This window comes from Lolium perenne, chromosome 6, assembly GCF_019359855.2.
Source record: "Lolium perenne isolate Kyuss_39 chromosome 6, Kyuss_2.0, whole genome shotgun sequence".
Lineage (NCBI taxonomy): Eukaryota > Viridiplantae > Streptophyta > Magnoliopsida > Poales > Poaceae > Lolium > Lolium perenne.
In genome coordinates, this window is record NC_067249.2 from 110988335 (window position 1) to 111060423 (window position 72089).

The following is a 72089-nucleotide window of genomic DNA, read 5'->3' on the forward strand; positions in this document are numbered from 1 at the left end:
TGTTGTAGTAGGAGTCGATGTAGCGAGCTTGGAGGAGAAATAGGACTTGGCCTTGGAGTACTTGATGTCCTCAATCACTTGGCGCTCGGCCTTCAATGCTTGGTGGACTAACTCAACCATGTTGGAGTAGGGTTGGAACTCGACAATCCTCTTGATAGGATAAGTAAGGCCATTGAAGAAACGAGCAATTGTTTGTTCCTCGGACTCTTGGATGTTGGCTCGCATCATAGTGAGCTCCATCTCCTTGTAGAACTCCTCAACGGTCTTGGTGCCTTGCTTCAACTTTTGGAGCTTGTTGAAGAGGTCGGTCATGTAGTGTGCGGGGACAAAACGAGCATGCATCTCCTTCTTCATATCTTCCCAAGTGTCAATAGGAGGTTCACCCTTTTCTTCGCGAAGAGTGAGGACTTGCTCCCACCAAGTGTTGGCGTAGTCTTCAAACTCGAGTGATGCCATAGCCACTTTCTTGGCACCGGAGTAGTTGTGGATGCGGAAGATCTTGTCCACCTTGAGTGCCCATGAGAGGTATGCTTCGGCGTCGTCTTCACCTTTGAACTTGGGCATGTTGAACTTGAGCTTGCCATACATGTTCTCTTCATCCTCCAAGTTTCTTCTACGAGGAGGGGCGCCGTCAACTCTTGCGGCTAGAGGTGGAATAGGAGGTCTTCGATGGCCAACCATAGCATTGGGTTGGCGTTGGAGTTGAACACTTGCTTCACTTGGTTCACGGTGAGGATGTGGTTGAAGATCTTGTCGCGGTTGAGGACGATGCTCAATGTTGGGTCTCTCATCTTGATCATGTTGAGGCTCTCCTCGACCACGTTGGTCATGGTGAGGGTGGCGACGAAGATCTCGCCGAGGTGGATCTTGAGGATCCTGGTCTTGGGGATGGCCATCACGCCCATGGTGAGCATGGCGATCCGCTTGGTGACGATCTTGTTGAAGGCCTTGAGCTTGTGGAGGACGCTCATGTGGACGAGCATGGCGATGTATTTCTCCACGCCTCGAGTTGGAGCGGGAGTCTTCATGACGAGCATGTGAGCGATGAGGTCGATGATGGTCTTCACGCCTTGAGGAAGAGCTTGGGGACGAAAGGCCACCATGAGAGTAATGGTCTTCATGCCTTGAGGAAGAGCTTGATGAAGAGGAAGTAGAACGGTGTCGACGATTGCGACCCAAGTTGGTGATGGCGCGCTCGAGGCTATCCATGCGCCGCTCCATGTTGGCATCATTGGCCGCCATTTGGCCATTCAAGTTGTCCGTAGCTTCACGAAGAAGGGCCAAGTCGTGGTTCACGGTGGAGAAGTTGTGAGCCACTTCATCGTATTGCTCATCGATGCGCGTCTCGAAGAGGGAGAGTTGCTCCTTGAACTCTTGTCGTTGCGTCCATAGGTTGTGTTGAGTAGCCAACCTCTCGGTGTTGCGAAGGATCTCTTCATCCCTATTGGTATCTCCGTTCCTATCCATGATGGAAAGACAAGAACTATGTTGTGTATGTTAGTGGAAGGAGACTACCTCGCACTCTTACCAAGGTAAGATAGTATTGAGGCAATCCACCAAACCGAAAGCAAGATCAAGTGTATCGGGGACACACGCAAAACCACACGCAAAAGCTAGCAAATATGGTGTTAGGCGAGTGTTGTGGAAAGCCAAAAGACAAATCCAAGATCGAGTATGTTGTTAAAAGTGGGTGAGGACCAAAAATCCAAATGTCAATGTGAAGATCACTATAAACACGGAAAAAGATGTGGAACACACACACGAGATAAATGGGGTTAGTGCAACCAAAAGTGAGCGGAAAAGTGTATGTATAAGTGCTCGGTGTCACACTAACACAAGGAGAGCCAAAGCTTTGGTTGCAAAGGAAGAGACAACAAGATTCACACGTGGCCTCTCTTCTCCTATCTCTCTTTGCTTAAAAGCTTTTTCTCTTTTGTATATGGTGGCACTTGCACTCGTTTGTATCTTTGGTGGCACGTGGACACTTTATATGTATGGGCGTATGGATGTATGGATGTATGGATGTATGGTGCTACTCGCACTCTTTTTGTGTTTTTGGGGCTTTTGACGCACTATGTTAGCGTTAGCCTCGCTTTTGCTATCTTGCCACTCGAGTGTTTGCTTGGGTGCCTTACTCAACGCGACACACACACCTCACAATGCGGGGCCACGTGCAATGTCTCGCAACACTAAACAAGCAATGCTCGATGGGATAGATCGCAAAAGGAAGAGGGGTTACAAGGTGACCTGCAAGTTATACCTGCGATGATGGTGGTGGTGGTGGTGGTGGTGGAGATCGCCGGAAGACGAGGTCGAAGGAGAGCGCGAAGATGCGTCGCCCGGTCGGAGGCCCGGTTGGACCGGGTTCTGGACCGGCTTGCCCGGTTCGCCGCCCGGTTGACCGGGTGCTGGGCCGGCTCGGCCGGTCGTGGGCCCGGTTGACCGGCTGCTCAACCGGATTTCGCGGGATGAAGCTTTCTCTCTCTGTTCTTCACGAAACCAAGCCAAATCGACCAAATCGAGGGGAAACGATGGAATTGGAGGCTAAAAGTTGGGGAAATAGTAGATCAAGCACAACAACACCAGATCCACGGACCAAAACCACTCAAAACGCAACCAAATCACAGATCGGTCAAGAGGCAATTTAGGGCTATTTTTGGGGATTTTTTGGAAAATTTTCTAGGGACGAAATCGGGTGGGTGGGAGGTCAAATCCGCGGTAACCAAGAGCTGCTGATACCATATGATGAGGTCTAAGACCCCGTGTGTGGCCCGATCTCGCGGATTGACTTCGAAACCAAGTGGGAAGATGGGAAAACGCGAGGAACACGAAGAACACGACGAACACGAGGAACTCCGAGACTCACGCACGCACACCAACCCGATACACCCGATACTTACCCCCGTGGCTCGATGGACCACGCCAATAGAATCACCCGGAAGAGGCACGCGGCAGAATTCCCGGTGAGAGATTGGTGTTGGAGAAAAGGGATTGGTGAGGGAGAGAGAGTAGCTTGTACTAGAATCTCACTCAACAATATCCAAATCAACAACAAGGATGGCCTTGATTACAGAGGGATGATACCCAAGGGAGACTAAGCTCAAAGGTAGGTTTGAGTTCAAAACAAGTCTAAAGAGCTAATGAGGGGTTCCAGCTACTTATATAGTCATATACAGACAGAAGGGCGAACAGTACGCGAATGGATAAGTTAAGGCAGTTTGGGTGGGGCATTCTCGTCGGAGTCCGGTTTGGGGCCGGTCGGACCGAACTGTGGCCGGGCTGTCCGGTTTGGGGCGATCGATCGGGCTCGTGGCCGGGCCGTCCGGTCATGGCTCCGGTCGACCGGCGCAAACCGGAAGCTGCGAAGTTTCGGTCTGGAGTCCGGTCGTCGTCCCGTACGAGGGAGCTGGTCCGGTTTGCGCCCGATCGGCCGGGCCTATGACCGGGCGTCCGGTTGTAGGTCCGGTCGGCCGGGTCTGGACCGGCCAGCGTCCGTCTCTTCCTTGGAGCGCTTCGTGCGACGTCGGCTTCGGCTTCATGATTATCTCCATGTCCAGTTGCTTCTCTCCTTCCTTTGACCATGGCGTATCCTCCTCTTGGTAACCTTGATGCTCCTTGTACCTAATGACACATAACACGTCGGCATGAGGTAGCAATCCATCCAAAGGTGTACCAAGATCAAGGGTGGTGAGGAGCGAGTTCACCTCATCATGGAGAGCCTTGACTCGGGCTCGTGTCATCGGTCCACTTGGGGGACTTGTTGGTCTTGGTGTGGAGGTGACCGAAGGCCACCCCGCATCAGGCCCGGTCAGACCGGACCCATGACCGGACAGCCCGGTCACAGGCCCGGTCAGACCGGACCCAAACCGGATCTGATGGGAATGACCCACCAAACTGCCTTAACTTATCCATTCGCGTACCTGTTCGCCCTTGCTGGCCATGTGTGCCTATATAAGTAGCTTGGACCCCTCCTTTACCCCTTAGACTTGTTTTGAACTCAAACCTACCTTTGAGCTTAGTCTCCCTTGGGTATCATCCCTCTTTAATCAAGGCACCTTGGTTGTTGACTTTGATCTTGTTGAGTGAGATTCTAGTACTAGTTACTCTCTCTCCCTCACCAAGCTCTTCCTCTCCTGATGAGGACATCCTATCTCTTGATACAACCGCTGTACCTACAGCCACACAAATACAAGGACCAATCACTCGAGCTCATGCCAAACAACTTAACTATCAGGTACTTTCGTTTCTTGGAACTATTCCTCACATACATGAGAATATGATGCTGCCTAAATCAGATATGTTTGTTACTCTTAGGAATGATGGACCAAGCATGGATGAGGAGGACAAGCATTGGAGCATGATCACGCATGGAGGAGATGGCAGCAAGCGTTTGAGGATTGAAGATGACGCCGCAAGTGGAGATTTCAGAACTTTGAAGCCACCATAAGAAGAGATGAAGACATGGACGAAATATAGAGTTTTCCACTTCATAATTTCGTCCATAGCATGTTATGGTGCTGCGTCACCTTTAGTTTTGGGCCAGGCCCATGTCATTTTCGCAGGAATTAAGTCAGCCACTTTTTAGAGTCCGTATTGAAGGGGATGATGAGGACATCCCTACTACACCACTACCTCCGTCATTGATGAATGAAGATGAACCTGCTGTGAAGCTCAAGTCCGATGAAGTTCGGATTGGTCCAATTACAAGAGCTCGTGCGAAGCTACTTAAACAACAGGTGAACTTGTTCCTAAACGATACTTTGATTGATGAGAATTTTATACTACCTAAATCCTATTACTTATGTATCATCAGGTATCAAGAGGAGACGAGCATTGCACGAGGAGTAGAGAAGCAGCTGGACATGAAGACGGACGTCAAGATGGACGTGAAGCTGGACATGGAGCTGGACATGAAGATATCTCATGGTCGCGCGAGGGAGGAGCGGGAGGAAGGCGCGAGAGGAGAAGACGACGTCCAGGCCGGTCCAGCACCCGGTTAGACCGGCCTCCGGACCGGCCCGCCCGGTCCCTGGCCCGGTTGACCGGGCGCCAACCGGATGGGATTTATCGTACCGGGCAAAAACCGGATTTTTGCGAACTTTCCGGTTTGCCGCCCGGTTGACCGGGTTCTATGCCAGGCCGCCCGGTCACTGGCCCGGTTGACCGGGTTCTATGCCAGGCAGCCCGGTCACTGGCCCGGTTGACCGGATTCCGGCCGGACAGTCCGAGTCTGTCTCGACCAGATCTAATGCAGGTCGGTTTTCTTTGTATCTTTTCGACCAGAACTCGTCCCGGACGCCTATATAAGTGCCTTGGACGACCCCCTAGCTGTTTTAGACCACGTTTAAGATAAACCCTAGTTCATAGTTGTTTGCTAAGCAAAACTATTGTTCCCCAACTGATGTAGCCCCGGTCACCGACGTCGCTACACCAAGACCAACAAGTCCCCCTAGTGGACCGATGACACGAGCCCGAGTCAAAGCTCTTCATGATGAGGTGAACTCGCTCCTCACCACCCTTGATCTTGGTACCCCTTTGGATGGATTGCTACCTCATGCCGACGTGCTATGTGTCATTAGGTACAGGGCGCGTCAAGACCACGGAGAGGAGAAGACGCCAAGGTCAAGGGAAGGAGAGAAGCAACTGGACATGGAGATGATCATGAAGCCGAAGCCGACGTCGCACGAAGCGCTCCAAGGAAGAGACGGACGCTGGCCGGTCCAGGACCCGGTCAGACCGGACCTACAACCGGACACCCCGGTCATAGGCCCGGTCGACCGGGCGCAAACCGGGCCAGCTCCCTCGTACCGGACGACGACCGGACCCAGGACCGGAAACTTCGCAGCTTTCCGGTTGGCGCCGATCGACCGGACCCATGACCGGACAGCCCGGTCCAGCCCGGTCGACTGCCCCAAACCGGACCTGACGAGAATGCCCCACCAAACTGCCTTAACTTATCCCTTCGCGTACCTGTTCGCCCTTGCTGGCCATGTGTACCTATATAAGTAGCTGGGACCTCTCATTAGCTCTTCAGACTTGTTTTGAACTCAAACCTAATTTTGAGCTTAGTCTCCCTTGGGTATCATCCCTCTGTAATCAAGGCCATCCTTGTTGTTGATTTGGATATTGTTGAGTGAGATTCTAGTACAAGCTACTCTCTCTCCCTCACCAATCCCCTTTTCTCCAACACCAATCTCTCACCGGGAATTCTGCCGCGTGCCTCTTCCGGGTGATTCTATTGGCGTGGTCCATCGAGCCACGGGGGTAAGTATCGGGTGTATCGGGTTGGTGTGCGTGCGTGAGTCTCGGAGTTCCTCGTGTTCATCGTGTTCTTCGTGTTCCTCGCGTTTTCCCATCTCCCCTCTTGGTTTCGAAGTCAATCCGCGAGATCGGGCCACACACGGGGTCTTAGACCACATCATATGGTATCAGCAGCTCTTGGTTACCGCGGATTTGACCTCCCACCCACCCGATTTCGTCCCTAGAAAATTTTCCAAAAATCCCCAAAAATAGCCCTAAATTGCCTCTTGACCGATCTGTGATTTGGTTGCGTTTTGAGTGGTTTTGGTCCGTGGATCTGGTGTTGTTGTGCTTGATCTACTATTTCCCCAACTTTTAGCCTCCAATTCCATCGTTTCCCCTCGATTTGGTCGATTTGGCTTGGTTTTCGTGAAGAACAGGAGAGAGAAAGCTTCATCCCGCGAAATCCGGTTGAGCAGCCGGTCAACCGGGCCCACGACCGGCCGAGCCGGCCCAGCACCCGGTCAACCGGGCGGCGAACCGGGCAAGCCGGTCTAGAACCCGGTCCAACCGGGCCTCCGACCGGGCGACGCAGCGCCACTCCTTCGACCTCGTCTTCCGGCGATCTCCACCACCACCACCACCACCACCATCATCGCAGGTATAACTTGCAGGTCACCTTGTAACCCCTCTTCCTTTTGCGATCTATCCCATCGAGCATTGCTTGTTTAGTGTTGCGAGACATTGCACGTGGCCCCGCATTGTGAGGTGTGTGTGTCGCGTTGAGTAAGGCACCCAAGCAAACACTCGTGTGGCAAGATAGCAAAAGCGAGGCTAACGCTAACGTAGTGCGTCAAAAAGCCCCAAAAACACAAAAAGAGTGCGAGTAGCACCATACATCCATACATCCATACGCCTATACATACAAAGTGTCCACGTACCACCAAAGATACAAACGAGTGCAAGTGCCGCCATATACAAAAGAGAAAAAGCTTTTAAGCAAAGAGAGATAGGAGAAGAGAGGCCGCGTGTGAATCTTGTTGTCTCTTCCTTTGCAACCAAAGCTTTGGCTCTCCTTGTGTTAGTGTGACACCGAGCACTTATACATACACTTTTCCGCTCACTTTTGGTTGCACTAACCCCGTTTATCTCGTGTGTGTGTTCCACAACTTTTTCCGTGTTTATAGTGATCTTCACATTGACATTTGGATTTTTGGACCTCACCCACTTTTCACAACATACTCGATCTTGGATTTGTCGTTTGGCTTTCCACAACACTCGCCTAACACCATATTTGCTAGCTTTTGCGTGTGGTTTTGCGTGTGTTCCCGATACACTTGATCTTGCTTTCGGTTTGGTGGATCACCTCAATACTATCTTACCTTGGTAAGAGTGTGAGGTAGTCTCCTTCCACTAACATACACAACATAGTTCTTGTCTTTCCATCATGGATAGGAACGGAGATACCAATAGGGATGAAGAGATCCTTCGCAACACCGAGAGGTTGGCTACTCAACACAACCTATGGACGCAACGACAAGAGTTCAAGGAGCAACTCTCCCTCTTCGAGACGCGCATCGATGAGCAATACGATGAAGTGGCTCACAACTTCTCCACCGTGAACCACGACTTGGCCCTTCTTCGTGAAGCTACGGACAACTTGAATGGCCAAATGGCGGCCAATGATGCCAACATGGAGCGGCGCATGGATAGCCTCGAGCGCGCCATCACCAACTTGGGTCGCCATCGTCGACACCGCTCTACTTCCTCTTCATCAAGCTCTTCCTCAAGGCATGAAGACCATTACTCTCATGGTGGCCTTTCGTCCCCAAGCTCTTCTTCAAGGCGTGAAGACCATCATCGACCTCATCGCTCACATGCTCGTCATGAAGACTCCCGCTCCAACTCTAGGCGTGGAGAAATACATCGCCATGCTCGTCCACATGAGCGTCCTCCACAAGCTCAAGACCTTCAACAAGACCGTCACCAAGCGGATCGCCATGCCCACCATGGGCGTGATGGCCATCCCCAAGACCAAGATCCTCAAGATCCACCTCGGCGAGATCTTCGTCGCCACCCTCACCATGACCAACGTGGCCGAGGAGAGCCTCACCATGATCAAGATGAGAGACCCAACATTGAGCATCGTCCTCAACCGCGACAAGATCTTCAACCACATCCTCACCGTGAACCAAGTGAAGCAAGCGTTCAACTGCAACGCCAACCCAATGCTATGGTTGGCCGTAGAAGACCTCCTATTCCACCTCTAGCCGCAAGAGATGACGGCGCCCCTCCTCGTAGAAGAAACTTGGAGGATGAAGAGAACATGTATGGCAAGCTCAAGTTCAACATGCCCAAGTTCAAAGGTGAAGACGACGCCGAAGCTTACCTCTCATGGGCACTCAAGGTGGACAAGATCTTCCGCATCCACAACTACTCCGGTGCCAAGAAAGTGGCTATGGCATCACTCGAGTTCGAAGACTACGCCAACACTTGGTGGGAGCAAGTCCTCACTCTTCGCGAAGAAAAGGGTGAACCTCCTATCGACACTTGGGAAGATATGAAGAAGGAGATGCATGCTCGTTTTGTCCCCGCACACTACATGACCGACCTCTTCAACAAGCTCCAAAAGTTGAAGCAAGGCACCAAGACCGTTGAGGAGTTCTACAAGGAGATGGAGCTCACTATGATGCGAGCAAACATCCAAGAGTCCGAAGAGCAAACCATTGCTCGTTTCTTCAATGGCCTCTCTTACCCCATCAAGAGGATCGTCGAGTTCCAACCCTACTCCAACATGGTTGAGTTAGTCCACCAAGCATCGAAGGCCGAGCGCCAAGTGATTGAGGATATCAAGTACTCCAAGGCCAAGACCTACTTCACCTCCAAGTTCGCAACATCGACTCCTCCTACTACATCAACTCCTCAAGCTACAAGTGCCAAGGCCGACGCATCCTCTACACCATCCAAGAGACCGACTATCCAAAGTCGCATGAAGCAAACGGTCTCCTCCACCGCCTCCTCGAAGGCATCCACGGGACCCTCTAGTGTCACTTGCTTCAAGTGTGGCACCCAAGGTCACAAATCGTTTGAGTGCAAGAACACCAAGGTCATGATCACTATGGAGAATGGTGACATCGAGACTCTTGATGAGGATGAATATGAAGCCCTTGTGCAAGCCGCTGTGGAAAGTGAAGAAGCTTATGAGCAAGAAAGTGGAGAAGATCCTCTCTTATGTGAGCATGACCCAAGTCCCTCACTTGTGGTCACAAGGGTGCTAACCACACAACCTCATGATATGGAAGAACAACGGTGCAACATCTTCCAAACCCGTGCCGGAATTGGTGGCAAGTCTATCAAGGTCATCATCGATGGTGGAAGTTGCCACAACCTTGCGAGCACCGAGTTGTGTGAGAAGCTCCACCTCACTCTCCGCAAGCATCCTCACCCTTACCATATCCAATGGTTGAGTGACAAGGGCAACGTCAAGATACAACATACCGTCACCGTCAACTTCAAGATCGGCCCTTATGAGGACACCATCGAGTGTGACGTGGTACCCATGACGGTGTGCCACATGTTGCTTGGCCGCCCTTGGCAATATGACAAGAAGGCTATACATGATGGACTCTCCAACACATACACCTTCAAGGTCAATGACAAGAAGTTCGAGTTGCGCCCGATGACTCCTAGCCAAATCATCGCCGATAATGCGAAGGCTTTAGCGAGGGCACAACTCCGCACCCATAGTGAGATGAGCGGAGAGGGAGCGACCCACCACAAAGAGAGTGAGCGCCACAAGCCATATATGAGTGAGCCCAAGAGTGTCCTTCTAGCCACCAAGAGTGAGTGGAGAGAGCTCCAAGAGAACCCATCCACCATATTGCACTATGTGCTCATATGCAAGGGACCCTCGTCGGAGACTAACGACTTAACCAACATTCCTCCGTCTTTGTTGTCTCTTTTGCGAAATTTCAAGACGTCTTCCCGACGAGCTCCCTCATGGACTACCACCACTCCGCGGCATAGAACACCGCATCGACCTCATACCCGGCGCTCCGCTACCAAACCGTGCCGCCTACCGCACCAACCCGAAGAGACCAAGGAGATCAACCGCCAAATTCAAGATCTCCTCGCAAAAGGGTACGTCCGAGAAAGCCTTAGCCCTTGTGCGGTTCCCGTGATCCTTGTGCCTAAACCGGATGAGACGCAACGGATGTGTATGGATTGTCGCCCCATCAATGCCATTACCGTCCGTTACCGCCATCCCATTCCGCGTTTAGATGACATGCTAGATGAACTTAGTGGTGCCACGATTTTCTCTAAAGTCGATTTGCGTAGTGGTTACCATCAAATCCGCATGGCTATTGGTGATGAGTGGAAAACGGCATTCAAGACCAAACTTGGTCTCTATGAATGGCTCGTTATGCCTTTCGGTCTTTCCAATGCTCCATCAACTTTCATGCGCCTCATGAATCACATCTTGCGTCCTCTCATTGGCAAGAGCGTGGTTGTCTACTTCGATGATATTCTTATTTATAGCAAAAACCTCGAGGACCATGTGCAACATGTGAGAGAAGTCTTGTGCATCTTGCGCCATGAAAAGCTTTATGCTAACCTCCCCAAATGCACATTTGCTCAAAACAAATTGGTTTTTCTTGGTTTTGTGGTTTCCGCTAATGGGATTGAAGTTGATTCTTCCAAGGTGGAGGCCATCCATAATTGGCCTACCCCTACAAATGTTGGCCAAGTCCGAAGCTTCCATGGACTTGCCGGGTTTTATCGCCGCTTTGTGAAAGACTTTAGCACCATCGCTTGCCCTTTGAATGAGCTTACCAAGAAGAATGTTCCGTTTGTTTGGGGCAAGGCCCAACAAAATGCTTTTGATGAGTTGAAGAAACGCCTTACCGAAGCTCCACTTCTTGTTCTTCCAAATTTTGCAAAAACTTTTGAGATTGAGTGTGATGCAAGTGGGCTTGGTATTGGTGGTGTTCTTATGCAAGAGGGCAAACCCGTGGCATACTATAGTTAGAAGTTAGATGGCGCACGCCTCAACTATCCTATATATGACAAGGAGCTCTACGCTTTGGTTCGTGTTCTTGAAGTTTGGCAACACTATCTTTGGCCAAAAGAGTTTATCATTCATTCCGACCATGAGTCCTTGAAATATTTGAAAAGCCAACACAACTTGAACAAACGACATGCAAAATGGGTCGAGTTCATTGAGTCCTTCCCATATGTGATCAAATACAAGAAGGGCAAGGACAATGTTGTGGCGGATGCTCTTTCCCGCAAAAACACCCTTTTGCTAACTCGTTTGGATTTTCATGTTTTGGGACTTGAAGAGATCAAAGAACTCTATCCTTCCGATTCTTTCTTTGCTCCCATTTTTGAGAAGTGCTCCGTTGAGCGAGGAGTGGATGATTTCTATTTGCATGATGGCTATTTGTTCAAAGCCAACAAGATTTGCATTCCCGCGTCTTCGCTTCGAAAATTGCTTTTGCAAGAGTCTCATGGAGGAGGTCTTATGGGTCACTTTGGCCGTGACAAGACATATGCCATGCTCTCAACCCACTACTATTGGCCAAAGATGAAGCGAGATGTGGAGCGCCTTTGCCGTCGGTGCACAACATGCTTACAAGCTAAGTCTACCTCCAACCCTTATGGTCTCTACATGCCATTGCCTATTCCTTTTGCACCATGGACAGATATTAGCATGGATTTCGTTCTAGGCTTGCCTCGCACTAAGCATGGTCATGATTCCATATTTGTTGTAGTGGATAGATTCTCTAAGATGGCTCATTTCATACCTTGCCATAAGAGCGACGATGCTTCACACATTGCTTCATTGTTTTTCAGGGAAATCGTTCGCCTACATGGAGTACCGCAAAGCATTGTGTTGGATCGAGACGTCAAGTTCATGAGCTATCTTTGGAAGTCGATCATGGCGAAGTTTGGAGTCAAGCTCTTGTTCTCATCATCATCGCACCCGCAAACGGACGGCCAAACGGAAGTGGTCAATCGAAGCCTCTCCACCCTCCTACGGGTCCTCGTGAAGAAAAACTTGAGGTCATGGGAGGAGTGCCTTCCTCACGCCGAGTTCGCCTACAACCGCGCCAAGCACAAGACTACATCAAGGAGCCCCTTCATGGTCGTCTACGGCTTCGAACCTTACACGGCACTCGACATACTTCCGCTTCCCCTCCACGAGCGCATCAACATGGACTTCGACAAGCGCGCCGCCGCCGTCAAGAAACTACATGAAGAGACAAGGGCAACCATACAAGCACATGTTCTTCGTCAAGCCAACCACATCAACGCCAAGAAGAAGGCAAGGATATTCGAAGAAGGAGACCTCGTTTGGATCCACCTCCGGAAGGACCGGTTTCCCCTGTGAGCGCAACTCCAAGCTCAAGCCAAGAGGAGATGGCCCCTTCAAGGTCCTCAAGCGCATCAATGACAACGCTACGTCATCGACATACCAACATCCAAGTACTTGGTGAGCAACACGTTCAACGTCTCGGACTTGTCACCCTATCATGGAGATGAGGAGGTGCAAGAGTCGAGGACGACTCTTTCCCAAGGGGGGGAGATGATGTAGCCCCGGTCACCGACGTCGCTACACCAAGACCAACAAGTCCCCCTAGTGGACCGATGACACGAGCCCGAGTCAAAGCTCTTCATGATGAGGTGAACTCGCTCCTCACCACCCTTGATCTTGGTACCCCTTTGGATGGATTGCTACCTCATGCCGACGTGCTATGTGTCATTAGGTACAGGGCGTGTCAAGACCACGGAGAGGAGAAGACGCCAAGGTCAAGGGAAGGAGAGAAGCAACTGGACATGGAGATGATCATGAAGCCGAAGCCGACGTCGCACGAAGCGCTCCAAGGAAGAGACGGACGCTGGCCGGTCCAGACCCGGTCAGACCGGACCTACAACCGGACACCCGGTCATAGGCCCGGCCGATCGGCGCAAACCGGGCCAGCTCCCTCGTACCGGACGACGACCGGACCCAGGACCGGAAACTTCGCAGTTTCCCGGTTGGCGCCCGGTCGACCGGACCCATGACCGGACAGCCCGGTCCCAGGCCCGGTCAGACCGGCCCCAAACCGGACCTGACGAGAATGCCCCACCAAACTGCCTTAACTTATCCCTTCGCGTACCTGTTCGCCCTTGCTGGCCATGTGTACCTATATAAGTAGCTGGGACCTCTCATTAGCTCTTCAGACTTGTTTTGAACTCAAAACTAATTTTGAGCTTAGTCTCCCTTGGGTATCATCCCTCTGTAATCAAGGCCATCCTTGTTGTTGATTTGGATATTGTTGAGTGAGATTCTAGTACAAGCTACTCTCTCTCCCTCACCAATCCCCTTTTCTCCAACACCAATCTCTCACCGGGAATTCTGCCGCGTGCCTCTTCCGGGTGATTCTATTGGCGTGGTCCATCGAGCCACGGGGGTAAGTATCGGGTGTATCGGGTTGGTGTGCGTGCGTGAGTCTCGGAGTTCCTCGTGTTCATCGTGTTCTTCGTGTTCCTCGCGTTTTCCCATCTCCCCTCTTGGTTTCGAAGTCAATCCGCGAGATCGGGCCACACACGGGGTCTTAGACCACATCACCAACTCTCCAATTCGTTGCGATCTGGAGTTTTATGCTACTGAAAGTTTGTGTGATCTGCTGTTCCTTTGGGGATTAGAAGATTGCAATCTACCGCTTCGTGGTCGGCGGCTACGTGCGCAAGTGTGTGGAGTTGCGAATATCTTGCAGGGTTGAGAGCTGTTGCATTGGCATCAGGAATCAATCGAGAGACTTCGTCGGCGTCATACAAGTTATCCTCCTCATCATCATCGATTCCATCCGCTGCTACCATCGTGTGTTCATCACCACCCGTCGCTTACTGAGAAGATCGGGCAACCCCTTATCATCTTGGTATCAGATTTCCAGTTTTCCTCGGTAAGCCATCCACAATCCACCCCATAGTTGAGTTGTGAGTGTTTTCCTATCCAGAAAAAGCCATAAAAAGTTAGGGTTAGGGTTTGCCATAGCCTTAGATTGCACTAATTTCGAGTTTTTGTTGCTTTTCGTAGTTGTTTTTGCATATCTTTATCTTTCTTATAGTAGAATTGTTAGGGTTTGTGTTTTCTCTATCATCTAGTTTATCATAGTGTGTCAGTTTTTGTTACTCCGAGTCCACATAGCGTACAGTGTGCTTGTTCCCAACCATAGACACAGCCTATCGATATAAAGTGACTAGGAACTTCCCCAGAAGAGACTAGTTTTACCGCTCGACAGGCTGCTCGTTAGGTTATCGGTGCTTTGCATATTTCTGTTGGCCGTGTTATCAAGGAGTTGTGTCAGAAAATCAAAAAAAACAAAAAAAAAGAGAAAATTGAAAAGAAGCAAACAGAGCTACATCGCTGCGTGTGTTATACAAAAAGAAAATCCAAAAAGAAAACGTGAAGTGCTAGTTGAATCAAGTGAAGGCCTAAGTTTACTTTACTGCACCCGTAGTTGAGCAATCTTGTGCCTGTCTCGTTGAGCTTTGCTAGCGTCTCTCTAGTGCATTGCAACCTTTTCTACATATAGTTGCATTGCCCCAGTATATCGCCTTGTGTGAGTATCATTGGTTGTCTACGGTCAGCGCTAGAGCTTGTTATTGGTGCAAATAGGTAGCCCACCTACAGCCCCACATATATCCTGCTTTGTCGTGTGATTGTTCTTATACCCTTGATATTCGCTTCGCTACATCCGTGCACTAGTCCGTCAATCCAAGTTGGTAAGCAATACTAATTCACTTTGGAGCGGTAAGATTTACCTTTCTTCTCAGTTTTGAGTGAGTTGTGAGAGTACCACCAAAGATTTTTGTTTAGTGCACTAACCTACTAATCATGTCTTCTACCGAGAATGTTGATGTGATGCAGAAAAAGGACGCCGCTACACCAGTTACTTGGCGTGAATTTGAGGCACTTCGTGATCACATGCAACGTGAAATACGAGTTGCTAGCGATGTGTTGGACAAGGATATTCAAGGTGTTCACTTGAAGGTCGATGAGGCTACTACAGCGGTTAATACCGTTCAAACATCCGTGACGACTCTTCAAGCATCCATACAAACGTTGACTAACGCCGTTGCTGAGATACGTACTATGGTGCAACCACAACAACCACCGCATGATGACGATGGCAGTGTGCAAGGCGACAATGCTGAAGCTGCTCATGCTCAAGGGCGTGGTATGGGTCGTGGTATTGGCCGTGGTGTTGGTGATTTCCGTGGTCGTGGTTTTGTCCCCGTCGGAGCCCAACGTGTTCCTCAACAACAAGAAGATGGTTTGGGTAAGCCCAAGTTCTCAATTCCCAGATTTGAAGGAGGTACTGATGTTGAAGAATATCTTACATGGGAGCTGAAGATTGAGAGATTATGGCGTTTACATCCTGACTATACTGAAGATAGGAAGATCAAGCTTGCTTCCTCTGAGTTTGATGGCTATGCATTGCGTTGGTGGGATGGACTTGTGAGTGCTCGAGAAGAAGATGGTGAGCTGCCTATTATCACATGGCGTGCTATGAAGGCGGCAATGAGAGCTCGTTTTGTGCCTACCAATTACTTGCGTTCCGTCTTTGACAAGTTGACCCAATTGAAACAAGGTGTGTTGACGGTTGATGCTTACTACATGGAGATGGAGATGCTTATGCAGCGTGCCCGTGTCCGTGAGTCTCTTGAGATGACACTACAGCGATTTCTGAATGGTCTCAGATTTAACATCAAGGGCATTGTGCGTCATCACAGCTACGCTACTATGAATGAGCTACTACATCATGCAAGAGAAGCTGAGTCACAGTTGGCTGAAGAACTGCAAATGAAGGGCCGTGCTACAGGCGCTGAAGAATTTATCATACATTCTGATCATGAAGCTTTGAAATATCTGAAAGCCCAATCTACTTTGCATAGGCGTCTTGCTAAGTGGGTTGAGTTCATTGAGTCTTTTCCGTACATTATTAAGCATAAAAAGGGAAAAGATAATATTGTTGCTGATGCTCTATCTAGGAAGACTATGCTATTAACCCATCTTGATGTTAAAATTCCTGGATTAGAGGTGTTATGTGATTTATATGCGACTGATCATGATTTTGCTGAACCATACCGCTTATGTGTTATTGGTAAAGCATGGGAAAAATATCACATACACGATGGGTTCTTGTTTAGAGCTAACAAACTATGTGTTCCAGAATCGTCTGTGCGTTTGCTCTTATTGCAGGAATCACATGCTGGAGGTTTGATGGGTCACTTTGGGCGTGAGAAGACGCTACTCATGCTCGCTGATCACTTCTATTGGCCAAAGATGAGGCGGGACGTGGACAGGTATGTGAAGAGGTGCATTACTTGCAACAAGTCCAAGTCCAAGCTGAAGCCTCACGGTTTGTATACTCCGTTACCGGCACCTACTACACCTTGGGAGGATATTAGTATGGATTTTGTGTTGGGTTTGCCGCGTACTAAGAGAGGCCATGATTCTATATTTGTGGTAGTGGACAGATTTTCTAAAATGTCACACTTTATTGCTCACACAAAAGCGACGATGCGTCGCATGTTGCTAACCTGTTTTTCAGGGAGATTGTTCGACTACATGGAGTTCCGAAGACTATTGTTTCGATCGTGATGTGAAGTTCATGAGCTACTTCTGGAAGACACTTTGGGGAAAGGCTGGGGACAAAGCTATTGTTCAAGTACTACTTGTCATCCCCAAACCGATGGTCAAACCGAAGTGGTGAATCGAACCTTGTCACAACTGTTGAGATCCATGATCAAGAAGAACTGAAGGAGTGGGAAGAGTGTTTGCCGCATGTGGAGTTTGCTTACAACAGGGCGGTACACTCTACCACGGAGCTGTGTCCTTTTGAGGTGGTGTATGGTTTCAAACCCATTACTCCACTTGACTTGTTGCCTTTGCCCATACATGAGAGAGTTAATATGGAGGCATCCAAGAGGGCAGATTTTGTGCGTAAGATCCATGTGAAGACTAAAGAGTTGATAGAAAAGAAAGGCAAGAGCAATGCTGCAAGGATGAATAAGAAGCGCAAAGAGATGTTGTTCAAGCCTGGTGATATGGTCTGGGTACATTTTCGCAAGGATAGGTTCCCGAAGCTACGGAAGTCTAAGTTGAAGCCTCGTGGTGCTGGTCCTTACAAAGTGCTTGCCAAGATCAATGATAATGCATACTCGATAGATCTTCCAGTTGATGAGTTTGGTGTCTGTAATTCTTTCAATGTTGCTGATTTGACACCATATGACGGAGAAGACCTTGGAGCGTCGGGGTCGACGCCTTTTGAAGGGGGGGGAGATGATGAGGACATCCCTACTACACCACTACCTCCGTCATTGATGAATGAAGATGAACCTGCTGTGAAGCTCAAGTCCGATGAAGTTCGGATTGGTCCAATTACAAGAGCTCGTGCGAAGCTACTTAAACAACAGGTGAACTTGTTCCTAAACGATACTTTGATTGATGAGAATTTTATACTACCTAAATCCTATTACTTATGTATCATCAGGTATCAAGAGGAGACGAGCATTGCACGAGGAGTAGAGAAGCAGCTGGACATGAAGACGGACGTCAAGATGGACGTGAAGCTGGACATGGAGCTGGACATGAAGATATCTCATGGTCGCGCGAGGGAGGAGCGGGAGGAAGGCGCGAGAGGAGAAGACGACGTCCCAGGCCGGTCCAGCACCCGGTTAGACCGGCCTCGGACCGGCCCGCCCGGTCCCTGCCCCGGGTGACCGGGCGCCACCCGGATGGGATTTATCAAATCTGGGCAAAAACCGGATTTTTGCGAACTTTCCGGTTTGCGCCCGGTTGACCGGGTTCTATGCCGAGCCGCCTGTCACCGGCCCGGTTGACCGGGTTCTATGCCAGGCAGCCCGGTCACCGGCCCGGTTGATCGGATTCCGCATCGGACCAGTCCGAGTCTGTCTCGACCAGATCTATTCTGGGTCGGTTTTCTTTGTATCTTTTCGACCAGAACTCGTCCCGGACGCCTATATAAGTGCCTTGGACGACCCCCTAGCTGTTTTAGACCACATTTAAGATAAACCCTAGTTCATAGTTGTTTGCTAAGCAAAACTATTGTTCCCCAACTCTCCAATTCGTTGCGATCTGGAGTTTTATGCTACTGAAAGTTTGTGTGATCTGCTGTTCCTTTGGGGATTAGAAGATTGCAATCTACCGCTTCGTGGTCGGCGGCTACGTGCGCAAGTGTGTGGAGTTGCGAATATCTTGCAGGGTTGAGAGCTGTTGCATTGGCATCAGGAATCAATCGAGAGACTTCGTCGGCGTCATACAAGTTATCCTCCTCATCATCATCGATTCCATCCGCTGCTACCATCGTGTGTTCATCACCACCCGTCGCTTACTGAGAAGATCGGGCAACCCCTTATCAGGGGAAAGGCCTTCTAGGGTTTGGTTCGACCACCATACGTATGGTTGGCCGAAACCCCACCTTTTCCTCCTTTAAATACCCCCATAGCCGTCACGTTTAGACTCGGATTTTGATTAGACTAAAAGTTAGCCATTGCTGCAACTCTCGTGTACTTCTTTTGAGGCCAACGCCCAGAACAAGACCGACTATTCGGAATCCCACCTTATTCAATAAAGCTTTCATCTTTCACCCGCAATATTCTGATTGCATTATTAGTTCTTACTTGTTCTCGATTTCAGGTAGGAATTAAGACCCTCGCTGGTCAGGCTGATCGTGCATCCGCAAGATCAGTAACTCCCGGAGATTGTCCTAGCGATTGCATTGGCGCACGAGCTTTGCACGTGTAGTCGGATCGTCAAGCACGAACTCCACCAACAAATCGATCTATCCATGTCTCATCGAAAGATCGGCCACCTTTGCCCTATCAAGTGGTATCAGATTTCAGGTTGCTCGGTGAGATTTTACTGTTTTCCTAGTGTAGATTGCATCTGCCATCATACCCATAAACCACGAAAAAGCCAAAAATACAGTTAGGGTTTAGATCATATCGTCCCATAAACCCCCTGCCACGCATTGCATTTTCTTTTCAGTTTTGCATAGTTGAATTTGTGTCTGCATCTTCGTGTCGAGTTGCTGGTCTTAGCGTCTAGTTCCTTTAGAGTTTCGAGTTCTGGTCATATTAGTCACGCCGCCGCCGCCCACTCGCACCATACGCAGATCACCGCCGTCATCGCCATATACACCTGCCACATACTTCCGCCATTGCCATATACACCGGCCATATACTTCCGCCATCACCATATACATCCGTATACACGCACCACCATTATTGTGTCCATAGTCGTGTCCAGATAATCGCCGCCTTCCGGTTGTGAGTAGAAGAGCAAAAAAAAAAAAAAAGTTGCGAAAAAAAAAGCGCAAAAAAAAAAATCGCAAAAAAAAAAAAAGGTCAAATCCGCATCCCAGTCGGGTTTGACCCGATTTCCACTAGTCAGGTCGATTTTAGTCCGAATTGGGCAGTTCTTGACGGCAAACTTTGACCGAGCATAACTTTTGCATACGAACTCCGTTTTCGACGTTTTACCAGTCAAAATCACCGGGAGAAAAAGTTCTATCCAGCCACAACATCTTCGTCGTTGTGCGGCTTCCGGAACTCTCAGAATTGCCAAAAAACGTCGGGAAGGTTGAGATTTTTGACGTTTAAGTTTATTACCCGGAAATTCCTGTGTTCTTCACTTATATCTTGCTTTTGAGCTTTTCCTTTGTGCTTGTTGGAGCCAACCACCACCATATATCACTCCATAGCTGCTCGTTGCTTGTGTGCCGCGCCGTGACATCGTTGGTGAACTAGGCTCGCGTCTCTAGTACGGTCTAGCCTAGGACCAGCACAGTACCGTTGTTGAGCATACTTTCAATATTGCATTGCTGTTTTGACAATTGCTGTTTTGCTACCATACTAGCCTTCCTACAGCTCTACATATTGTCTCCACGTGCACTCTGTCAACACCTGGTAATCGCTTTGGCAATCTTTGGAGACGCTGATCCTTGCTGGTTGTTACATCGCCTTCCTCCTGTTTGGTAAGAACTTGTAAGAGCTTCGTATTTTGCCTGACGAATTGCGCGTGAACCACTATATTCCGTAGTTTGTAGGCATATACATTTGTGCTTCTTGTGTACTACTCATGTCAGGACCAGTTGATCCGGCCGCTGTTGACCCGTCCAAGATGACGTCTGAGTAGTTGCATGCTCATTTCACCCACCTTTTGGGCGGGCATGCACGCGACACCGATGCGCGCATTGGTGACGTGGATGCCAAACTCACCGACGTGCTGGACAAGCTGGATGGCCTCGAGGCAGCTTTCAACTCCAAGCTCGACGCCAAGTTCCAGGAGCTTTTGACTCGGTTGCCGCCACCTCGCGACAATGTGCAACGACGCGCACGCCGCGTTCCTCGTGCGGATGTGCCTGCGGGTACCGCTCCTGCTGCAGCAGCCGCACCTGACGCGCCTTCTGATGAGGGATACGAAGACTATGAAGCGGACGCGGACGAACAGGTCGAGGAGAACGTACTGGACGGCGAGGAAGTCGAACAACCTGCACCGGGTCGTCCACGACAACTGAACCGCAACGCTCGTCCACCTCCACGGCCGGTACGTAATGATGATGATCATGTTGCTAAATTTAAATTGAATATTCTGCCATTTGAGGGTAGATATAATCCTGATGCATATCTTACATGGGAATTGGAAGTAGAACAACGCTTTGCATGTTTAAAATACCCTGAGCACTTGCGTGTTAGTGCTGCTACTTGTGAGTTCAAAGATTTTGCTTCTATTTGGTGGTCTGAACATTGTAGAGCACGTCCTGCTAATATTCCTACTACTTGGGTTGGTTTAAAACTTGCTATGCGTACTCGTTTTGTTCATCCACATTATCAGCGTGATTTACTTAAGAAATTGTCTCGCTTAGAACAAGGAAAAAATTCTGTAGAAGACTATTATCAAGAATTGCAAACTGGTATGATTCGCTGTGGTGTTGTAGAGGATAATGAGGCTATGCTTGCACGTTTCTTTGGTGGTTTGAATAAAGAGATTCAGCATATTTTAGATTATAAGGAGTACAACACTATTACTCGCTTGTTTCATCTTGCTTGCAAAGCTGAACGTGAAGTGCAGGATCGTCAACCACCATGGAGAAGAGCTAATGTTTCTGCAGGTCGTACATCGTCGTGGTCTCCGCGACAATCAGCGCCACCATCGTGTGGGACTGCACCAGCACCTACTACTTCCAAGTACACCGCGCCTGCATCACGAGCACCACCTGCTGCGACTCCACCACCATCTGCTGGCCCTCCTCGGAGTTCATCTTCCATGGCCTCCACAGGGAAGACGCGCGACATTCAATGTCCCAAATGCTTGGGATTTGGTCACATAGAGAGAGAATGCAGAACAAAGCGTGTGATGTTGGTGCGTGAAGATGGAGAATATGATTCTGCAAGTGACTTTGATGAAGATACATTGGCCCTTATTGCTGCACGTGATGGTGCCAATTCTGATTCTGAGAGCGAGATAGAGGTAATGGATGCTGACACTGCTGATCAGTACAGGAGCTTAGTTGCACAGCGTGTGTTGAGCGTGCAATTGAGCAAAGCTGAGCATGATCAACGCCACAATATGTTTCAAACAAGAGGCGTTGTAAAAGAGCGAGCTATAAGGATCATTATTGATGGAGGGAGCTGCAATAATCTGGCTAGCGTTGACATGGTGGAGAAGCTTTCTCTTTCTACAAGACAACGCACACATCCATACTACATTCAATGGTTTGAGAGCTCTCGGAAGCTCAAGGTAACAAGAACTACACGTGTGCATTTTACTATTGGTACATATTCTGATTTTGTTGATTGTGATGTTGTACCTATGCAAGCTTGTTCTTTGTTACTTGGTAGACCTTGGCAATTTGATAGAGAATCTGTTCATAATGGTAGAACTAATCAGTATTCTTTTATGCATGATGGAAAGAAAATTGGTCTCAAACCTATGACTCCTGAACAAATAGTAAAAGATGATCTTGCTAGAGCTAGTAGAGTAAAAAACGAGGAGAAACATAAGAGTGAAAATCAGATTGTTGCTGCAGATTTTGTGCCACATAAGACTAATACTAAATCTGATTCGAACCATGCTACTGAAATTCGTTTGAAGAATCCTTGTTTGCTTGCTAGCAAATCTGATATTGCTGAACTTGATGTGAACACTACTCAATGCTATGCTATTATTTGCAAAGATGTTCTGTTTTCATTTGAGGATATGCCTCCTTCTGTGCCACCTGCGGTTGCTAACCTTTTGCAGGAATTCATTGATGTGTTTCCACAAGATGTTCCACCTGGATTGCCACCTATTCGTGGGATAGAACACCAGATTGACTTGATTCCAGGAGCTTCGCTGCCCAACCGTGCACCATACCGTACCAATCCTGAAGAGACGAAAGAGATTCAGCGACAAATTCAGGTTCTACAAGATAAAGGTTACATTCGTGAGTCTCTTAGTCCATGTGCTGTTCCAATTATCTTGGTACCTAAGAAGGATGGTTCTTCACGCATGTGTACTGATTGTAGAGTGATGGCGTGTAACTCACACGTTCGTTGGGAACCCCAAGAGGAAGGTATGATGCGCACAGCAGCAAGTTTTCCCTCAGAAAGAAACCAAGGTTTATCGAACCAGGAGGAGCCAAGAAGCACGTTGAAGGTTGATGGCGGCGGGATGTAGTGCGGCGCAACACCAGAGATTCCGGCGCCAACGTGGAACCTGCACAACACAACCAAAGTACTTTGCCCCAACGAAATAGTGAGGTTGTCAATCTCACCGGCTTGCTGTAACAAAGGATTAACCGTATTGTGTGGAAGATGATTGTTTGCGTAAAAACAGAACAAGATGGCAAGAGATTGTATTTCAGTATAGAGAATTGGACCGGGGTCCACAGTTCACTAGAGGTGTCTCTCCCATAAGATAAGCAGCATGTTGGGTGAACAAATTACAGTTGGGCAATTGACAAATAAAGAGGGCATGACCATGCACATACATATTATGATGAGTATAGTGAGATTTAATTGGGCATTACGACAAAGTACATAGACCGCCATCCAGCATGCATCTATGCCTAAAAAGTCCACCTTCAGGTTATCATCCGAACCCCCTCCAGTATTAAGTTGCTAACAACAGACAATTGCATTAAGTATTGCGCGTAATGTAATTAGTGACTACATCCTTGAACATAGCACCAATGTTTTATCCCTAGTGGCAACAGCACATCCATAACCTTAGAGGTCCTTGTCACCCCTCCGCATTCACGGAGACATGAACCCACTATCGAGCATAAATACTCCCTCTTGGAGTTACTAGCATCAACTTGGCCAGAGCATCTACTAATAACGGAGAGCATGCAAGATCATAAACAACACATAGACATAACTTTGATAATCAACATAACAAGTATTCTCTATTCATCGGATCCCAACAAACGCAACATATAGAATTACAGATAGATGATCTTGATCATGTTAGGCAGCTCACAAGATCCAACAATGAAGCACAATGGGGAGAAGACAACCATCTAGCTACTGCTATGGACCCATAGTCCAGGGGTAGACTACTCACACATCACTCCGGAGGCGACCATGGCGGCGTAGATTCCTCCGGGAGATGAATCCCCTCTCCGGCAGGGTGCCGGAGGCGATCTCCTGGATCCTCCGAGATGGGATCGGCGGCGGCGGCGTCTCTGGAAGGTTTTCCGTATCGTGGCTCTCGGTACTGGGGGTTTCGCGACGGAGGCTTTAAGTAGGCGGAAGGGCAGGTCAGGAGGCGGCACGAGGGCCCCACACCACAGGGCCGCGCGGCCAAGGGGGGGGCCGCGCCGCCCTAGGTTGTGGCCACCTCGTGGCCCCACTTCGTCTCCTCTTCGGACTTCTGGAAGCTTCGTGGCAAAATAGGACCCTGGGCGTTGATTTCGTCCAATTCCGAGAATATTTCGTTACTAGGATTTCTGAAACCAAAAATAGCAGAAAACAAGAATCGGCACTCCGCATCTTGTTAATAGGTTAGTTCCAGAAAAAGCACGAATATGACATAAAGTGTGCATAAAACATGTAGATAACATCAATAATGTGGCATGGAACATAAGAAATTATCGATACGTTGGAGACGTATCAGCATCCCCAAGCTTAGTTCTGCTCGTCCCGAGCAGGTAAAACGATAACAAAGATAATTTCTGGAGTGACATGCCATCATAACCTTGATCATACTATTTGTAAAGCATATGTAGTGAATGCAGCGATCAAAACAATGTATATGACATGAGTAAACAAGTGAATCATATAGCAAAGACTGATGTAGCCCCGGTCACCGACGTCGCTACACCAAGACCAACAAGTCCCCCAAGTGGACCGATGACGCGAGCCCGAGTCAAAGCGCTACATGATAAGGTGAACTCACTCCTCACTACCCTTGATCTTGATACCCCATTGGATGGACTGCTACCTCAGGCCGATATGCTTTGTGTTATCAGATATGAACCTCGAGAGAAGGACGTCGCAGCAGACCCGAAGATGGACAAGGAAGGAGGAGGAGAAGAGTGGCCGCCGAAGGACGCCCCTCAGGGCCGGCACTGCGGCCTCCGAGTGCACCGGCACTGCCGGCCTGCTCACCCACACCGGCCTCAAGCCCCCAGACCTTTGCCGGCCTGCTCACCCGGCATCTGGCCACGGTTTCCGCGACGCTGCCGGCCCTTCCAGCTGAAGACGCGACCAGCGGCACTGCCGGCCTCGAACCAGCGGCACTGCCGGCCCCACCGGCACTGCCGGCCAATCATCACCGGCACTGCCGGCCAAGCCCCTGTTGACTTCATCTCAACCGTTGATTTCGCATCTATGGACCAGGATAATTTATGTAGTGCCGATTTTACCCCTGTACGAATCTGGACCTATAAGTACCTCACCCCTTCCTCCTGTTTAGGGTTAGACTTGTTTTGAACTCAAACCTACCTTTGAGCTTAGTCTCCCTTGGGTATCATCCCTCTGTAATCAAGGCACCTTGGTTGTTGACTTTGATCTTGTTGAGTGAGATTCTAGTACAAGTTACTCTCTCTCCCTCACCAAGCTCTTCCTCTCCAACCCCAATCTCTCTCCGGGAATTCTGCCACGTGCCTCTTCCTCGGAGATTCTATTGGCGTGGTCCATCGAGCCACGGAGGTAAGCATCGGGTGTATCGGGTTGGTGTGCGTGCGTGAGTCTCGGAGTTCCTCGTGTTCGTCGTGTTCTTCGTGTTCTTCGCGCTCTCCCACCTCTTCCCTTGGATTTCGGGGTCAAGCTGCGAGATCGGGCCACACACGGGGTCTTAGACCTCATCATATGGTATCAGCAGCTCTTGGTTACCGCAGATCTGACCCTCCACCCACCCGATTTCGTTTCTAGAAAATTTCCCAAAAAATAGCCCCAAATTGCCTTTTGACCGATCTGTGATTTGGTTGCGTTTTGAGTGGTTTTGATCCATGGATTTCGTGCCCCTCTGGTTGATCTACGTTTTCCCCACTTTCTAGACCTCAATTCCATCGATTTCTGACGTTTTGGTCGAATTTGGGCCGCTTTTCGCGAAGAACAGCTCGAGCTGTTCGTCAGGAACCGGCACTGCCGCCGCATCCAGGCCGGCACTACCGCCCAGGCCGGCACTGCCGCCCGATTCAGGCCGGCACTGCCGCCAGGGACCAGCCAAGCTCGGCCAGCCACATTTCGACCACGTTTTCACCTTTGTGTTTGCTTGTTCTGGTTTGAGTGCCTTGTGTGTAAATCTAACCCGCAGCTACGACGCAAGCGACGACACTCTCGGCACCCCGACTTGCAAACGTACTCTTGATCCTTCCACCATATTGCAAGTTGTGTGATCATCACCGCCTACGACACATCGAGGTATAACTTGCAACTCCTCGTTCCTTTTGCGATCCAACCCTCCCGAGCATTGCTTGTTTAGTGTTGCGAGACATTGCACGTGGCCCCGCATTGTGAGGTGTGTGTGTCGTGTTGAGTAAAGCATCCAAGCAAACACTCGTGTGGCAAGATAGCAAAAGCGAGGCTCACACTAACATAGTGTGTGAAAAAGCCCCAAAAACACAAAAAGAGTGCGAGTAGCACCATACATCCATACGCCCATACATACAAAAGTGCAAGTGCCACCATATACAAAAGAGAAAAAGCTTTTAAGCAAAGAGAGATACGAGAAGAGAGGCCGCGTGTGAATCTTGTTGTCTCTTCCTTTGCAACCGAAGCTTTGGCTCTCCTTGTGTTAGTGTGACACCGAGCACTTATACATACACTTTTCCGCTCACTTTTGGTTGCACTAACCCCGCTCATCTCGTGTGTGTGTTCCACAACTTTTCCGTGTTTTCGTGATCACCATTTGGACACTTAATTTTTGGACCTCACCCACTTTTAACAACATACTCGATCTTGGATTTGTCTTTTGGTTTTCCACAACACTCGCCTAACACCATATTTGCTAGCTTTTGCGTGTGGTTTTGCGTGTGTTCCCGATACACTTGATCTTGCTTTCGGTTTGGTGGATTGCCTCAATACTATCTTACCTTGGTAAGAGTGCGAGGTAGTCTCCTTCCACTAACATACACAACATAGTTTTTGTCTTTGCATCATGGATAGGAACGGAGATACCAATAGGGATGAAGAGATCCTCCGCAACACCGAGAGGTTGGCTACTCAACACAACCTATGGACGCAACGACAAGAGTTCAAGGAGCAACTCTCCCTCTTCGAGACCCGCATTGATGAGCAATACGATGAGGTGGCTCACAACTTCGCCACCGTCAACCAAGACTTGGCCCTTCTTCATGAAGCTACGGACAACTTGAATGGCCAAATGGCGGCCAATGATGCCAACATGGAGCGACGCATGGATAGCCTCGAGCGCGCCATCACCAACTTGGGTCGTCATCGTCGACACCGCTCTACTTCCTCTTCATCAAGCTCGTCACAAGACCATTACTCTCATGGTGGCCTTTCGTCCCCAAGCTCTTCTTCAAGGCATGAAGACCATCATCGACATGATCGCTCTCATGCTCGTCATGAAGACTCCCGCTCCAACTCTAGGCGTGGAGAAATACATCGCCATGCTCGTCCACATGAGCGTCCTCCACAAGACCAAGTCCTTCAACAAGATCGTCACCAAGCGGATCGCCATGCCCACCATGGGCGTGACGACCAACCCCAAGACCAAGGTCCTCAAGATCAACCTCGGCGAGATCTCCGTCGCCACCCTCACCATGACCAACGTGGTCGAGGAGAGCCTCACCATGATCAAGATGAGAGACCCAACATTGAGCATCGTCCTCGACCGCGACAAGATCTTCAACCACATCCTCACCGTGAACCAAGTGAAGCAAGTGTTCAACTCCAACGCCAACCCAATGCTATGGTTGGCCGTCGAAGACCTCCTATTCCACATCTAGCCGCAAGAGATGAAGGCGCCCCTCCTCGTAGAAGAACCTTGGAGGATGAAGAGAACATGTTTGGAAGACTCAAGTTCACCATGCCAAAGTTCAAGGGAGAAGAAGATGCCGAGGCATACCTCTCATGGGCACTCAAGGTGGACAAGATCTTCCGCATCCACAACTACTCCGGTGCCAAGAAAGTGGCTATGGCATCACTCGAGTTTGAAGACTACGCCAACACTTGGTGGGAGCAAGTCCTCACTCTTCGAGAAGAGAAGGGTGAACCTCCTATTGACACTTGGGAAGAAATGAAGAAGGAGATGCATGCTCGCTTTGTCCCCGCACACTACATGACCGACCTCTTCAACAAGCTCCAAAAGTTGAAGCAAGGCACCAAGACCGTTGAGGAGTTCTACAAGGAGATGGAGCTCACTATGATGCGAGCCAACATCCAAGAGTCCGAGGAACAAACAATTGCTCGTTTCTTCAATGGCCTTACTTATCCTATCAAGAGGATTGTCGAGTTCCAACCCTACTCCAACATGGTTGAGTTAGTCCACCAAGCATCGAAGGCCGAGCGCCAAGTGATTGAGGACATCAAGTACTCCCAGGCCAAGTCCTATTTCTCCTCCAAGCTCGCTACATCGACTCCTCCTACTACATCAACTCCTTATGCTACAAGTGCCAAAGCCGACGCATCCTCTACACCTTCCAAGAAGCCGACTATCCAAAGTCGAATGAAGCAAACGGTCTCCTCCACCGCCTCCTCTAAGGCATCCACGGGACCCTCTAGTGTCACTTGCTTCAAGTGTGGCACCCAAGGTCACAAATCGTTTGAGTGCAAGAACACCAAGGTCATGATCACTATGGAGAATGGTGACATCGAGACTCTTGATGAAGATGAATATGAAGCCCTTGTGCAAGCCGCCGTGGAAAGTGAAGAAGCTTATGAGCAAGAAAGTGGAGAAGATCCTCTCTTATGTGAGCATGACCCAAGTCCCTCACTTGTGGTCACAAGGGTGCTAACCACACAACCTCATGCTATGGAAGACCAACGGTGCAACATCTTCCAAACCCGTGCCGGAATTTGTGGCAAGTCGATCAAGGTCATCATAGATGGTGGAAGTTGCCATAACCTTGCGAGCACCGAGTTGTGTGAGAAGCTCAACCTCACTCTCCGCAAGCATCCTCACCCTTACCATATCCAATGGTTGAGTGACAAGGGCAACGTCAAGATACAACATCACGTCACGGAAATCAACTTCAAGATAGGCCCTTATGAGGACACCATCGAGTGTGACGTGGTACCCATGACGGTGTGCCACATGTTGCTTGGCCGCCCTTGGCAATATGACAAGAAGGCTATACATGATGGACTCTCAAACACATACACCTTCAAGGTCAACGACAAGAAGTTCGAGTTGCGCCCGATGACTCCTAGCCAAATCATCGCGGATAATGCGAAGGCTTTAGCGAGGGCACAACTCCGCACCCACCATAGTGAGATGAGAGGAGAGGGAGCGACCCACCACAAAGAGAGTGAGCGCCACAAGCCATACATGAGTGAGCCCAAGAGTGTCCTTCTAGCCACCAAGAGTGAGTGGAGAGAGCTCCAAGAGAACCCATCCACCATATTGCACTATGTGCTCATATGCAAGGGACCAGCGTCGGAGACTAACGACTTAACCAACATTCCTCCGTCTTTGTTGTCTCTTTTGCAGGAATTTCGAGACGTCTTCCCCGACGAGCTCCCTCATGGACTACCACCACTCACGCGGCATAGAACACCGCATCGACCTCATACCCGGCGCTCCGCTCCCAAACCGTGCCGCCTACCGCACCAACCCGAAGAGACCAAGGAGATCAACCGCCAAATTCAAGATCTCCTCGCCAAAGGGTACGTCCGTGAAAGCCTTAGCCCTTGTGCGGTTCCCGTGATCCTTGTGCCTAAACCGGATGAGACGCAACGGATGTGTATGGATTGTCGCCCCATCAATGCCATTACCGTCCGTTACCGCCATCCCATTCCGCGTTTAGATGACATGCTAGATGAACTTAGTGGTGCCACGATTTTCTCTAAAGTCGATTTGCGTAGTGGTTACCATCAAATCCGCATGACTATTGGTGATGAATGGAAAACGGCATTCAAGACCAAACTTGGTCTCTATGAGTGGCTCGTTATGCCTTTCGGTCTTTCCAATGCACCATCTACTTTCATGCGCCTCATGAATCACATCTTGCGTCCTCTCATTGGCAAGAGCGTGGTTGTCTACTTCGATGATATTCTTATTTATAGCAAAAACCTCGAGGACCATGTGCAACATGTGAGAGAAGTCTTGTGCATCTTGCGTCATGAAAAGCTTTATGCTAACCTCCCCAAGTGCACCTTTGCTCAAAACAAATTGGTTTTTCTTGGTTTCGTGGTTTCCGCTAATGGGATTGGAGTTGATTCTTCCAAGGTGGAGGCCATCCACAATTGGCCTACCCCTACAAATGTTGGTCAAGTCCGAAGCTTCCATGGACTTGCCGGGTTTTACCGCCGCTTTGTGAAAGATTTTAGCACCATTGCTTGCCCTTTGAATGAGCTTACCAAGAAGAATGTTCCGTTTGTTTGGGGCAAGGCCCAACAAAATGCTTTTGATGAGTTGAAGAAACGCCTTACCGAAGCTCCCCTTCTTGTTCTTCCAAATTTTGCCAAAACTTTTGAGATTGAGTGTGATGCAAGTGGGCTTGGTATTGGTGGTGTTCTTATGCAAGAGGGCAAACCCGTGGCATACTATAGTGAGAAGTTGGATGGCGCACGCCTCAACTATCCTATATATGACAAGGAGCTCTACGCTTTGGTTCGTGTTCTTGAAGTTTGGCAACACTATCTTTGGCCAAAAGAGTTTATCATTCATTCCGACCATGAGTCCTTGAAATATTTGAAAAGCCAACACAACTTGAACAAACGACATGCAAAATGGGTCGAGTTCATTGAGTCCTTCCCATATGTGATCAAATACAAGAAGGGCAAGGACAATGTTGTGGCGGATGCTCTTTCCCGCAAAACACCCTTTTGCTAACTCGTTTGGATTTTCATGTTTTGGGACTTGAAGAGATCAAAGAACTCTATCCTTCCGATTCTTTCTTTGCTCCAATTTTTGAGAAGTGCTCCGTTGAGCGAGGAGTGGATGATTTCTATTTGCATGATGGCTATTTGTTTAAAGCTAACAAGATTTGCATTCCCAAGTCTTCGCCGAAAATTGCTTTTGCAAGAATCTCATGGAGGAGGTCTTATGGGTCACTTTGGACGTGACAAGACATATGCCATGCTCTCAACCCACTACTATTGGCCAAAGATGAAGCGAGATGTGGATCGCCTTTGCCGTCGGTGCACAACATGCTTACAAGCTAAGTCTACCTCCAACCCTTATGGTCTTTACATGCCATTGCCTATTCCTTATGCACCATGGACGGATATTAGCATGGATTTCGTTCTAGGCTTGCCTCGCACTAAGCATGGTCATGATTCTATATTTGTTGTAGTGGATAGATTCTCTAAGATGGCTCATTTCATACCTTGCCATAAGAGCGACGATGCTTCACACATTGCTTCATTGTTTTTCAGTGGAAATCGTCGCCTACATGGAGTACCACAAAGCATTGTGTCGGATCGAGACGTCAAGTTCATGAGTTATCTTTGGAAGTCGCTCATGGCAAAGTTTGGAGTCAAGCTCTTGTTCTCATCATCATCGCACCCGCAAACGGATGGCCAAACGGAAGTGGTCAATCGAAGCCTCTCCACCCTCCTACGCATCCTCGTGAAGAAAAACTTGAAGTCATGGGAGGAGTGCCTGCCTCACGCCGAGTTCGCCTACAACCGCGCCAAGAACAAGACTACGTCACGGAGCCCCTTCATGGTCGTCTATGGCTTCGAACCTTACACGGCGCTCGACATACTTCCGCTTCCCCTACACGAGCGCATCAACATGGACTTCGACAAGCGCACCGCCGCCGTCAAGAAACTACATGAAGAGACAAGGGCAACCATACAAGAACATGTTCTTCGTCAAGCCAACCGCATCAACGCCAAGAAGAAGGCAAGGATATTCGAAGAAGGAGACCTCGTTTGGATCCACCTACGGAAGGAACGGTTCCCTCATGAGCGCAACTCCAAGCTCAAGCCAAGAGGAGATGGCCCCTTCAAGGTCCTCAAGCGCATCAACGACAACGCTTACGTCATCGACATACCGACATCCAAGTACTTGGTGAGCAACACGTTCAACGTCTCGGACTTGTCACCCTATCATGGAGATGAGGAGGTGCAAGAGTCGAGGACGACTCTTTCCCAAGGGGGGGGAGATGATGTAGCCCCGGTCACCGACGTCGCTACACCAAGACCAACAAGTCCCCCAAGTGGACCGATGACGCGAGCCCGAGTCAAAGCGCTACATGATAAGGTGAACTCACTCCTCACTACCCTTGATCTTGATACCCCATTGGATGGACTGCTACCTCAGGCCGATATGCTTTGTGTTATCAGATATGAACCTCGAGAGAAGGACGTCGCAGCAGACCCGAAGATGGACAAGGAAGGAGGAGGAGAAGAGTGGCCGCCGAAGGACGCCCCTCAGGGCCGGCACTGCCGGCCTCCGGGGTGCACCGGCACTGCCCGGCCTGCTCACCCCGGCAACTGCCGGCCTCAAGCCCAGCACTGCCGGCCTGCTCACCCCGGCTGCCGGCCACTGGTTCCGGCACCTGCCGGCCCTTCCAGCTGAAGACGCGACCAGCGGCACTGCCGGCCTCGAACCAGCGGCACTGCCGGCCCCACCGGCACTGCCGGCCAATCATCACCGGCACTGCCGGCCAAGCCCCTGTTGACTTCATCTCAACCGTTGATTTCGCATCTATGGACCAGGATAATTTATGTAGTGCCGATTTTACCCCTGTACGAATCTGGACCTATAAGTACCTCACCCCTTCCCCCAGATTAGGGTTAGACTTGTTTTGAACTCAAACCTACCTTTGAGCTTAGTCTCCCTTGGGTATCATCCCTCTGTAATCAAGGCACCTTGGTTGTTGACTTTGATCTTGTTGAGTGAGATTCTAGTACAAGTTACTCTCTCTCCCTCACCAAGCTCTTCCTCTCCAACCCCAATCTCTCTCCGGGAATTCTGCCACGTGCCTCTTCCTCGGAGATTCTATTGGCGTGGTCCATCGAGCCACGGAGGTAAGCATCGGGTGTATCGGGTTGGTGTGCGTGCGTGAGTCTCGGAGTTCCTCGTGTTCGTCGTGTTCTTCGTGTTCTTCGCGCTCTCCCACCTCTTCCCTTGGATTTCGGGGTCAAGCTGCGAGATCGGGCCACACACGGGGTCTTAGACCTCATCAAAGACTTTTCATGAATAGCACTTCAAGACAAGCATCAATAAGTCTTGCATAAGAGTTAACTCATAAAGCAATAATTCATAGTAAAGGTATTGAAGCAACACAAAGGAAGATTAAGTTTCAGCGGTTGCTTTCAACTTGTAACATGTATATCTCATGGATATTGTCAACATAGAGTAATATAATAAGTGCAATAAGCAAGTATGTAGGAATCAATGCACAGTTCACACAAGTGTTTGCTTCTTGAGGTGGAGAGAAATAGGTGAACTGACTCAACAATGAAAGTAAAAGAATTGTCCTCCATAGAGGAAAAGCATCGATTGCTATATTTGTGCTAGAGCTTTGATTTTGAAAACATGAAACAATTTTGTCAACGGTAGTAATAAAGCATATGTATCATGTAAATTATATCTTACAAGTTGCAAGCCTCATGCATAGTATACTAATAGTGCCCGCACCTTGTCCTAATTAGCTTGGACTACCGGATCATCACAATGCACATGTTTTAACCAAGTGTCACAAAGGGGTACCTCTATGCCGCCTGTACAAAGGTCTAAGGAGAAAGCTCGCATTGGATTTCTCGCTATTGATTATTCTCAACTTAGACATCCATACCGGGACAACATAGACAACAGATAATGGACTCCTCTTTTATGCATAAGCATGTAACAACAATTAATAATTTTCTCGTATGAGATTGAGGATATATGTCCAAAACTGAAACTTCCACCATGGATCATGGCTTTAGTTAGCGGCCCAATGTTCTTCTCTAACAATATGCATGCTTAACCATAAGGTGGTAGATCGCTCTTACTTCAGACAAGACGAACATGCATAGCAACTCACATGAAATTCAACAAAGAGTAGTTGATGGCGTCCCCAGTGAACATGGTTATCGCACAACAAGCAACTTAATAAGAAATAAAGTGCATAATTGCATATTCAATACCACAATAGTTTTTAAGCTATTTGTCCCATGAGCTACATATTGCAAAGGTGAATGATGGAATTTTAAAGGTAGCACTCAAGCAATTTACTTTGGAATGGCGGAAAATACCATGTAGTAGGTAGGTATGGTGGACACAAATGGCATAGTGGTTGGCTCAAGTATTTTGGATGCATGAGAAGTATTCCCTCTCGATACAAGGTTTAGGCTAGCAAGGCTTATTTGAAACAAACACAAGGATGAACTGGTGCAGCAAAACTCACATAAAAGACATATTGTAAACATTATAAGACTCTACACCGTCTTCCTTGTTGTTCAAACTCAATACTAGAAATTATCTAGACCTTAGAGAGACCAAATATGCAAACCAAATTTTAGCATGCTCTATGTATTTCTTCATTAATGGGTGCAAAGCATATGATGCAAGAGCTTAAACATGAGCACAACAATTGCCAAGTATCACATTACCCAAGACATTTATAGCAATTACTACATGTATCATTTTCCAATTCCAACCATATAACAATTTAACGAAGAAGAAACTTCGCCATGATACTATGAGTAGAAACTAAGGACATACTTGTCCATATGCTACAGCGGAGCGTGTCTCTCTCCCATAAAGTGAATGCTAGGATCCATTTTATTCAAACAAAACAAAAACAAAAACAAACCGACGCTCCAAGCAAAGCACATAAGATGTGATGGAATAAAAATATAGTTTCAGGGGAGGAACCTGATAATGTTGTCGATGAAGAAGGGGATGCCTTGGGCATCCCCAAGCTTAGACGCTTGAGTCTTCTTAGAATATGCAGGGGTGAACCACCGGGGCATCCCCAAGCTTAGAGCTTTCACTCTCCTTGATCATGTTGCATCATACTCCTCTCTTGATCCTTGAAATCTTCCTCCACACCAAACTTAGAACAACTCATTAGAGGGTTAGCGACAATAAAAATTGACATGTTCAGAGGTGACACAATCATTCTTAACACTTCTGGACATTTCATAAAGCTACTGGACATTAATGGATCAAAGAAATTCATCCAACATAGCAAAAGAGGCAATGCGAAATAAAAGGCAGAATCTGTCAAAACAGAACAGTTCGTATTGACGAATTATATCGAGGCACCAGACTTGCTCAAATGAAAATGCTCAAATTGAATGAAAGTTGCGTACATATCTGAGGATCACTCACGTAAATTGGCATAATTTTCTGAGTTACCTACAGAGAAAACAGCCCAGATTCGTGACAGCAAAGAAATCTGTTTCTGCGCAGTAATCCAAATCTAGTATGAACTTTTCTATCAACGACTTTACTTGGCACAACAAAACACTAAACTAAGATAAGGAGAGGTTGCTACAGTAGTAAACAACTTCCAAGACACAAAATAAAAACAAAGTACTGTAGGTAAAAACATGGGTTGTCTCCCATAAGCGCTTTTCTTTAACGCCTTTCAGCTAGGCGCAGAAAGTGTGTATCAAGTATTATCGGAGGGTGGTGCATTCTCAGCGGGGCGTGGAGTTTTCTCAACCAGGCATAGTATATTAGATACATAAGTTTTAGCATCTCCCTTTTCATTAGTCTTAGGCGTGCTACTCTCATCAAACAAATTTTCAGGAACAAGCCAAGCATAGTTATTTTCTAGTGCATCATTCATAGCTAGGAGTTTACATGGTATTGGTGCTTTGATCTCCCCACCATCATCAATATTATTAGTGTATCTTATTCTATCCATGTCCATCTTTTCAAGGAGACTAACAAAATTGGTATAAGAACCAAGCATATTAAATTTAGCAAAGACCTTTCTAGCCTCTCTTGCTATACCACCAAATTCTCTAAGAAGGGTTTCTAAAACAAAATCTTTCTTTTCCCCTTCTTCCATATCACCGAGTGTAAGAAACATGTGTTGGATTATAGGATTGAGATTAACAAATTTAGTTTCCAACATGCAAACTAAAGCAGCAGCAGCAATTTCATAGGTGGGAGCAAGGTCTACCAAGTGTCTATCCTCAAAATCGTCAATGGTACTAACATGGTTGAAAAATTCCTCTATATTATTTCTCCCAACTATAGACCCACGCCCTACCGGTATGTCTTTCGTGGTAAAATTAAAAGGAAACATGATGAATCAAGTAAAGTAAATGCAAGTAACTAATTTTTTTGTGTTTTTGATATAGCAAACAAGATAACAAATAAAGTAAAACTAGCAACTAATTTTTTTGTATTTTGATTTAGTGCAGCAAACAAAGTAGTAAATAAAACTAAGCAAGACAAAAACAAAGTAAAGAGATTGGGAAGTGGAGACTCCCCTTGCAGCGTGTCTTGATCTCCCCGGCAACGGCGCCAGAAAAAGAGCTTGATGGCGTGTAACTCACACGTTCGTTGGGAACCCCAAGAGGAAGGTATGATGCGCACAGCAGCAAGTTTTCCCTCAGAAAGAAACCAAGGTTTATCGAACCAGGAGGAGCCAAGAAGCACGTTGAAGGTTGATGGCGGCGGGATGTAGTGCGGCGCAACACCAGAGATTCCGGCGCCAACGTGGAACCTGCACAACACAACCAAAGTACTTTGCCCCAACGAAACAGTGAGGTTGTCAATCTCACCGGCTTGCTGTAACAAAGGATTAACCGTATTGTGTGGAAGATGATTGTTTGCAGAAAACAGTAGAACAATATTGCAGTAGATTGTATTTCAGTATAGAGAATTGGACCGGGGTCCACAGTTCACTAGAGGTGTCTCTCCCATAAGATAAACAGCATGTTGGGTGAACAAATTACAGTTGGGCAATTGACAAATAAAGAGGGCATGACCATGCACATACATATTATGATGAGTATAGTGAGATTTAATTGGGCATTACGACAAAGTACATAGACCGCCATCCAAGGCATGCATCTATGCCTAAAAAGTCCACCTTCAGGTTATCATCCGAACCCCTCCGTATTAAGTTGCTAACAACAGACAATTGCATTAAGTATTGCGCGTAATGTAATTAGTGACTACATCCTTGAGCATAGCACCAATGTTTTATCCCTAGTGGCAACAGCACATCCATAACCTTAGAGGTTCTTGTCACCCCTCCAGATTCACGGAGACATGAACCCACTATCGAGCATAAATACTCCCTCTTGGAGTTACTAGCATCAACTTGGCCAGAGCATCTACTAATAACGGAGAGCATGCAAGATCATAAACAACACATAGACATAACTTTGATAATCAACATAACAAGTATTCTCTATTCATCGGATCCCAACAAACGCAACATATAGAATTACAGATAGATGATCTTGATCATGTTAGGCAGCTCACAAGATCCAACAATGAAGCACAATGGGGAGAAGACAACCATCTAGCTACTGCTATGGACCCATAGTCCAGGGGTAGACTACTCACACATCACTCCGGAGGCGACCATGGCGGCGTAGAGTCCTCCGGGAGATGAATCCCCTCTCCGTGGGGTGCGGAGGCGATCTCCTGGATCCCCCGAGATGGGATCGGCGGCGGCGGCGTCTCTGGAAGGTTTTCCGTATCGTGGCTCTCGGTACTGGGGGTTTCGCGACGGAGGCTTTAAGTAGGCGGAAGGGCAGGTCAGGAGGCGGCACGAGGGCCCCACACCACAGGGCCGCGCGGCCAAGGGGGGGGCCGCGCCGCCCTAAGGTGTGGCCACCTCGTGGCCCCACTTCGTCTCCTCTTCGGACTTCTGGAAGCTTCGTGGCAAAATAGGACCCTGGGCGTTGATTTCGTCCAATTCCGAGAATATTTCGTTACTAGGATTTCTGAAACCAAAAACAACAGCAAAACTTGACAAGCGGCACTTCGGCATCTTGTTAATAGGTTAGTTCCAGAAAATGCACGAATATGACATAAAGTGTGCATAAAACATGTAGATAACATCAATAATGTGGCATGGAACATAAGAAATTATCGATACGTTGGAGACGTATCATAGAGCTATTAATAATATTACCATTCGATACCGTCATCCTATACCTCGTTTAGATGATATGCTTGATGAATTGAGTGGTTCTATTATGTTCTCTAAAGTTGATTTGCGTAGTGGTTACCACCAGATTCGTATGAAATTAGGAGATGAATGGAAAACAGCGTTTAAAACTAAGTTCGGCTTATATGAGTGGTTAGTAATGCCCTTTGGTTTAACTAATGCACCTAGTACTTTCATGAGACTGATGAACGAAGTTTCACGTGCTTTTATTGGACGTTTTGTGGTGGTATACTTTGATGATATTCTGATTTATAGCAAATCTTTGGAGGAACATTTGGATCATTTACGTGCTGTTTTCAATGCGTTACGTGATGCACGTTTGTATGGTAATCTTGAGAAGTGCACCTTTTGCACCAATCGAGTTGCGTTTCTTGGCTATGTTGTTACTGCGCAGGGAATTGAAGTTGATCCAGCCAAGATTGAGGCAATTGAGAGTTGGCCGCAGCCAAAGACGGTCACACAAGTGAGGAGTTTTCTTGGCCTCGCTGGCTTCTATAGGCGCTTTGTGAAAGATTTTGGATCCATTGCTGCGCCGCTGAATGAGCTTACAAAGAAGGATGTGCCCTTTGTGTGGGGCGATGCACAACAAGACGCCTTCATGATTCTGAAAGATAAGTTAACACATGCTCCATTACTCCAACTTCCTGATTTCAATAAGAATTTTGAGCTTGAATGTGATGCTAGTGGAATTGGTTTAGGAGGTGTGTTATTACAAGAGGGCAAACCTGTTGCATATTTTAGTGAAAAATTGAGTGGGCCTAGTCTGAACTATTCTACTTATGATAAAGAATTATATGCGCTGGTTCGGACATTAGAAACTTGGCAACATTATTTATGGCCTAAAGAATTTGTTATACATTCTGATCATGAATCTTTGAAGCATATTCGTAGTCAAGCTAAGTTGAATCGTCGCCATGCAAAGTGGGTTGAGTTTATAGAGTCTTTTCCTTATGTTATCAAACACAAAAAGGGTAAAGATAATGTTATTGCTGATGCTTTGTCGCGCCGTTATACTATGCTATCTCAACTTGACTTCAAGATTTTTGGATTAGAAACCATAAAGGAACAATACTTGCTTGATGCTGATTTTAAAGATGTGTTGCTGAATTGTAAAGATGGTAGAACATGGAACAAATTCGTCCTCAATGATGGATTTGTGTTCCGTGCTAACAAGCTATGCATCCCAGATGGTTCCGTTCGTCTTTTGTTGTTACAGGAGGCGCATGGAGGAGGATTGATGGGTCACTTCGGTGTGAAGAAGACGGAGGATGTACTTGCTGCACACTTCTTTTGGCCACGCATGCGTCGAGATGTTGAGAGATTTGTGGCACGCTGCACTACATGTCAAAAAGCTAAGTCTCGACTTAATCCACATGGGTTATATATGCCTCTTCCTGTTCCTAGTGTACCTTGGGAGGATATTTCTATGGATTTCGTTTTGGGTTTGCCTCGTACACAGAAGGGGAGGGATAGTATCTTTGTTGTTGTGGATAGGTTTTCTAAGATGGCACACTTTATTCCATGTCACAAAACTGATGATGCTACACATGTTGCTGATTTGTTCTTTCGCGAAATTGTGCGTTTACATGGTGTGCCAAATACTATTGTTTCTGATCGTGATACTAAATTTCTTAGCCACTTTTGGAGATGTTTATGGGCTAAGTTGGGGACTAAATTGCTGTTTAGTACTACATGTCATCCCCAAACTGATGGACAAACTGAAGTAGTAAATAGAACTTTGTCTACTATGTTGCGGGCTGTTTTGAAGAAGAACTTAAAATTGTGGGAAGAATGTTTACCTCATGTTGAATTTGCTTACAATCGTTCACTGCATTCTACCACTAAGATGTGCCCATTTGAGATTGTTTATGGTTTTGTACCACGTGCGCCTATTGATTTGTTGCCTTTACCATCTTCTGTGCAAAATAATTTGGATGCTACAGACCGTGCTGAATTGATACTAAAATTGCATGAGACTACTAAAGACAACATAGCACGCATGAATGCTAAGTATAAAATTGCTGGGGATAGAGGAAGAAAGCATGTTGTGTTTGATGTTGGTGATCTTGTTTGGTTGCATTTGCGCAAAGATCGTTTTCCTGAATTGCGCAAGTCTAAACTAATGCCCCGCGCTGCTGGTCCTTTTAAGGTGTTAGAGAAAATAAATGATAATGCATATAAACTTGAGCTTCCTGCAGAATTGGGTCCGGTTAGTCCTACATTTAACATTGCAGATTTGAAGCCTTACTTTGGTGAAGAAGAGGAGCTTTCGTCGAGGACGACTTCAATTCAAGAAGGGGGGCATGATGAGGACATCCTATCTCTTGATACAACCGCTGTACCTACAGCCACACAAATACAAGGACCAATCACTCGAGCTCGTGCCAAACAACTTAACTATCAGGTACTTTCGTTTCTTGGAACTATTCCTCACATACATGAGAATATGATGCTGCCTAAATTAGATATGTTTGTTACTCTTAGGAATGATGGACCAAGCATGGATGAGGAGGACAAGCATTGGAGCATGATCACGCATGAAGGAGATGGCAGCAAGCGTTTGAGGATTGAAGATGACGCCGCAAGTGGAGATTTCAGAACTTTGAAGCCACCATAAGAAGAGATGAAAACATGGACAAAATATAGAGTTTTCCACTTCATAATTTCATCCATAGCATGTTATGGTGCTGCGTCACCTTTAGTTTTGGGCCAGGCCCATGTCATTTTCGCAGGAATTAAGTCAGCCACTTTTTAGAGTCCGTATTGAAGGGGGAAAGGCCTTCTAGGGTTTGTTTCGACCACCATACGTATGGTTGGCCGAAACCCCACCTTTTCCTCCTTTAAATACCCCCATAGCCGTCACGTTTAGACTCGGATTTTGATTAGACTAAAAGTTAGCCATTGCTGCAACTCTCGTGTACTTCTTTTGAGGCCAACGCCCAGAACAAGACCGACTATTCGGAATCCCACCTTATTCAATAAAGCTTTCATCTTTCACCCGCAATATTCTGATTGCATTATTAGTTCTTACTTGTTCTCGATTTCAGGTAGGAATTAAGACCCTCGCTGGTCAGGCTGATCGTGCATCCGCAAGATTAGTAACTCCCGGAGATTTTCCTAGCGATTGCATTGGCGCACGAGCTTTGCACGTGTAGTCGGATCGTCAAGCACGAACTCCACCAACAAATCGATCTATCCACGTCTCATCGAAAGATCGGCCACCTTTGCCCTATCATCTCCAACCCCAATCTCTCTCCGGGAATTCTGCCACGTGCCTCTTCCTCGGAGATTCTATTGGCGTGGTCCATCGAGCCACGGAGGTAAGCATCGGGTGTATCGGGTTGGTGTGCGTGCGTGAGTCTCGGAGTTCCTCGTGTTCGTCATGTTCTTCGTGTTCCTCGCGTTCTCCCATCTCTCCCCTTGGTTTCGAAGTCAATCCGCGAGATCGGGCCACACACGGGGTCTTAGACCTCATCATATGGTATCAGCAGCTCTTGGTTACCGCGGATTTGACCTTCCACCCACCCGATTTCGTTCCTAGAAAATTTTCCAAAAAATCCCCAAAAATAGCCCCAATTTGCCTCTTGACCGATCTGTGATTTGGTTGCGTTTTGAGTGGTTTTGGTCCGTGGATCTGGTGTTGTTGTGCTTGATCTACTATTTCCCCAACTTTGAGCCTCCAATTCCATCGTTTCCCCGTCGATTTGCTCTTTTGGTTTTGGTTTGGGGAAAAACAGGAGAGAGAAAGCTCCAAATCGTGAAACCCGGTCGCGCACCCGGTCAACCGGACCCACGACCGGCCGAGCCAGCACAGAACCCGGTCGACCGGGCGGCAACCGGACAGGCCGGTCCAGGATCCGGTCCAACCGGGCCCCAGACCGGGCGCATCTTCGTGCCCTCCTTCGAGCTCGACTTCCGGCGATCTCCACCACCACCACCACCACCACCACCACCATCGCAGGTATAACTTGCAGCTGTCACCTTGTAACCCCTCTTCCTTTTGCGATCTATCCCATCGAGCATTGCTTGTCTAGTGTTGCGAGACATTGCACGTGGCCCCGCATTGTGAGGTGTGTGTGTCGCGTTGAGTAAGGCATCCAAGCAAACACTCGTGTGGCAAGATAACAAAAAGAGTGCGAGTAGCACCATACATCCATACGCCCATACATACAAAAGTGTCCACGTGCCACCAAAGATACAAACGAGTGCAAGTGCCACCATACACAAAAAGAGAAAAAGCTTTTAAGCAAAAGAGAGAGAGGAGAAGAGAGGCCACGTGTGAATCTTGTTGTCTCTTCCTTTGCAACCGAAGCTTTGGCTCTCCTAGTGTTAGTGTGACACCGAGCACTTATACATACACTTTTCCGCTCACTTTTGGTTGCACTAACCCCGCTTATCTCGTGTGTGTGTTCCACAACATTTTCCGTGTTTATAGTGATCTTCACATTGACATTTGGATTTTTGGACCTTACCCACTTTTAACAACATACTCGATCTTGGATTTGTCTTTTGGCTTTCCACAACACTCGCCTAACACCATATTTGCTAGCTTTTGCGTGTGGTTTTGCGTGTGTCCCCGATACACTTGATCTTACTTTTGACTTGGTGGATTGCCTCAATACTATCTTACCTTGGTAAGAGTGCGAGGTAGTCTCCTTCCACTAACATACACAACATAGTTCTTGTCTTTCCATCATGGATAGGAACGGAGATACCACAAGGGATGAAGAGATCCTCCGCAACACCGAGAGGTTGGCTACTCAACACAACCTATGGACGCAACGACAAGAGTTCAAGGAGCAACTCACCCTCTTCGAGACGCGCATCGATGAGCAATACGATGAGGTGGCTCACAACTTCTCCGCCGTGAACCAAGACTTGGCTCTTCTTCGTGAAGCTACGGACAACTTGAATGGCCAAATGGCGGCCAATGATGCCAACATGGAGCGGCGCATGGATAGCCTCGAGCGCGCCATCACCAACTTGGGTCGTCATCGTCGACACCGCTCTACTTCATCGTCCTCAAGCTCGCCACAAGATTACTATTCTCATGGTGGCCTTTCGTCCTCAAGCTCGTACTCAAGGCATGAAGACCATCATCGACCTCAGCGCCCACAAGCTCGTCATGAGGACTCTCGCTCCAACTCTAGGCGTGGAGAAATACATCGCCATGCTCGTCCTCATGAGCGCCCTCCACAAGACCAAGTCCTACAACAAGATCGTCACCAAGCGGATCGCCATGCCCACCATGGGCGTGACGACCAACCCCAAGTCCAAGGTCCTCAAGATCAACCTCGGCGAGATCTCCGCCGCCACCCTCGCCATGACCAACGTGGACGAGGCGAGCCACACCATGATCAAGATGAGAGACCCAACCTTGAGCATCGTCAACAACCACGACAAGATCTTCAACCACATCCTCACCGTGAACCAAGTGAAGCAAGTGTGCACCTCCAACGCCAACCCAATGCTATGGTTGGCCGTAGAAGACCTCCTATTCCTCCTCTAGCCGCAAGAGATGAAGGCGCCCCTCCTCGTAGAAGAAACTTGGAGGATGAAGAAAACATGTTTGGAAGACTCAAGTTCACCATGCCGAAGTTCAAGGGTGAAGAAGATGCCGAGGCATATCTCTCATGGGCACTCAAGGTGGACAAGATATTCCGCATCCACAACTACTCCGGTGCCAAGAAAGTGACTATGGCGTCTCTTGAGTTCGAGGACTACGCCAACACTTGGTGGGAGCAAGTCCTCACTCTTCGAGAAGAGAAGGGTGAACCTCCAATTGACACTTGGGAAGAGATGAAGAAAGAGATGCATGCTCGCTTTGTTCCAACGCACTACATGACCGACCTCTTCAACAAGCTCCAAAAGTTGAAGCAAGGCACCAAAACCGTTGAGGAGTTCTACAAGGAGATGGAGCTCACTATGATGCGAGCCAACATCCAAGAGTCCGAGGATCAAACCATTGCTCGTTTCTTCAATGGCCTCAATTACCCCATCAAGAGGATCGTCGAGTTCCAACCATACTCCAACATGGTTGAGTTGGTCCACCAAGCATCGAAGGGCGAGCGCCAAGTGATTGAGGACATCAAGTACTCCAAGGCCAAGACCTATTTCTCCTCCAAGCTCGCTACATCAACTCCTCCTACTACATCGACTCCTCATACTACAAGTGCCAAGGCCGACGCATCCTCTACACCATCCAAGAAACCGACTATCCAAAGTCGCATGAAGCAAACGGTCTCCTCCACCGCCTCTTCTAAGGCATCCACGGGACCCTCTAGTGTCACTTGCTTCAAGTGTGGCACCCAAGATCACAAATCATTTGAGTGCAAGAACACCAAGGTTATGATCACTATGGAGAATGGTGACATCGAGACGCTAGATGAAGATGAATATGAAGCCCTTGTGCAAGCCGCCGTGGAAAGTGAAGAAGCTTATGAGCAAGAAAGTGGAGAAGATCCTCTCTTATGTGAGCATGACCCAAGTCCCTCACTTGTGGTCACTAGGGTGCTAACAACACAACCTCATGCTATGGAAGAACAACGGTGCAACATCTTCCAAACACGTGCCGGAATTGGTGGCAAGTCGATCAAGGTCATAATAGATGGTGGAAGTTGCCATAACCTTGCAAGCACCGAGTTGTGTGAGAAGCTCAACCTCACTCTCCGCAAGCATCCTCACCCTTACCATATCCAATGGTTGAGTGACAAGGGCAACGTCAAGATACAACATACCGTCACCGTCAACTTCAAGATCGGCCCTTATGAGGACACTATTGAGTGTGACGTGGTACCCATGAAGGTGTGCCACATGTTGCTTGGCCGCCCTTGGCAATATGACAAGAAGGCTATACATGATGGACTCTCCAACACATACACCTTCAAGGTCAACGACAAGAAGTTCGAGTTGCGCCCGATGACTCCTAGCCAAATCATCGCGGATAATGCGAAGGCTTTAGCGAGGGCACAACTCCGCACCCACCATAGTGAGATGAGAGGAGAGGAAGCGACCCACCACAAAGATAGTGAGCGCCACAAGCCATATATGAGTGAGTCCAAGAGTGTCCTTCTAGCCACCAAGAGTGAGTGGAGAGAGCTCCAAGAGAACCCATCCACCATATTGCACTATGTGCTCATATGCAAGGGACCCTCGTCAGCGACTAACGAATTATCCAACATTCCTCCGTCTTTGTTGTCTCTTTTGCAGGAATTTCAAGACGTCTTCCCCGACGAGCTCCCTCATGGACTACCACCACTCCGAGGCATAGAACACCGCATCGACCTCATACCCGGCGCTCCGCTTCACAACCGTGCCGCCTACCGCACCAACCCCGAAGAGACCAAGGAGATCCAACGCCAAATTCAAGATCTCCTCGCCAAAGGGTATGTCCGCGAAAGCCTTAGCCCTTGTGCGGTTCCCGTGATTCTTGTGCCTAAACCGGATGAGACGCAACGGATGTGTATGGATTGTCGCCCCATCAATGCCATTACCGTCCGTTACCGCCATCCCATTCCGCGTTTAGATGACATGCTTGATGAACTTAGTGGTGCCACGATTTTCTCTAAAGTCGATTTGCGTAGTGGTTACCATCAAATCCGCATGGCTATTGGTGATGAATGGAAAACGGCATTGAAGACCAAACTCGGTCTCTATGAATGGCTCGTTATGCCTTTCGGTCTTTCCAATGCTCCATCTACTTTCATGCGCCTCATGAATCACATCTTGCGTCCTCTCATTGGCAAGAGTGTGGTTGTCTATTTCGATGATATTCTCATCTATAGCAAAAGTCTCGAGGACCATGTGCAACATGTGAGAGAGGTCTTGTGCATCTCGCGTCATGAAAAGCTTTATGCTAACCTCCCCAAGTGCACCTTTGCTCAAAACAAATTGGTTTTCCTTGGCTTTGTGGTTTCCGCTAATGGGATTGAAGTTGATTCTTCCAAGGTGGAGGCCATCCATAATTGGCCCACCCTACAAATGTTGGCCAAGTCCGAAGTTTTCATGGACTCGCCGGTTTCTATCGCCGCTTTGTGAAAGATTTTAGCACCATTGCTTGCCCTTTGAATGAGCTTACCAAGAAGAATGTTCCGTTTGTTTGGGGCAAGGCCCAACAAAATGCTTTTGATGAGTTGAATAAACGCCTTACCGAAGCTCCCCTTCTTGTTCTTCCAAATTTTGCAAAAACTTTTGAGATTGAGTGTGATGCAAGTGGTGATGGGGGCTAAGCCCGAGGGTGTGCCCAATCTTCACGGTTTGACCCGGGTGAGTGTGATTGCGGAGGGGGATTCGCGGGGAAGTGAATGAACGCGAAGAACACGATACAAACACACGCACACACACAAATCGGTTATCCTCGTTGGCCCGAACCACCAACCGATAGAATCGCGAGAGAAAGACCAAAGGTAGAATCTCTTGCAAAAGATCGACAAATCCAAATAGAATTCCCAAAGAGTAAAAGACCAACTAAGAATAGAGTTGCAAAGCAAGAGATTCTCAATTGATAGAATTACTAGAATGGAAAAAGATCCGGATAAAGAGGGATACAATAGATGGGTAATCTAAGGTGGGGGTTTCCCAATCCACTAGGGGATAATAGAGGCATAAGCCAATTCATCTAAACATCATCTCTCCCTCATGAAGGTGGGGGTAGGTGTCTATTTATAGGCAAGGGGATGAAGGGGTAAGTTACAAGCCAAAGGGGGTTGAGATCTGGCTGAGGTTCGATGGGGCGGAAGTTCCGGCCGTCCGGGGCGGAAGTTCCGGTCCTGGGCGGAAGTTCCGGCCATCAGGGGCGGAAGTTCCGGCCACAGCTCTGCTGTGCGAGCATCTTCAGTCTTGACAGCATCTGGGCGGAAGTTCCGGCGATGTTGGGCGGAAGTTCCGGCCTGGAGCGTCCAACGCTTCTTTCTCCTTCTCTTCCATGCTTCCGTGACATCGGCCTTGCGTCCTCGGGTCTCCATGGCATCCTCTCTTCTCTCCGTACTTGTCATCGAGTTCCTATCATCAAGATATGTTGGAGTATGAAGTAGTATATCGTCCCAAATAGGCGATTCGAGGCACGCGTAAAGGAGAAGATTCACCTTAGCGTGCCGTCTTGGTGATGAAGCACATGATGCGGTGAAGACCGAAGGTCGCCCCGTATCATCTCCCCCCACTTGAAAAAGAGTCGTCCTCGACGATAAATCTTCATGAATGTGTAGAGGAGGTAGATGACACCAACGCTTGAATGTCGCTTCACTTGTCAAGAGTCCTATCAATAGCACAAGAAAAGCCAAACAACACTCAAAGCATAGCCAATGTTCCACGGGTTTAGCAAGAGAGCGTAAGTAGAAGGAGGTCACCTTAGCAAGATGTCGGTGTGCTCTCATTGAGAGATCTTGTGTAGTAGATGTATGGGATTGAACCCATTCGTTGACGCTCATCCATATGTCACGTGTACCTTCACACAACAAAGACCAAGCAAAGTATATGTGTGCGTGATAGAGGAGCATATCATCAATGACATGTCCTTTAATGTTCACAACACCGTTAGCACAACACAAATTGATCAAGAATAATGCATGTGCAAGGTCAATGTGTAAGAACTCCTTATGAACATCTTCCCAATGTGGAAACACAAAAACTCCAAATTGTGAGACGACTATGATGTCCATCTCATGTATAAACTCATGTTCATTATTGCACTCAAGGCATCGGAAAGAGAAAGTGTTCAACATCCTTGAAGCAATAAGAGGAGAATTTGGCAAAATCACATACGAAAGAGTGTCCAAAATATCATCAACATGTGTGCACACAAACCATTGGAAAGAGAAATTGGTCCTCATATTTGGTGCAACACACAACATATCTTCCAAAACGTTCACCAAAACAACAATTACACAACCGTGCGTGCCAACAAACCAAAAGAAAGAGCAATTGGTCAACTTGTTTGAGGCAACACCAACGGTAAGAATCACATCATCATGCTTGCAAAAGAACCACAAGAAAGAGAAATTGTTCGGCATGTTCAATGCAAAGCATGGGAAAGGTATTAGAGCCGGGTTCGATCTTGTACTCACTTGTATTATGCTCTCTAGAGCTCTCTTTGTCAACTCGTGCTCAATCGAGGTTGACATTGGCATTCTTGTACCTACACACACAATAGGCAAAGCAAAGAACGTGTGTGCATGGTATATGAACACATCATCCATCATGATGGTCCATTTCTTTTGCACATCACCATTAGCGTTAAGCAAAGCATCATAATAGATATGGTGAATATGCGGGGTAAACACATGAACATTCTCATCATGGATATAGGCAAAGTCTCCAAAATTTGAGAGAGCTATGGGGGCAATCTCATTTACAAGCATATTAACATCATTGCAAACCAAGCATTGGAAAGAACAATTGTTCAACATTTTGGTTGCATTAATGGGAGAGTATTGCAAGCATCTAGCACAAAACATGTTCAACATTTTATCATTGTTGTCGACAAACCTAGGGAAAGAGCAATTGTTCGGCAAGGTTGTCACAACACAAGCATCATTATCATTATCATTGCAAGCAATACATGGGAAAGAGCAATTGTTCGACATATTGCAAGCAATAGGATAGAAATCGAAACACTCATAGCATGGCATGGACATATTATCATAAGCAACTACTTCCACATGATCAATAATGGTGGTATCACAAGTATCACAAGGGAAAGTGAAAGAAGCATATGACATGGCAATAGGATCATCCAACTCATGCATGCACTCACAAATCATCATGTCCACTAGTGGGATCATGGCATCATCAACACCCATATAGGTACCTTTGTAGTCCAACTCATTTGAGGTAGGTTTTGTGGAAGTGGTAGGCTCCATGTGGCCTCCATGTGCATCTTCAATCAAGCATGGTGTGATAGCATCGTCTTCATGCACCATGTACATCTTCTCCATGATCGGGAACTCGTCATCCATGGGACCTAATGAGACACAAGGAAACACACTAGAGGTAGAGGGTAAGTTGTTAGAATTCGAAATGGCCTCACATGACCTATCAACTACCACTCTCATCTCACATGGTGTATCACTCATGCTCTCGAAGTGTATGCACTCAAACTCACATATAGTGGAGTCGCTCGTCTCACATATAGTGGAGTCGCTCATCTCACATATAGTGGAGTCCCTCATCTCACATATAGTGGAGTCGCTCATCTCACATATAGTGGAGTCACTCATCTCCATGGGAATGACGTCGTCGATGTCCGAGCAACCTAGCAAAGAGGAAGACAACACAAGAGGAGTAGAGGTTAAGTTGTTAGAAATCAAAGCATCCTCACTCAACTCATGTGGTGTATCACTCGTGCTCTCAAGGTGTTTGAAGTAGGATTTGCACTCGGCTTTATCTTGGGTGGTCATCTTGGCTATTTGATCATCTAAGTTGGCAAAGTAGGCTCTCATCTCAGCTTGTTCTTGTGGTGTCATTTTGGGTGGCTCTCACTAGGAAGGGTGTATGTATGGTGGAAGGAGAACTACCAAAAGGTCAAAACTCGCAAACCAAAATCGAGAAAATGGTTCAAGTTAGAGAATAACCGATATGTACTCACACACACACTCAAAGCACACGCAAAAGGCTAAGAACTCTATATGGTGGTAGGTGGGGAAGTGGATAGCAAACGAAAAGAACCAAAGAAAATGTCTATTGTCAAATGTGGGTAAGATCCAAAGTCAAATGTCAAAGGCGGTGATCTATGTCAAGGAAACACGGAAACACACACAAGGAAGAACAATGGGGTTAGCGCGACCAAGGAAGTGAGCAAGTAACAAGATGGTCCTAACGAAGACTATAAGCTCGGTGTCACGCCAACACAAGAGAGACCGTAGCTTGGTTGCATATGAGAGAAGCAACTAGATTTGCACAAATGCCACTCTTCTCTTTTCTCTCTTAGTGCTCACAAGCTTTGCACTCCTTTGTATCGGTGGACACACACTCTTTTTGTATTTCCTTTTCCTTTTCTCTTTTTTTTTCTATGCTTAGAAGCTTTTTTTTTCTATATATATGTCACACTTTTTCTTCTTTTGTGTATCTTTCTCACCAAGCTTGCTTCGGAGCTTTGCTCAACACAACGCACACACACCCTCTCACGGTCGTGACACTTGTGCAATGCTTCGCAACACTCGGAAAGCCACTCTCAATGGGATAGGTACACAAAGAAAGAAACGGGGCTACAAGGGGTGGGGCAAGTTATACCTATTGATGTTAGGCGGTGTCAAGCACACGAACTTGCGATGATCGAGGTGGTTTCGATGATGGTGTCGAAGTTGCGCCGGAATCCGGGGTGCCAAAGGTGTCGTCGCGGTGTTGGTGTAGGCGCGGAAGCGAAATAGACAACCAATGCACTCCAAATCGGAAACCGAGCAAATTAAGTCAATGCCCGAAAAGTTGGGTCAAAACGAGCGGTCAAAAGTTGGGCTCCAAAAATCGTCAAAAATTAGACGTACATTATGTGGGGTAATTGGAGGATGTTGTTAAAGTTTGGAGTCAAACGGGCGCCGGAAAGTTGTCAAAATTTGGGGCAAAAAGAGGAGTCAAATGGGCGCGGGAAAATTGTCAAAATTTGGGGTCAAGATGGTGGTATTATGGTGAAAATGTGAGGTCAATCGGGCTCCGGAAAGTTGTCAAAAGTTGGGTCAAAGTTGGGGGTCAAAAGTTGCTGAAAACTGGATCAAAAACTGCGCCGGGCGGAACTTCCGGTCAACTTCCAGAAATAGCTGATTTGGAACCAGGGGCTAAAACGTGCAATTCCGGAAGTAGGGGCGGAAGTTGGGCGGATGTACCGGCTAGGCGGAAGTACCGGACATTGGAACCGGAAGTTCCGGTCTGTGAATATTTCTGGCGATTACTGCGCGGAAACGAGAGAAAATTTGCTGTGGCTGGGCGCAGAAAATGGAGATTGCGCAGCACGAATTGGTGGATGATAGCGCTGAAACGCGAGCTGTGGCCGTTGCGTGGAGGCGTGCGCACGCGGGCGAAGTGGACCAGGTCCAAGGCGAGCGAGGAGCGGACATGGTGGTCGCTGGTGGTTGCTGAGCGGAGGTCGAGGCGCTGTGGGCCTGGGGCTGCGGTTGGGCGAGCCACGCGGAGGAGCCAAGGGCGCGGGCGTCGGTGGGCAGGTGCTTGGCGATCTGGCGAGCGGCGATTGCGGGCGCGCGAGATGGGCGTGGGGCGGTGGCGCTGTGCGCGCGGCCTGGGCGTGCGTGGGCGATGCGCCGTGGAGGTGGGCCGGTCGTGGTGGTGGGCCAGGCTGGGGAGCGGCCAAGCTGAGCGGGGCGGTCGGTTGGAGCTGGCTGTTGCGCGCGGCAAGGTGCGGGCGAGAGCAGCTGATCGAGGCGAGGTGAGCAGGCGTGGTCGAGCGAAGCGAAGAAGACGGTGGCTGATCTGATTTGGATATTTTTGGGAGGAGCGGAGCGAGCGGCAGCTGGCCTGGAGCGAGCGGATGGTGCGGGCGTGCGTGGCCTTGGGGCGTGGGGCCGGTGGTGGTGGTGGTTGGCGCTGTGAGCTGGGGCTGGGGCGCGGGGCGTGCTTGGCGGCGGGCGGGCAGGGGCCTGTGGGCGCGCGATGTGGAGCTGCACAGCGAGAAAGACGACGGTTGCGTTGACCAGAAAAAAAAATGAAATCGGTGGAGCGGAAGTTCCGGTGGATGTGGGCGGTTGATGAGGTCTAAGACCCCGTGTGTGGCCCGATCTCGCGGATTGACTTCGAAACCAAGGGGGAAGATGGGAAAACGCGAGGAACACGAAGAACGCGACGAACACGAGGAACTCCGAGACTCACGCACACACACAACCCGATACACCCGATGCTTACCTCCGTGGCTCGATGGACCACGCCAATAGAATCTCCGAGGAAGAGACACGCGGTAGAATTCCCCGGGGAGAGATTGGAGTTGGAGAGGAAGAACTTGGTGAGGGAGAGAGAGTAGCTTGTACTAGAATCTCACTCAACAAGTTCAAAGTCAACAACTAAGGTGCCTTGATTACAGAGGGATGATACCCAAGGGAGACTAAGCTCAAAGGTAGGTTTGAGTTCAAAACAAGTCTAAAGAGGTCTAGGGGCGTCCTGGGGGTATATATAGTCTTACAAGGCGTCATGGGCCGAAAAGGTACAAGTGAAACGGTTCGGGCCGAAATAAGTGACTTAAGTTGTGTAGGCCGGTCAGGGGGCCGGTCAGACCGGGCCTGTGACCGGGCAGGCTGGTTTCAGACCGGGCCTGGGACCGGGCTGCGACCGGACGAGGCTCCAAGTCCCCTGGATGGCGCCCGGATGTCACGAGCGCAAATCCCGGTTTCTGACCTGATGAGGACATCTCTATGATAGATACAACCAATACTCCTACAACAACATCTCAGGTACATTCGTTACTAGGAATCCTTCCTGATATATATGAGAATATGATGCTGTCTAAATCAAATGTATTTATATTATTTAGGAATGGATCTAGCATACGTGCATGGAGATGGCAGCAGACCTGCAAGGATTCAGGATGGCGTTGCAAGCGAGGATTTCAGAACATTGAAGCCACCATAGTGAAGCAATGATGATTGGATGAATTATACAAGTTACTCCATCATAAAATTCGTCCAAAGAGTTATTTATGGTGCTGCGTCACCTTATTTAATGGGCCAGGCCCATGTATTTTCGGATTAGGTATTTTAGGGTATTTTAAGAGGCCATATAAGTGGAGGAAGGCCCATTTAGGGGTGTTTTTGGCCAACCCTAGCTGGTTGGACGAAAATCCCTTCACTTCCCCCATATATATCCCTCTGTAGCCGTCATTAGAACTCGGATTTTGATTAGACTAAAAGTTAGCCAATTGCTGCAACTACGTGTTCTTCTTTTGAGGCCAACGCCCAGAACAAGACCGACTATTCGGAATCCCACCATTATCAATCAAGCTTTCATCTCTATTCGCAATATTCTGATTGCATCTTTAGTTCTTACTTGTTCTCGATTTCAGGTAGGAATTAAGACCCTTGCTGGTCAGGCTGATCGTGCTCCCGCAAGATCAGTAACTCCCGGAGATTGTCCTAGCGATTGTATTGGCGCACGAGCTTTGCACGTGTAGTCGGATCGTCAAGCACGAACTCCACCAACAAATCGATCTATCCACGTCTCATCGAAAGATCGGCCACCTTTGCCCTATCAAGTGGTATCAGATTTCAGGTTGCTCGGTGAGATTTACAGTTTTCCTAGTGTAGATTTGTTTTACCTATAACTTGAGAAAAGCCCCACAAAAATTTATTAGGTTTAGATCATCCGTCCCATAGCCCCTGCCAAGCCATTGCATGATCTTGTCAGTTTTTGCTTTTTGAGTCTTTGTCTGCAATCGTTGTGTCGCGTGCTGGTCTTAGCGTCTAGAGTCGTTAGAGTTTGGAGTTGTGGGGATAGTAGTCGCATCGCCGCCGCCCCCACTCCGCTTGCAGTCCTCACCCAATCACCGCCACCATATACTTCCGCCACATCTGCCATCAACTCTTTGTTGTTCCCCTTTGATTCCCATCATCGTAGGGTCTTTCTTGATCTTTGTTTCTGAGTTTTTCCGGGTTTTAGATCCGTTTTCTTGGTCAAATTCGTGTTTTCCGTCGGAATTCTGATAGCAGTCTAGGTGCAAAAAAAAAAAAAAAAAAAAAAAAAAAAAAAAAAACCGAAAATTTCTGGGCGCCCTACCATAGAGACCTCTATGGTCATGCGCCAAGTCTGATCCTAAAAAAAAAAAAAAAAAATTCTGGGCGCCCTACCATAGAGACCTCTATGGTCATGCGCCAAGGTTGATCCCAAAAAAAAAAAAAAAAAAAAAAAAAACAATAAATGGGCGCCCAACAATACAGACCAAAAGGGTATAGCGCCAAGTTTAGTCAAAAAAACTTGCCGCCTTCCCGTAGGTACCTCTATCCTCCAAAGACCGGTTCGCTGCCTCTTGCATCTTGTGCCGCATTGTGACCTCGTTGGTGATTTAGGCTCGCGTCTCTAATACGATCTAGCCTAGGACCAGCACAGTACCTTCGTTGAGCATTTACTCAATTTGCATCGCTGATTTGATTACTGTGCCACCAAATCACTATACTTTGCCTTCCCAGAGCTCCACAGATTTCTCCACGTGCTTTGTGTCGACACCTGGTAATCGCTTTGGGCAATCTCGGGGAGCAGCTGATCCTTGTTGGTTTCCATATCACCTTCCTCCTGTTTGGTAAGAACTTGTAAGAGCTTTGTATTTTGCTTGACGAATTGCGCGTGAACCACCATATTCCGTAGTTTGTAGGCATATGCATTTGTGCTTTTTGGGTACTAACCATGACAGGAATTGAGGACCACGCCATCGACCCGAGTACCATGACGACTACGGAGATGCACGTGCAACCATTTACAGGAGATCATGATCAGGTTTTATACTTACCAGTTTATGAGGGTAGATATAATACAGATGCTTATTTTGATTGGGAGTTTAAGGTTGACAATATCTTTGGATGCCATGATTTTACTGAACATGAGAAAGTAAGAACTGCTGCTAGAGTTTTTACGGGTTTGGCTTCCATTTGGTGGGACTGGAATTATAAAGAAAATGTTGATGATACACCTACTACTTGGGTAGATTTAAAATCTGTTTTGAGACGTAAATTTGTGCCTCTTTCTCATCAACGTGAATCGCTCCGCAAACTTGAACGATTAGAACAAGGTAGTAATACTGTGCATGTTTACTATCAGGAATTTAAATTTTACATGTACCGTTGTGATATAAAGGAATTTGAGGAAAGTACTACAAACATGTTTTTCAATGGCTTAAACCCTGATATTAAGGTTATGTTTAAGTATATTCCTCATTCTACTATTGGTATATATGTTCGAGCTTGTGCTTTTGAGAAACACATACAGGAGAAAACGTTGGACCATTCCAACTCCTTCAAGTCATGCACACGAGCACCGGTTGTTTCTTCCAACGTTCCACGCATGAATATTGTTGTGCGAGTCGCCCACCACGGACTTGTGACACGTCGCTGCGAACATCTTCTACGTTGGAGTCACAAGGTAAAAATGAAGGTACTGATGTTGTCCCTCCACATGAGATTGGTGAATGCAAGGTTATCTTAAATATACCATGTGATGAGGTAGAAAATAATTTGGTCACACCACCTATATTAGAGGATTGTGCTGCTAATTTGATGTTATGTGATCAAACAACTCAGATAGATGATGGTTTAAGTGCACCTATTGTTGCTTCTAATTCATGCATTGATATGAGTGTACCAACGGAGACTTTTGTTTCCAAGGATGCCCATGTGTTAGGAAATTGTGGAACTGCTATACCAACTATGTTGAGTACACCTATTGTACAAGTTAATTCTTCCATATCTATGAGTGTACAAACTGAAATTCTTGCTCCTGATAATGCACCTTGTGATTTGAAAGATGACTATAGTATGGATCATATAAAACTGGTTAGGAACAATGAAGTGTTGGCTTAGATTTCTCATGCTAATTCTTTGTTTTCTGTTGTGATGGATCCTCCTATGTCTTTATCACATGCTAGAAATAAGATTGCTGAACTCAAATATTTGAAGAGTGTTTATGCCCATGGTTATACTTTTAATTTAATTAGAGAGTATGGCGTAGACAATGAATTTTTAGTGAATAAAATTTGCATTACATGTGATGATGTTCCATATACTATTGGTTTGAGGGGAAGTAAAATTCCACCTATGTTCAATCATTTTGATATGACCTCCAATAACGGTGTAGACTTTATGCCAAATACTTTGTTGCATGATCGCTTATTTAAGCTAGTTGTAGCATGTAAATTGGAAATGCTGAATTTTGGTTTACCACTATTGGGATGGTTTAATGATGAGCATTATAATTTGAAAGTAGTTCATATGTGCTTCACTTATATATGCAAACTGAGTTGTGATAAATGTTTAATAGAGACTAATGAGCTTCTATGCTACTACAATACTGGTATATGTACAAAATTAAATGGGAAACATGACAGAGCTGTTAAAACGGATGACATATACATATACCATGCATATACCTTGTCTCTTTTGTTAGCATGTTTACAGAAAAAACATCGCCGAGGACGGCTTTTCTTTCAAGAAAGGGAGGATGATGAGGACATGATTACCTGCGATTTGAAGGCATATCTTGGTGAAAAAGATGAGACTACGTCGAGGACGACTTCAATTCAAGTAGGGGAGGATGATGAGGACATCTCTATGATAGATACAACCAATACTCCTACAACCACATCTCAGGTACATTCGTTACTAGGAATCCTTCCTGATATATATGAGAATATGATGCTGTCTAAATCAAATGTATTTATATTATTTAGGAATGGATCTAGCATGGATACCAAGCATTGGATTAGGAACGTGCATGGAGATGGCAGCAGACCTGCAAGGATTCAGGATGGCGTTGCAAGCGAGGATTTCAGAACATTGAAGCCACCATAGTGAAGCAATGATGATTGGATGAATTATACAAGTTACTCCATCATAAAATTCGTCCAAAGAGTTATTTATGGTGCTGCGTCACCTTATTTAATGGGCCAGGCCCATGTATTTTCGGATTAGGTATTTTAGGGTATTTTAAGAGGCCATATAAGTGGAGGAAGGCCCATTTAGGGGTGTTTTTGGCCAACCCTAGCTGGTTGGACGAAAATCCCTTCACTTCCCCCATATATATCCCTCTGTAGCCGTCATTAGAACTCGGATTTTGATTAGACTAAAAGTTAGCCAATTGCTGCAACTACGTGTTCTTCTTTTGAGGCCAACGCCCAGAACAAGACCGACTATTCGGAATCCCACCATTATCAATCAAGCTTTCATCTCTATTCGCAATATTCTGATTGCATCTTTAGTTCTTACTTGTTCTCGATTTCAGGTAGGAATTAAGACCCTTGTCGGTCAGCTGATCGTGCTCCCGCAAGATCGCAACTCCTGAGATTGTCCTAGCGATTGCATTGGCGCACGAGCTTTGCACGTGTAGTCGGATCGTCAAGCACGAACTCCACCAACAAATCGATCTATCCACGTCTCATCGAAAGATCGGCCACCTTTGCCCTATCATGACCGGGCGGTCCGGTCAGGAGGCCGGTCAGACCGGGCTGTGGACCGGGTGATCCGGTCAGGAGGCTGGTCTGACCGGGTTCTGGACCGGCCGTCCATCTTCTCTTCCTTGCTCTCTTCGGGCGACTTCCTGTCCAGCTCCATGTCCATCTTCGTGTCCATCTTCTTGTCCAGCTGCTCCTCTCCTCCCTTTGACCATGGTGTATCCTCCTCTTGGTGACCTTGATGCTCCTTGTACCTAATGACACATAACACGTCGGCATGAGGTAGCAATCCATCCAAAGGGGTACCAAGATCAAGGGTGGTGAGGAGCGAGTTCACCTCATCATGTAGCGCTTTGACTCGGGCTCGCGTCATTGGTCCACTTGGGGGACTTGTTGGTCTTGGTGTGGAGGTGACCGAAGGCCACCCCGCATCATCTCCCCCCCCCTTGGGAAAGAGTCGTCCTCGACTCTTGTTCCTCTTCATCTTCATGATATGGCGACAAGTCCGCAACGTTGAAGGTGTTGCTCACCAAGTACTTGGAGGTGGGGATGTCGATGACGTAAGCGTTGTTGTTGATGCGTTTGAGGACCTTGAAGGGGCCATCTCCTCTTGGCTTGAGCTTGGAGTTGCGCTCACGAGGGAACCGTTCCTTCCGGAGGTGGATCCAAATGAGGTCTCCTTCTTGAAATATCCTTTCCTTCTTCTTGGCGTTGAGGCGGGTAGCTTGACGAAGCACATGTTCTTGTATGGTTGCCCTTGTCTCTTCATGTAGTTTCTTCACGTCGGCGGCGCGCTTGGCGAAGTCCATGTTCGTCCTCTCATGAAGGGGAAGTGGTAGTATGTCGAGTGCCGTGAGCGGCTCAAACCCGTAGACGACCATGAAGGGACTCCTTGATGTAGTCGAGTGCTTGGCGCGGTTGTAGGCGAACTCCGCGTGTGGAATGCATTCCTCCCATGACTTCAAGTTCTTCTTCACGAGGATGCGTAGGAGGGTGGAGAGGCTTCGATTGACCACTTCCGTTTGGCCGTCCGTTTGCGGGTGCGAGGACGATGAGAATAAGAGCTTCACTCCAAACTTTGCCATGAGCGTCTTCCAAAGATAACTCATGAACTTGACGTCTCGATCCGACACAATGCTTTGCGGTACTCCATGTAGGCGGACAATTTCCCTGAAAAACAATGAAGCAATGTGTGAAGCATCGTCGCTCTTATGGCAAGGTATGAAATGAGCCATCTTAGAGAATCTATCCACTACCACGAATATAGAATCATGACCATGCTTAGTGCGAGGCAATCCTAGAACAAAATCCATGCTAATATCGGTCCATGGTGCATATGGAATAGGCAATGGGGTATAAAGACCATAGGGGTTGGAGGTAGACTTAGCTTGTAAGCATGTGGTGCACCGGCGGCAAAGACGTTCGACGTCGCGGTACATTCTTGGCCAATAGTAGTGGGTTGAGAGCATGGCATATGTCTTCTCTCGACCAAAGTGACCCATAAGACCTCCTCCATGTGACTCTTGCAAAAGCAATTTTCGAAGCGAAGACTCGGGAATGCAAATCTTGTTAGCTTTGAACAAATAGCCATCATGCAAATAGAAATCATCCACTCCTCGCTCAACGGAGCACTTCTCAAAAATTGGAGCAAAGAAAGAATCGGAAGGATAGAGTTCTTTGATCTCTTCAAGTCCCAAAACATGAAAATCCAAACGAGTTAGCAAAAGGGTGTTTTTGCGGGAAAGAGCATCCGCCACAACATTGTCCTTGCCCTTCTTGTATTTGATCACATATGGGAAGGACTCAATGAACTCGACCCATTTTGCATGTCGTTTGTTCAAGTTGTGTTGGCTTTTCAAATATTTCAAGGACTCATGGTCGGAATGAATGATAAACTCTTTTGGCCAAAGATAGTGTTGCCAAACTTCAAGAACACGAACCAAAGCGTAGAGCTCCTTGTCATATATAGGATAGTTGAGGCGTGCGCCATCTAACTTTTCACTATAATATGCCACGGGTTTGCCCTCTTGCATAAGAACACCACCAATACCAAGCCCACTCGCATCACACTCAATCTCAAAAGTTTTTGCAAAATTTGGAAGAACAAGAAGAGGAGCTTCGGTAAGGCGTTTCTTCAACTCATCAAAAGCATTTTGTTGGGCCTTGCCCCAAACAAATGGAACATTCTTTTTGGTAAGCTCATTCAAAGGGCAAGCAATGGTGCTAAAATCTTTCACAAAGCGGCGGTAAAACCCGGCAAGTCCATGGAAGCTTCGGACTTGACCAACATTTGTAGGGGTAGGCCAATTGTGGATGGCCTCCACCTTGGAAGAATCAACTTCAATCCCATTAGCGGAAACCACGAAACCAAGAAACACCAATTTGTTTTGAGCAAATGTGCATTTGGGGAGGTTAGCATAAAGCTTTTCATGGCGCAAGATGCACAAGACTTCTCTCACATGTTGCACATGGTCCTCGAGGTTTTTGCTATAAATAAGAATATCATCGAAGTAGACAACCACGCTCTTGCCAATGAGAGGACGCAAGATGTGATTCATGAGGCGCATGAAAGTAGATGGTGCATTGGAAAGACCAAAAGGCATAACGAGCCATTCATAGAGACCGAGTTTGGTCTTGAATGCCGTTTTCCATTCATCACCAATAGCCATGCGGATTTGATGGTAACCACTACGCAAATCGACTTTAGAGAAAATCGTGGCACCACTAAGTTCATCAAGCATGTCATCTAAACGCGGAATGGGATGGCGGTAACGGACGGTAATGGCATTGATGGGGCGACAATCCATACACATCCGTTGCGTCTCATCCGGTTTAGGCACAAGAATCACGGGAACCGCACAAGGGCTAAGGCTTTCTCGGACGTACCCTTTGGCGAGAAGATCTTGAATTTGGCGGTTGATCTCCTTGGTCTCTTCGGGATTGGTGCGGTAGGCGGCACGGTTTGGAAGCGGAGCGCCGGGTATGAGGTCGATGCGGTGTTCTATGCCTCGGAGTGGTGGTAGTCCATGAGGGAGCTCGTCGGGGAAGACGTCTTGAAATTCCTGCAAAAGAGACAACAAAGACGGAGGAATGTTGGTTAAGTCGTTAGCCGCCGATGATGGTCCCTTGCATATGAGCACATAGTGCAATATGGTGGATGGGTTCTCTTGGAGCTCTCTCCACTCACTCTTGGTGGCTAGAAGGACACTCTTGGACTCACTCATGTATGGCTTGTGGCGCTCACTCTCTTTGTGGTGGGTCGCTCCCTCTCCTCTCATCTCACTATGGTGGGTGCGGAGTTGTGCCCTCGCTAAAGCCTTCGCATTATCCGCGATGATTTGGCTAGGAGTCATCGGGCGCAACTCGAACTTCTTGTCGTTGACCTTGAAGGTGTATGTGTTGGAGAGTCCATCATGTATAGCCTTCTTGTCATATTGCCAAGGGCGGCCAAGCAACATGTGGCACACCGTCATGGGTACCACGTCACACTCGATGGTGTCCTCATAAGGGCCGATCTTGAAGTTGACGGTGACGGTATGTTGTATCTTGACGTTGCCCTTGTCACTCAACCATTGGATATGGTAAGGGTGAGGATGCTTGCGGAGAGTGAGGTGGAGCTTCTCACACAACTCGGTGCTTGCAAGGTTATGGCAACTTCCACCATCTATGATGACCTTGATCGACTTGCCACCAATGCCGGCACGGGTTTGGAAGATGTTGCACCGTTGTTCTTCCATATCATGAGGTTGTGTGGTTAGCACCCTTGTGACCACAAGTGAGGGACTTGGGTCATGTTCACATAAGAGAGGATCTTCTCCACTTTCTTGCTCATAAGCTTCTTCACTTTCCACGGCGGCTTGCACAAGGGCTTCATATTCATCCTCATCAAGAGTCTCGATGTCACCATTTTCCATAGTGATCATGACCTTGGTGTTCTTGCACTCAAACGATTTGTGACCTTGGGTGCCACACTTGAAGCAAGTGACACTAGAGGGTCCCGTGGATGCCTTAGAGGAGGCGGTGGAGGAGACCGTTTGCTTCATGCGACTTTGGATAGTCGGTTTCTTGGAAGGTGTAGAGGATGCGTCGGCCTTGGCGCTTGTAGCATAAGGAGTTGATGTAGTAGGAGGAGTCGATGTAGCGAGCTTGGAGGAGAAATAGGACTTGGCCTTGGAGTACTTGATGTCCTCAATCACTTGGCGCTCGGCCTTCGATGCTTGGTGGACTAACTCAACCATGTTGGAGTAGGGTTGGAACTCGACAATCCTCTTGATGGGATAAGTAAGGCCATTGAAGAAACGAGCAATTGTTTGTTCCTCCGACTCTTGGATGTTGGCTCGCATCATAGTGAGCTCCATCTCCTTGTAGAACTCCTCAACGGTCTTGGTGCCTTGCTTCAACTTTTGGAGCTTGTTGAAGAGGTCGGTCATGTAGTGTGCGGGGACAAAGCGAGCATGCATCTCCTTCTTCATATCTTCCCAAGTGTCAATAGGAGGTTCACCCTTCTCTTCTCGAAGAGTGAGGACTTGCTCCCACCAAGTGTTGGCGTAGTCTTCAAACTCGAGTGATGCCATAGCCACTTTCTTGGCACCGGAGTAGTTGTGGATGCGGAAGATCTTGTCCACCTTGAGTGCCCATGAGAGGTAGGCCTCGGCATCTTCTTCTCCCTTGAACTTTGGCATGGTGAACTTGAGTCTTCCAAACATGTTCTCTTCATCCTCCAAGGTTCTTCTACGAGGAGGGGCGCCTTCATCTCTTGCGGCTAGAGGTGGAATAGGAGGTCTTCTACGGCCAACCATAGCATTGGGTTGGCGTTGAAGATGAACGCTTGCTTCACTTTGTTCACGGTGAGGATGTGGTTGAAGATCTTGTCGCGGTTGAGGACGATGCTCAATGTTGGGTCTCTCATCTTGATCATGGTGAAGCTCTCCTCGTCCACGTTGATCATGGCGAGGGTGGCGACGGAGATCTCGCCGAGGTGGATCTTGAGGATCTTGGTCTTGGGGATGGCATCACGCCCATGGTGAGCATGGCGATCCGCTTGGTGACGATCTTGTTGAAGGCCTTGAGCTTGTGGAGGACGCTCATGTGGACGAGCATGGCGATGTATTTCTCCACGCCTAGAGTTGGAGCGGGAGTCTTCATGACGAGCATGTGAGCGATGATGCCGATGATGGTCTTCATGCCTTGAGGAAGAGCTTGGGGACGAAAGACCACCATGAGAGTAATAGTCTTGTGACGAGCTTGATGAAGAGGAAGTAGAGCGGTGTCGACGATGACGACCCAAGTTGGTGATGGCGCGCTCGAGGCTATCTGATGCGGGCTAAGCCCGAGGGTGTGCCCAATCTTCACGGTTTGACCCGGGTGAGTGTGATTGCGGAGGGGGATTCGCGGGGAAGTGGATGAACGCGAAGAACACGATACAAACACACGCACACACACAAATCGGTTATCCTCGTTGGCCCGAACCACCAACCGATAGAATTGCGAGAGAAAGACCAAAGGTAGAATCTCTTGTAAAAGATCGACAAATCCAAATAGAAGTCCAAAGAGTAAAAGACCAACTAAGAATAGAGTTGCAAAGCAAGAGATTCTCAATTGATAGAATTACTAGAATGGAAAAGATCCGGATTAGGAGGGATACAATATATGATCACACCTAAGGTGGGGGTTTCCCAAATCCACAAAGGGATAATAGAGGCATAAGCCAATTCATCTAAACATCATCTCTCCCTCATGAAGGTGGGGGTAGGTGTCTATTTATAGGCAAGGGGATGAAGGGGTAAGTTACAAGCCAAAGTGGGCTGAGATCTGGCTGAGGTTCGATGGGGCGGAAGTTCCGGCCGTCTGAAGCGGAAGTTCGGTCTGGCGGAAGTTCCGGCCATCGAGGGCGGAAGTTCCGGTGCTGGCTCCTTGTCGTGCGAGCATCTTCAGTCTTGACAGCATCTGGGCGGAAGTTCCGGCGATGTTGGGTGGAAGTTCCGGCCTGGAGCGTCCAACGCTTCTTTCTCCTTCTCTTCCATGCTTCCGTGACATCGGCCTTGCGTCCTCGGGTCTCCATGGCATCCTCTCTTCTCCCCGTACTTGTCGTCGAGTTCCTATCATCAAGATATGACGGGGTATGAAGTAGTATATCGTCCCAAATAGGCGATTCGAGGCACGCGTAAAGGAGAAGATTCACCTTGGCGTGTCGTCTTGGCGATGAAGCACATGATGCGGTGAAGACCGAAGGTCGGGCTGCATCATCTCCCCCCACTTGAAAAAGAGTCGTCCTCGACGATAAATCTTGATGAATGTGTAGAGGAGGTAGATGACACCAACGCTTGAATGTCGCTTCACTTGTCAAGAGCCCTATCAATAGCACAAGAAAAGCCAAGCAACACTCAAAGCATAGCCAATGCCACGGGTTTAGCAAGAGAGCGCAAGTAGAAGGAGGTCACCTTTGCATAATGTCGGTGTGCTCTCATCGATAGATCTTGTGTAGTAGATGTATGGGGTTGAACCCATTCGTTGACGCTCATCCATATGTCACGTGTACCTTCACACAACAAAGACCAAGCAAAGTATATGTGTGCGTGATAGAGGAGCATATCATCAACGACATGTCCATTCATGTTCACAACACCGTTAGCACAACACAAATTTATCAAGAATAAGACATGTGCAAGGTCAATGTGTAAGAACTCCATATGAACATCTTCCAAATGCGGAAACACAAAAACTCCAAATTGTGAGACGACTATGATGTCCATCTCATATATAAACTCATGTGCGTTATTGCACTCAAGGCACCGGAAAGAGAAAGTGTTCAACATCCTTGAAGCAATAAGAGGAGAATTTGGCAAAATCACATACGGAAGAGTGTCCAAAATATCATCAACATGTGTGCACACAAACCATTGGAAAGAGAAATTGGTCCTCATATTTGGTGCAACACACAACATATCATCCAAAAAGTTCACCAAAACAACATTTACACAACCGTGTGTGCCAACAAACCAAATGAAATAGGAATTGGTCAACTTGGTTGAGGCAACACCAACGGTAAGAATCACATCATCATGCTTGCAAAAGAACCAAGAGAAAGAGAAATTGTTCGACATGTTCAGTGCAAAGCATGGGAAAGGTATTAGAGCCGGGTTCGATCTTGAACTCACTTGTATTATGCTCTCTAGAGCTCTCTTTGTCAACTCGTGCTCAATCGAGGTTGACATTGGCATTCTTGTACCTACACACACAATAGGCAAAGCAAAGAACGTGTGTGCATGGTATATGAACACATCATCCATCATGATGGTCCATTTCTTTTGCACATCACCATTAGCGTTAAGCAAAGCATCATAATAGATATGGTGAATATGTGGGGTAAACACATGAACATTCTCATCATGGATATAGGCAAAGTCTCCAAAATTTGAGAGAGCTACATGGTCTGACCGGCCTCCTGACCGGGCCTCACATAGGAGATTGATGAGTTGGTACCAATCCCATGTGAGCATGAGAGCCACCTAGCCCACTTGAGTGAGAGTGATAGTGAGTTGAGTGACTCCCACCCCATATGTGAGTTTGAGTGCTTCCGTTTGGAGGACATGAGTGATACACAAAGTGAGTTGAGAGAGGTAGATGATAGGTCCATGGAGGACATCGCATTTGCTAACACATTAACCTCTCCCTCGTTTGTGTCTTCTTATGTTGCACTAGGTTCCACGGAGGACGAATTCCCGCTCATGGAGACGATGTACATGGTGCATGAAGATGATGATATCTCACCATGCTTGCTCCAAGATGGACATGTCGACCACATGGATCCTCCTACTTCCACAACACCTACCTCAAATGAGTTGGCCTACAAAGGTAACAACATAGGTGTTGATGATGCCATGATCCCACTAGTGGACATGATGACTTTTGATTGCATGCATGATCTCGATGATCCATTTGCTACGTCACATGCTACTTTCACTTTCCCATGTGATGCTTTGCTTGATAACATTGTTGATCATGTGGAATTGATTGATTGTGATACCATGACCATGCCATGCTATGAGAGTTTCACTTTTTCCCCGCTTGCTTGCAATGATAATGATAATGATAATACTTGTGTTGTGCCACCCTTGATGAACACTTGCTCTTTACATAGGGTTGTCGACAACAATGATAACATGTTTCGCATGCTTTGCCCAAAATGCTTACACCATTCCATGATCCTTGCATCCAAGATTGTGACCAATTGCTCTTTCTTATGCTTGGTATGCAAGAATGCTTATTTCATTGTCCACGAGATGGCCCCATAGCCTTCTCACTTTTTGATGATCATGAGTTACCACATGCCATGAATGCACCTTCTTGCCATATGCACCATCGCCATGCATTTCATACTATCTTGATTGACACTAATGGCGATGTGCACAAGACATGGAGCATCATGATGGATGATGTGTTCCTCTACCATGCACACACGCTTTTTGTTTTATCTTTTGTGTGTATAGGTACCCGAATGACAACTTCCACCGCTACAGAGCATGAGCTCACGAAACGCGCAATTGAGAGCTACCCCAACACGGACGAGATACATGATCCAACCAACGGGATTCACGCCAAAGGGTATGTTCCCAAACGCCTTCGCCCTCGTGTGTTTCCGACTTGTCTTGTCGAGCTTCCGATTTGGACCAATTCCTCGTCACCTCTTTTGCCTCTTATGCAACATATCTTAACACATCTTGTTGGCACAATGGTTGTTGTATATCTCGATGTTATCATCATACACTCCGAGAATCTCAAGGACCATGTCATACATGTGAGAGACACCTTATGCATCTTGTGCCACATGTCACTCATAAAGTTGCTCTTCTTTGGATTTCTCATTTCATCTTTGGCAATTGACATGGATTCTTTGACACTTGAGGATACCCATACTTGGCTCACGCCAACCATACTTTCCCAAGCTAGAAGTTTCCATCTCTTTGCCATTGCACATAACAATTTTGCACAAAATTTTGCCGCCGATACTTGCCTTTTGATTGTTCCATTTGTGTGGGACAATGCTACACATCACATTTTTGACACTTTACAAACCAAACTTTTACATGCACAAATTTTTGCCCTACCAAATTTTGGATACACCGACACTCTTTTGGTTCCCATTTTTGCCAAATGCCTCTTGGAGAAACGACTTGATGCTTCATATTTGATTGAGAGCCTCTTGTTCGCCGATCACCAAATTGGCATCCACAAGCTTTCCATTCGCAAGTTGTTTTTCCCCAAGTTCTTCTTCGACCGCGACTTTGTCCATCGACTACTACATGGGAGAAACGTCATGGCCTACATCATCGTTGAGGAGGAACAAGAGTCGAGGGTGACTCTTCCCCAAGGGGGGGGGGAGATGATGCGGGGTGGCCTTCGGACACCTCCACCTCAAGACCGTCAAGTGCAGCCCCGCCTATCGTCGACGCTACACCATGGCCAAGGAGTCCCCCAAGTGGACCAACAACACAAACCCCCGCCATATATGTCAAGGTGAAGTCTTTCCTCTCTATGGTCGACCTCAACACCAACTTGAATGGTATGCTACCTCATGCCTATCATCATTGTGTCTATAGGTACCGACATCGACGAGGACCAAGAGAGAAGGAACTCCCATGGTGCAAGGAAGAGAGAAGAAGGAAGAGGAAGAAGAGGCGGGAGGAAGAGGCCCAGCCTGGCCGGTCCAGGACCCGGTCAGACCGGACCCACAACCGGGTCATCTGGTCCCAGGCCCGGTCAACCGGGCGCCCAACCGGATTCCCTGCCTCGTACCGGAAGGCGACCGGAAACTTCGCAAGTTCCCGGTTGGCGCCCGGTCGACCGGACCCAGGACCGGACCACCCGGTCACAGGCCTGGTCAGACCGGCCCCAAACCGGATTTCACGGGTTCGACTCGACCGGGACGGCCCGAGTCAGTCCACCACTTACCTGTTCGACCCAAGCTGCCTTGTATGCCTATATAAGCACCTAGGTCACCCCCTTAGCTCTTTAGACAAGATTTAGGCTTAGACATGAAGTTGAGCTTTGTCTCCCTAGGGTTTCATCCCCTTTGTATCAAGGCTACACATGTTGGATGATTGGATTTGGTGTGTGAGATTCTAGTGCTACCCACTCTCTCTCCCACTCCTAGATTCATCTCCCTCACCAATCTCTCCGCTCGGAATTCTACCGCGTGTCTCTTCCGGGTTGATTCTATTGGCGTGGTCCATCGAGCCACGGGGTAAGTATCGATTGTATCTGATGTAGCCCGACCTTCGGTCTTCGCCACATCATATGCTTCATCGACAAGATGGCACGCTAAGGTGAATCTTCTCCTTTACGCGTGCCTCGAATCGCCTACTTGGAACGATATACTACTTCATACTCCGTCACATCTTGATGATAGGAACTCGACGACAAGTACGGAGGGAAGAGAGGACGCCACGGAGACCCGAGGACGCAAGGCCGATGTCACGGAAGCTTGGAAGAGAAGGAGGAAGAGGAGCTAGAAGCTCCAGGGCCGGCACTGCCGCCCTACACAAAGCCGGCAGATCAGCTTGCCGCGGGCCGGCATCGCCCTCCCCACGCCGGCACTGCTGCCGAGGTCGTGACCACTTACAATCTGAACCCTAGGTTGCCACATGTATGGCTGTGCTTGTATCTTTGTTTCCCCAAAATACCCCTCCTTAGTGGTTCCCTATAAATAGACCTCCACCCCCACCTTCATGAGGGAGAGATGATGTTTAGATGAATTGGCTTATGCCACTACTATCCCTTTGTGGATTTGGGTAACCCCCACCTTAGGTTAATTCCTATTGTATCACCCGGGCTCCTTATCGACTCGTGAAGATCTCTTTGGTGACTTCTACCGTTTGTTGATCTTTTGCTTGCACTTCTACCGTTTGGTCTTTTGCTTGCACTTCTATCAACCTTCCGGTCTTTTCACCCTTCTAGATCTCGCGTGTTTCGATTTGTCGATCTCTTTGCGGGACTTCTACCGGAAGGTCTTTTCTCGCAACCTCTATCGAGTTGGTGTATCGGGCCAACGAGGATAACCGATTGTGTGCGTGCGTGTGTTTGTATCGTGTTCTTCGCGTTCATCCACTTCCCCGCGAATCCCCCTCCGCAATCACACTCACCCGGGTCAATTCGTGAGATCGGGCAACCCACACGGGCTTAGCCCGTATCATATGGTATCAGAGCACAGGTTGCCACGAATTTGACCCTCCAATTTCACCAATTTCGCCCAAAAAAAATTCCCCAAAAATTTTGCCCCAAAAAATAGCTCGAATTTGGATCTCTGGATTTGTTGAGTTTTTTGTGGTTTTGGTCCACAGATCTGTTGTCTCTAGTGCTGATCTACATCTCCTCCAAATTTCGTGGCCTAATTCCTTGTCAATCTCTCAGAATCGACGTTTTTCCGTCCGAATTTCCGCTGCCTGCGTCGTGCTGTTCATCGAGTTCATCTTCGAAATTTCCTGGCCGGGCAACCGCGGAGCTATCCTCGGCGGCTTCTGCTGGCTTCGCCCACGCCGCCAGCTACCTCGCATCCGCCGCTGCAGGCCACCACCGCCATCCGCTGCCCCCGCCCAGCCTAGGCCCAAGGCCCCGCTCGCCTCAAACTTCCAAGCCGCCGCCGCCCCTGGCTTCCATCCGGCCCGAGGCCACGCACGCCCACGCGACCACGCGCGCCGCCACTGGCCTTCGTCCGCCCCGCTCAACCTCCGCATACGCCGGCCGCCACCCATCCGCTACTCCCGCCCGCGCCCCTCCAAGTCCAGCACCACGCGCGCGCGCCTCGCTCATCCCCGGGTCAACGCCCTGCTTCCCCAATCACCCACGCAGCACCATCTCCTGGCCGCACAGCGCGCACACGCCGCCAACCCCGCGAGCAACACCATCGCCTACAGCCTCTGATCCGCGTGCATCAGCTCGACGTCCGCCCGCTGGCCCCTCCGCTCGATCTGCTCCACTTCCTCGCGCAGCAAAATCCTTCAACGGCACTGCCGGCCCGATCTGACCGGCACTACCGGCCACCGCACCACGGCACTGCCGCTGTATACACATCGGCACTGCCGGCCTGTGCTGTTTTCGCACACATTGGTTCCAGTTTCGTTCACTTTGGACACCTAATTTTGCCCCAAATATTGACAACTTTCCGGCGTCCGTTTGACTCCAAATTTTCACATCATTCCCCAAATACTCCACATAGCTCACCCCTAATTTTTGACGATTTTTGGAGCCCAACTTTTGACCGCTCGTTTTGACCCAACTTTTCGGGCATTGACTTAATTTGCTCGGTTTCCAATTTGGAGTGCATCGGTTGTCTATACCGCTTCCGCGCCTACATCAACACCGCGACGACACCGTTGGCACCCCGGATTCCGGCGCAACTTCACCATCATCATCGACACCACCACTTCGCCATCGCAAGTTCGTGTGCTTGACACCGCCTAACATCAATAGGTATAACTTGCCTCCCCTTGTAGCCCCGTTTCTTTCTTTGTGTACCTATCCCATTGAGAGTGGCTTTCCGAGTGTTGCGAAGCATTGCACAAGTGTCACGACCGTGAGAGGGTGTGTGTGCGTTGTGTTGAGCAAAGCTCCGAAGCAAGCTCGGTGAGAAATATACACAAAAGAAGAAAAGTGTGACATAGAGAAAATAAAGCTTCTAAGCATAAAAAAAAAAAAGAGAAAAAAAAAAGAAATACAAAAAGAGTGTGTGTCCACCGATACAAAGGAGTGCAAAGCTTGTGAGCACTAAGAGAGAAAGAGAAGAGTGGCATTTGTGCAAATCTAGTTGCTTCTCTCATATGCAACCAAGCTACGGTCTCTCTTGTGTTGGCGCGATACCGAGCTAATAGTCTTCGTTAGGACCATCCTTGTTACTTGCTCACTTCCTTGGTCGCGCTAACCCCATTGTTCTTCCTTGTGTGTGTTTCCGTGTTTCCTTGACATAGATCACCGCTTTTGACATTTGACTTTGGATCTTACCCACATTTGACAATAGACATTTTCTTTGGTTCTTTTCGTTTGCTATCCACTTCCTCACCTACCACCACATAGAGTTCTTAGCCTTTTGCGTGTGCTTTGTGTGTGTGTGAGTACATATCGGTTATTCTCTAACTTGAACCATTTTCTCGATTTTGGTTTGCTAGTTTTGACCTTTTGGTAGTTCTCCTTCCACCATATATACACCAATCCTAGAGACTAACATGTATAGTGAGGATGAGCCTACGGAGGACGACATGGAGTACTATGAGGGTGATAGCTCCGCAAGCACCGAAGATATGGAGGACCATGTGGAGCTCGACACCGACAATGGCTCCGCATGCATTGGCGACATGACCGACATCGAGCATCTCTACACCGACCATGACTCGCCAAGCATGGATAACATGATGGAGCACCACCTCGACCACGACTACGACTACGACGACATGGTGGAGCACTACCTCGACTACGACTACGACACCATGATGGAGCACCACACCGAGCACTACCTCGAGCATGACATCGACACCATGGTGGAGCCTAGCTTCGACCACACCTTGAACAAGACCGGTGCGTACAAGTTCCCCATCTTGGCCAATGGAACTACATATGAAGATAGAGGACCTCCAAGATGGCGCAACCATGAGAGTGCTTATGCATATGATCATCTACGTCGAGCTCCTCCTATGAAACACCAAGAGCGCCACCACCATGATCGCCATCGACACTCTCCTCCGAGCTCAAGAAGGCGCCACAAGCAAAGTGCAAAGCCACATGAACCATCATCTAGGCATGCCGAGGATCGTCATCAACACAAGTCACCTCATGTTCGCCATCGACCAACACCTCCCAAGGATCTTCGCCGACACAAGTCACCTCATGTTCTCCATCGACCAACACCTCCCAAGGATCTTCGGCGACACCCCCCAAGACATGGTGATGATGCAAGAAGACGAGAGCCTCGACATGAAGCGGCCAAGGCTACAAAGAACAACAACACCAACCATATGGTGTCCACAAAGCCTAGCGCCACCACCAAAATGGCACCTCCAAGACCGCCTACACATGAGAAGATCTCCAATGGAGCGAGACAAGGCGCTACACCAACAAGCAAGATGGTGCCAAGAGCAAAGAAAGAGGAACCACATCTTATGGTGTTTCCCCCTCCTACCGCCACCACCATAATGGCGCCTACAAGAAGCTCAAGCCCCAAGATGAAGACCATGGAGTCTACACTTCAAGATGAAGGATGGTCTACCCATCTTTATGCCAACATGACAATGCGTTATCCACCAAGATCAAGTAGCTCCCAATGCTTTCGTTGCAAACAAGACGGTCATCTTTGGGAATGCCCCAATCTCCATTGTGATGTGTGCACATCCAACAAGCACATGACGTGGGAATGCAACACACCACAAGCCCACAAGCTCTACTTCGCCCAATTGGATGCCGAAATCGCCAACAAGACACTTCAAGATACCATTGTCTTCAAAGAATGGTGCAAGGAAATGGACAAGATGACGACTATGAAGACCACACTTCAAGATGGAGCACGAGAAGGCCAAGACAAGAGTGACGTTGATTCGAGCCTAGCTCTCAACAACACCATAGCGTCATCAAATGATGTCAACATGGGAGGCGATGGAGTTGAGAATGGTGAGCATGGGATGATCCCTTCAACAATGGAGGCGCATGGAGATGAGAAAATCGAGCCTACTCCTATATGCTTGAATGATGATATAGTACCAATCCCATGTGAGCATGAGAGCCACTTAGCCCACTTGAGTGAGAGTGATAGTGAGTTGAGTGACTTCCACCCCATATGTGAGTTTGAGTGCTTCCATTTGGAGAACATGAGTGATACACCAAGTGAGTTGAGAGAGGTAGTTGATAGGTCATGTGAGGCCATTTCGAATTCTAACAACTTACCCTCTACCTCTAGTGTGTTTCCTTGTGTCTCATTAGGTCCCATGGATGACGAGTTCCCGATCATGGAG